The sequence below is a fragment of the Nicotiana tabacum genome, chromosome 8, assembly GCF_000715075.1.
Source record: "Nicotiana tabacum cultivar K326 chromosome 8, ASM71507v2, whole genome shotgun sequence".
In the NCBI taxonomy this organism is placed as follows: domain Eukaryota; kingdom Viridiplantae; phylum Streptophyta; class Magnoliopsida; order Solanales; family Solanaceae; genus Nicotiana; species Nicotiana tabacum.
In genome coordinates, this window is record NC_134087.1 from 75,739,403 (window position 1) to 75,811,491 (window position 72,089).

Genomic DNA, 72,089 nt, shown 5'->3' on the forward strand with positions numbered 1-72,089 from the left:
TTTACTCTAGGATAGAGAGACTGTTTCCAAATAGATACTCGATATTCTTCCCTCCAAGAACTTTCCACCTTGCTTCTAAGGAAACTTGAACTCACAACCCCTTTATTGAAAGTGGAGGTTGCTTACCATCATCAACCGCTCGTTCAACAACCTATTGTCTCCATTAAATCCAATCCATAGGATGATAGGAGTGGGGAACATTCTTTTTCATATGCCCATTAATCTATTGGAATAGCAAACACTAACCCACTTTTCACTTTTGGCCTTTTCCGAACAATGACATAATCAATCTTTAATTCAATCCTCTTCTGGATATAAATAAATACCAAAATTCAGAAAGCGACCACTAAACAAGCTCAAAATGTCCATTCTACCCTTTCTCGGGTTCTCCCCTTATCCTCTTACTAATTTTGTATTCTTTTTCCAGAGAACATAGATTATAACGAAGGGGACACGTGGGGGTCAAAGAGACCGTCAAGGACTGTATTTACGCAGTATATAAAATAAAATCCTCTTCTCAGTCACTGGTCTAGCTCTACTACCTCACTCTTTTTCTCTCTTGTCGTACATTAGGGTTTCAGCTCTTGACTGGTTCTTCATCCGCTTCATTTGAGCTTTAGGTATGGTAGTTTTACCTTAGTTTGATATTTTATTAAAGTATAATATGTGGGGATTTGCGATGTAGTTCTTTGAATGTGGTTTAAGCTGAAGAAGACTTAATTCCAAAAGTTACTTTTTGGTACTTTTTTTTTTTTTTGAAAAAATTATCTTTTTGCATGTGCGTGTTATGACTTGTTTTGTGTTTGGTTTCTGGCCCTTTAGTTGTAATGCTTGTGGTTTTTTTTTTTTTGCCTTGAATCTGGTCAAGCTATTTTATTTTCTTGGGAGTATTATTATGTTTTCTTCTGTGATATGCTCTATATTTCCACTTAGAAGGTGTTTGCTAAGAAGGAAAATATTTTCCCTGGAAATTTCGTAAAAAATGTTTTTCCTGAAAACTTTTTTCTAGTATTTGTATGGTAAGTGGAAAATGTATGTTGCAGATTGATAATAGTGTCAGGATGCCAGCTATTGGATAGTGTCTTGCATTGAAAATTTTGATGAACTTTTTAGTGTTAAAATTTTGAAGTGTTATTGGGCTTTCTGATTTTAGGTTAAATTGTGCTGCAATTGTATACAATATAATAAGTTGTAGTTTATGAAAAAATATACCGGTTAAAATGTTGACCTTAAATGTAGTACTAAATTTTTGAAAAAAGTTACTATTCGCATGGTGCTCACATGTGCATTATTTTAATTAATGCAGAGATTTAGCAAATGATAGTTTTCTTATCATGCCTCAACTTTGAGGCATGATGTTGCAATTTTAAGCGGCTTACAGAAAGTGATGTGTCTTTTTTGTTTAAAAATGATTGAATGAATGTTATGTTGTTGGGTTCTAGTCTCTAGTCCTTTTTGTTTTTTTGGAAGTCAGGAATTCCGACCAAGAGAAAGGGGACAGGTAGGAAAAGGTTTTTCTAATGTTTCATTTCCATTTTTTTTTTCCTCCTTTTTCTGAAAACCGCAATTTCAGTTGTATAATAACCTTCTAGATTTTGTGCAACTTTATAGCAATTGTATTTGCAAAGTGACATGGCATAGTACTTACCTATTTGCATTCATTTGGGAAGTGAATTACTTGCTATGATTCTTGCTTGGTTTATGATCTCATTGTTGGCTGCTGCGTTGGCTACAGCACTTTGAATCTTTTTTTTTTGCTAGCCGTGCAGAATCAAATCACTATGTTCATTATCCATTATTATTATTTTTTGAATTGTCATGTCATGTGTTATCGCATAAAAACTCATTTGGTATCTATGATCAAAGACGGGAAATGATATTTTGTCTTTATCCTATCCCTATTGTCTGGTTATGTTCTATTAGTTTGCGGTTAGTAGTTGTCTGCATTCAGTTTCTCTTATTGACTGCTCCTAACTGCATCTTTTGCCTACAAAAGATCTTTGCATAAAATTTCCAGTTCTTCTGAGGATCTTCTGAAACTTGTCCTCTTTTTTATAGAGGATTGTGGTAATGGCTGAAGAAGACAATATTGGAGTAACAGAGGCTCTGCCCCCTCCTCCCCCTATTCCACCTGATTTCTATCCAGCAAAAGCGGAACCAGAGCCGGTGAAGAAAAAGGTTTTACGTGTTCCCATGGCTAGGCGTGGCCTTGGAAGCAAGGGACAAAAGATTCCGATCCTTACCAATCACTTTAAAGTGAACGTGTCTAATGTTGACGGACACTTCTTTCATTACAGCGTATGCTTTCACATACCACTCCTTGATATGTTCCTATCTTTTCTCTTCTGAATACAATCATGTAAATCCATGTCATTTTTGACTCTGTCTGTTAACAGGTCGCCCTATTTTATGAGGATGGTCGACCTGTCGAGGGAAAAGGAATTGGCAGAAAAGTTCTTGATAGAGTGCATGAAACATATGATACAGAATTGGCTGGGAAGGATTTTGCATACGATGGGGAGAAAAGCTTGTTCACCATTGGTTCACTACCAAGAAATAAATTAGAGTTCACAGTTGTCCTAGAGGACGTCATATCTAATCGGTTGGTTCTCAGAGTGGCTTAGTTTTACGTGTTCCCAAGTTCTTATTTTGATTTTTCACTTTGTGCTCCTCCTTATATACAGGAACAATGGGAACAATGGGAACTCTAGCCCTGGCAGACATGGAAGTCCAAATGAAAATGATAGGAAAAGATTAAGGCGGCCGTACCAATCAAAATCTTATAAGGTGGAGATTAGCTTTGCTGCCAAGATTCCGATGCAGGCAATTGCGAATGCTTTGCGAGGTCAAGAGTCTGAGAACTCTCAAGAAGCATTGAGAGTTTTGGATATAATTTTAAGGCAACATGCGGCCAAACAGTAAGTTATATATCTATTTATTCTCTCTTGATGAGTTGATTGCTGCACAAGTATTTTTGTGCCTCTCTTGATTGGTGCGTAATGACTGTTCTTGTATTAGGGGTTGTCTGCTTGTTCGACAGTCCTTTTTCCATAATGACCCAAAGAATTTTGCGGAAGTTGGAGGTGGTGTTCTTGGCTGTCGAGGGTTCCATTCAAGTTTTCGAACCACTCAGTCTGGATTGTCTTTGAACATTGGTAAACATTCTTGGTTTTTTATGTTTCATACTTGTCTCAAATAAGATGAGATCAATATCTTCCGGTTTCTTCGTTCGCAGATGTGTCTACCACGATGATAATCCAGCCTGGACCTGTTGTTGACTTTTTGATTGCGAACCAAAATGCAAAAGATCCTTTTTCACTTGATTGGGCGAAGGTGTGTTGTTATTTTTGTGATTTATTCATCTTCTTATGTAATCATGTTCTAAGCAAAGGATTCTCTACATTTGATCAGGCAAAACGTACGTTGAAGAATCTGAGGGTGAAGACTGCTCCCGCTAACCAAGAGTTCAAAATAACTGGATTGAGTGAAAAATCATGCCGGGAGCAGACGTATGTGTGCCATGATCTCGTTATTTCTTGTTATCTTCAACCTTGGCACGACTAAGATGCACTTGTGCAGGATGGTTGACATTGATTTGCTATAATGAAATGGGGCAAAACTCATCTTTGTTTTGACATTTTTAGGTTTACTCTAAAGCAGAGGAGCAAAAATGAGGATGCTGAAGTGCAAACATCGGAAGTGACAGTTTATGATTACTTTGTTAATCATCGTAACATAGACTTGCGATATTCCGCTGATTTACCGTGCATCAATGTTGGAAAGCCCAAGCGTCCCACCTATTTCCCTGTTGAGGTGAAAGCACTGGGTTAAAATTTACAGCTTTTATGTATTGTCTTTTATTCATGCAATTTTGAATTTTTCATTGAATGTTGCAGCTCTGCTCGTTGGTCTCATTGCAAAGGTACACAAAAGCCTTGTCCACCTTTCAGAGGTCCTCGTTGGTGGAGAAGTCTAGGCAAAAGCCTCAAGAGAGAATGCAAATTTTGAGCAATGTAGGTTTCTTCTACCCTAACGGAATCTTTTGCATGCTCTGAATATACTTAACTAATTTCCCACTGGATTGCTGAAGGCTCTAAAAATCAACAATTATGATGCTGAGCCTCTGCTTCGTGCTAGCGGCGTCTCAATCAGTAGCAACTTCACCCAGGTTGAAGGGCGTGTTCTGCCTACCCCTAAGGTATGTTATCTATTAAACTTTTCTTTTTTTCTGCTATGTTTTCGAGTCTTCATGTTGTGAGTTTGAGGTTAAATATTCGTTATGTGGCAGTTGAAGGCAGGAAATGGAGATGACCTTTTCTCACGAAATGGGAGGTGGAATTTTAATAATAAGGTATAATTGAGCACATCTTCTCATATGATTTTTCCAGTGGATCTATGGAATTTCATCTCATAATCTCATCTAAGATAATGTTGGCTTTGACTTCATATGCTTGACTACAAACAAGCTTGGGATTGCGGCATAGTATTTGTCAAGATGGGCTTTGAGTTTTTTCATTTTCATCTATAATGGCAGAGATTCTTTGATCCAGCAAAGGTAGAGCGTTGGGCTGTTGTCAACTTTTCTGCACGCTGTGACATACGTGGCCTAGTCAGAGATTTGACAAGAATTGGAGAGATGAAAGGAATTGTATGTTTTATCAAGTTCTAATACTTAAAGATTGAGTATACAAGATGAATCTCATTATTCCTGCTTTAATGTTTCAGAGTGTGGAAGCTCCATTTGAAGTGTTTGAAGAGTCTCCACAGCTTAGAAGGGCTCCACCTCTTGTCAGAGTTGAAAAGATGTTTGAAGAGATCCAGTCAAAACTTCCCGGTGCCCCGAAATTTCTTCTTTGTCTTCTTCCTGAGAGGAAAAATTGTGACATATATGGTTCGTCTGGTTTACTTGTTCTGTTGACCACTAAACATATCACTAATTGCTAATTACTAACATAAGCGACTGATGGAACTTGAAGGACCATGGAAGCGGAAAAATCTGGCTGATTATGGTATAGTAACCCAATGCTTGGCTCCTGGAAGAGTCAATGATCAGTATCTCACAAACCTTCTCCTTAAGATCAACGCGAAGGTGGGAGTTCTCTGAGCATCTGGTTCAGTGCTTCCTTTCTTCCATCATTTCCGTCTTAACATCCCACAATTTCTGTTGGCAGCTTGGTGGTTTAAATTCTGTGTTAGCTGTTGAGCATTCACCTTCCATTCCCATGGTATCTAAGGTTCCCACCATGATTCTTGGAATGGACGTATCACATGGCTCTCCTGGCCAGTCTGATGTTCCATCAATTGCTGCAGTATGTTCTTTCACTGCGTCACTGACAATGATTACCTTTTATTCCGATTTGTTTAAACAAATTCACTATATTATTGCTTGATCAGGTTGTAAGTTCAAGGCATATGTTCTTTCATTGACAATGATTACCTTCTATTCCCAATTGTTTAAACAAATTCACTATATTATTGCTTGATCAGGTTGTAAGTTCAAGGCAGTGGCCTTCAATATCTCGTTATAGAGCTTCTGTGCGCACTCAATCTCCTAAAGTGGAGATGATTGATAACTTATTTAAAAAAGTTTCAGACACTGAGGATGATGGGATTATGAGGTGAGTTCGATTTTGTAGGCTTAGCTTTCTCTTGGATTGTTCTCTTTTGGGTCGGGGAGTGAATTACCTGAATTTGTTGGGAATTTTAACTTATACAAGAGAATAACTTTCTGCCTGTTACATTGTGATATTTGATTCAGTTTAGCTGCACTAGAGATAATTTATTTTTGGTGCTAAATAAGGAGGCATGATAGTTTACTTTTTGTATCTTGAGTGAGCAGCTTCCCCAGAATTTTGTTGGTGCTTGCTTGGTTTCACTTTCTAATGGTTTGCTGCTTTTTCTTATGGTGTAAAACTGATTTCCTAATGGATTGCGGGGTTCTATCAAAATTTTATTGGTGATTCCTTTTGGTTTCCTTGAATTAAGTTTCTGATTATAACTAAAGTTTCAAAATTGCAGGGAACTTTTGCTAGATTTTTATGTGAGTTCCGGGAAAAGGAAGCCTGAGCATATTATAATATTCAGGTGATCTAATCCAGCCTGTTTTCTATTTTGTTTGCAGCAAATTATGTCCAATCGAAGTGCTATTGGTATATGATTGGCACTATCCACATATTCTGAATGTCTAAATGCTTCAGAAATTGGTATTGAAAATAAAATGAAATTGGAGTCTGAGTTGTTATGGTTCTGCTTCATTTTCCACCCATTTTGTTCCGTTAGTTCTCTTGTTTAAGAGGATTCATGTAGCTGACCCAAACTCTTGGGAGTGAAACATAGCTGATAGTCCTCATATTCTATGGTTTGTCATTGTCATTGTGTGTTTCACCTGCCTAATTTCTTTGTCACGTAGCTGTGAACTTCCTACATGTGTGATTCTTTGATGGTTTTGCTAATGGTCTTTTTTGAAAAATGTCAGGGATGGTGTCAGTGAATCTCAATTTAATCAAGTTCTAAATATTGAACTGGACCAGCTCATTGAGGTTCTGCACTCTGATAGATTCTATCCTAATATATAATTGAACTTTTGAATCTGGAAAATACTAGAGATTCTCGTCTAAGTCATCCATCTGTTCTGTGCATGCAGGCCTGCAAATTTCTTGATGAAAAGTGGTCACCGAAGTTTGTGATCATTGTTGCTCAGAAAAATCATCATACAAAGTTTTTCCAGGCTGGATCTCCTGATAATGTTCCTCCAGGTAATAATAGAAGTCATAGCGAATTATAGTTGCAATGCGATCAAGTCATTTACACATACGTTTTGTGCAGGGACAATTATAGACAACAAAGTTTGTCATCCAAGGAACTATGACTTCTACCTGTGTGCCCATGCAGGCATGATTGTGAGTTTTCTGTTCTGTTCTACCATATGGTTGAAGCAGTAGTAGTTGTAATTACTGCTTGATTTCTCCTTTATAACTTGTTAGTTTGTTCATTTTTTTCTCTTCAGGTTCAGTCCTTTTCTCTTTAAGATGTTCTTTCCTCTACATTCAATTAATCCAGTAACTCGTTCGTTCCCAGTGATACATAAACTGTTGAACTTTATATAAGATACAACTGAGAAAAGCTTCGGTGGATATCCTTGGGTTGGGCACTAGTAGTTTATCAAAGGTTACTTTGTGCAATTTTGTTATAAGGTTGGTGGAATATTCATATCGCATGATGCTTATTTAAATTTTATTGTAGGGTACCACTCGACCTACACATTACCATGTGTTGTTGGATGAAGTTGGTTTTTCACCTGATGATCTTCAAGACCTTGTTCATAATCTGTCCTATGTGTGAGTATTGAATAAATTGAATTCTTCGTAGCTCGACAGAATCTCAACATATAAATTATAATAGCTGAAGTTTTGAGTTTTTATCACTGGTTAAATTGTTAAATGTTGCAGTAATTCTAATTGTTATTCAATCTTTGCAGATATCAAAGAAGCACCACTGCTATATCCATTGGTAAATATAAACATACTGGGAAAATGCAATATATTTCTTTTTTGCTTAATGACTTGTCATCTTTTTTGCTTGATTACACACATGCATATACGTTATATTTCCTTTTTTGCTTGATTACTTGTCATCTTGTTTCTACCGTCACTTTCTATTCCATTGTGCAGTGGCTCCGGTAAGTTATGCCCATTTGGCCGCCACACAAGTTGGACAATGGATGAAATTCGAGGACGCATCAGAGACATCGTCAAGCCATGGTGGTCTGACAAATGCAGGTCCAGTTACTGTTCCTCAGTTGCCCCGACTTCAGGAGAATGTTTCTAGTTCCATGTTTTTCTGTTGAGGCCTGTGAGCCTCCTATTTAGCTTTATGTGGTTAATGGATGGTTGGACAAATGGTTTCTGTAAATAGGTCTCGTCTTAACCGCACATGTAATCTGAACCTTGTGCGGGACCTCCCAAAACTCCTCTATCGCTTAGGTGAATTATTTGGTACAATATTTAGGTCTGTTGCCATATTCAGGTCCCCCATGCATTTTGTCGCGCATTGGTTCTCTTGAACAATTTTGCTATGTACTGCATGGGGATTAACCTGATTTATCATGGTTGTGACAATGCCAGACATATGCTGTTTATGTAAATGGTAATGCTTGGATCTTGGTAGGCGTCGAAAAATATGCTTTCATTTGGTTACTTTCTCAAAATTTTGCCTTAACCGTTTGAAGTGATTCTTTTTTAACTGCAAGCAGATATACTAATATGATCTGCTTATGATTTTCTTTCAAGCATTTGCAGCTTGCTCTCTATTTGAGATATGTAGTGTTATGAAAAGTTGTTTCTTTATTTGTAAGGTGAAAATACTTTATTGTTTTGACTTATGAATGCTCATCGATTTGACTTGAGTAAACAATCTCTAGTTCAGTAGCAGAGAATTAAATAAACATATGCTTTGTCTTAAAAATATTTCCAAAAATGTTGCGTAGAATTTTTAAGGCTACTGATATATTTTGAGACCCTTGTTAGGTAATCTTAATTTTGTCGTCTTCATATCAAACAATCCCCTAAGTATATGCCAATAATATTTTTCTGTTTTATAGATGACAAATGACTGGTTTTCATAAAATGTTTTGATCCAAAACTGGAATCTTTGACCAAGAATTCAATCGATTACATGCAGTCTTCAACCAAGATATATCAAGTCGGTAAGATGTTTTTTATGTATTAGTAACCAAGAGCTTAATTTTTTTTTAATGTAACTTCATTTCTCCTAAGCTATTTCGGTTTGACTTGTGATTTGCTTGATTAGAAAATAAACAGAATAGGCTTGAATTCTCAACCTGCAGTTAAAAATTAGGCCAACTTGAAACGACCTTTCTGACTCAGTTTGACGTATCCACACGACCACACCCTTGCATAGAAACAAGAATTAAATTTTGAAAGTGAATTTATGATTATACAGTGCAGTTAAACTAAGAATGTTACGAAACAATAAAAGAAGAAGAAGAATATTGCAGAGAAAAGTAGTGAGAGAAAATTCTTATTGAATTTTTGGGATGAATTATAATGAAATAGAACCATCCATTTATAGGGAGAGGGTGACTTAGTCACCAAGTAATAAACCCTAGAATCTCTCTAAATATAGACATCACCATAAATAAAAATTCTATTTATAACACCCCCCCCCCCTTGAATGTCTATTCAACAAATAAGGTGTCTCGTTAAAACCTTAACTAAAATAAAACCCAGCGGGAAAAAAAAATCTAGTAAAGGAAAAAGAGTACACATATCTAACAGTACGCCTTTTTGGTTGCCTCGTTAAAAACTTTGTAAAGAAAATCCACTGGGATAAAACCTTGTAAGGAAAAAAGAGTGCAACGCGCATTAACTCTCCCTTATGAGAGCATCAATTCACATCCTTGAGCCTTCGCATCCCAATCTTGTAGACTAGCTTCTTGAAGGTTGAAGTCGGTAGAGACTTGGTGAACAAATCAGCCATATTATCACTTGAATGAATTTGTTGCACATTGATATCACCATTCTTTTGAAGATCATGAGTAAAAAATAACTTTGGTGAAATGTGTTTTGTCCTATCTCCTTTTGTGAATCCTCCCTTCAATTGAGCTATGCATGTTGTATTGTCTTCATACAAAATCGTGGGTAGTTTGTCACACTTCAAACCACATTTGTCTCGAATAAGATGTATTATAGACCTCAACCACACACATTCTCGACTTGCTTCATGAATAACAATTATCTCAGCATGATTAGATGAAGTAGCCACAGTTGATTGCTTAGTCGATCGCCAAGATATGGCAGTGCCTCCACATGTAAACACATAACCTATTTGAGATCGAGTCTTGTGTGGGTCAGATAAATACCCAACATCAGCATAACCAACAAGATCGGGACTGCAATTATTGCCATAAAATAAACTCATATCGGTAGTTCCTTTTAGATACCGCAATATATGTTTGATTCTATTCCAATGGCTCCTTGTAGGAGCAGAGCTATATCTTGCTAAGACATTAACTGAAAAGCTTATGTCAGGCATTGTAGTATTAGCAAGATACATTAGTGCACAAATTGCACTAAAATATGGTACTTCAGGACCGAGTAGTTCTTCATTCTTTTCTTGAGGTCAGAATGGATCCTTATTCACATCAAGTGATCGAACAACCATCGGAGCACTTAATGGATGTGCTCCATCCATATAAAACAGTTTCAATACCTTTTCTATGTAGGCAGATTGATGAACAAAAGTTTGGTTTGCCACATGTTCAATTTGCAAACCAAGACATAATTTTGCCTTTCCGAGATCTTTCATCTCGAATTCCTTCTTTAAATAATCAATTGCCTTTTGAAGTTCTATAGGAGTTCCAATAAGATTTATGTCATCGACATATACGGCAAGTACAACAAATTCCGATGTTGTTTTCTTTATAAAAACACATGGGCAAATGATATCATTTCTATAGCCTTCCTTCCATAAATACTCACGAAGACGATTATACCACATTCGTCCTGATTGCTTTAGACTATACAAAGATCTTTGCAATTTGATTGAAAGTATTTCCCGATACTTTGATTTATGTGCATTAGGCATTTTAAATCCCTTGGAAATATTTATTTATATCTCATTATCAAGTGAGCCATAAAAGGTAGGCAGTAACCACATCCATTAAATGCATGTCAAGCTTTTTATGGACAACAAAACTAATGAGATAACAGAACGTTATAACATCCATAACAGGTGAATATGTCTCTTCATAATCGACACCAGGCCTTTGTGAAAATCCTTGTGCAACAAGGCGTGCCTTATATCTTTGTACCTCATTTTTCTCATTCTTTTTGCGTACAAAGACCCATTTATAGCCAACGGGCTTAACACCATTAGGTGTTTGGAATACAGGCCTAAAAATTTCACGTTTTGCAAGTGAATTCAACTCTGATTGGATTGCTTCTTGCCATTTTGGCCAATCACGTCTTTGTCGATATTCTCCAACAGATTGAGGTTCAAGATCCTCACTATCTTGCATAATGCTAGATGCAACATTATATGCAAAGACATAATCCGCCACTATATCCAATCGATTCAAATTTGTCTCAATATCAATTGGATTTATTGATAGTTTCTTATTTTCTTGAGTCTCGGGCTCAATGATTTCCTCATGAATCTCAGGATTAGTTAAATAGTGGATTTCTTCATGAGACTCTTTCGTAGTGTCACCTTGATCATTTATTTTCCTTTTTCTAGGATTTCGATCCTTAGAACCTAATGGTCTGCCACGTTTTAAATGTGCTTTTGACTCATTAGCTATGACACTAGAAGATTGTCCAACAGGGACATCAATACGGATTGGAACATTCTCTGCAGGTATATGTGATTTTGATATCCTTTTCAGATCCGTAAATGCGTCTGACATTTGATTCACTATTTTTTGCAAATGAATAATCTTTTGCACCTCTTTTTCACAAACAGAGGCACGTGGATCAAGATGAGATAATGATGGATTTTTTTACAAATTTTTCCGTTTGGTTTCACCATTTTCTCCCACTAATTTTGGGAAAATGTCTCATCGAATCAACAGTCTGCAAATCGTGCAGTAAACAAATCCCCCGTTAATGTTTCGAGGTAGCGAATAATGGAGGGTGATTCAAACTCAATATATATTCCTAACCTTCTTTGGAGGCCCATTTTGGTGCGATATGGCGGTGTTACATGCACATATACTGCGCATCAAAAAATTCTCAAATGAAATATATTAGGTTCATGACCCAATACTAATTGCAACGGAGAATATCTATGATAATTTGTCGGTCTGAGATGAAATAGCATAGCTGCATGCAAAGTGGCGTGACCCCAAACAGAAGTGGACAACCTCGTTTCCATGAGTAACGGTCTTGCTATCAATTGTAGACGTTTAATTAAAGACTCTGCAAGTTCATTTTGAGTGTGAACATGAGCTACAAGATATTCCACTTTTATCCCAATTGATACGCAATAATCATTAAATGCTTGGGATGAAACTCAACAACATTATCAAGCCTAATAGACTTAATTGGATTATCGGGGAATTGCGCTAGTAATTGAATTATTTGTGCCATTAATTTTGCAAACGTTAGGTTGTGAGATGACAATAGGCACACATGACCATCTTGAAGATGCATCTATTAAGACCATAAAATATCTAAACGACCTACTAGGTGGGTGAATAGGTCCACAAATGTCCCATTGTATACTTTCCAAAAAGCGTAGGGGACTCAATCTCAACCTTTGTTAGTGATAGTCTAATAATTAACTTGCCTTGATAACAAAAAGTGCAAGAAAATTCATTATTTAAAAGAATCTTTAAATTCTTTAATGGATGCCCATTTGAGTTTTCTATAATCCGTCTCATCATAATTGATCCAGGGTGTACCAATCGATCATGCCAAAGTACAAAAGTATTGGAATCAATAACCTTTTGGTTTACAATAGAATGTGCCTCAATTGCACTAATTCTTGTTCAATACATGCCACAAGATAAAGATGTGAACTTTTCAATAACCCTCTTTTGGCCAGAGACATTCTTGGTAATGATGAGATATTCAAGATTATTCGCATCTATTGTCTCAATATGATATCCATTTCGTCGGATATCGTTAAAACTCAACAAATTCCTCTTGGACTTGGAGGAGAGCATTGCATTCTCTATGATAAAGTATTGTTCCTTTAGGCAGAGTTATAGTAGCTCTTCCAGAGTCTTCAATTAGATTACCACTACCAGAAATTGTAGTAACATCTGTCTTACACATACTTAAATAAGAGAAATATTTCTTCTCTTTGAATATTGTACGTGTCGTAATTAAACAAATATTTTTACAATTGAACTGTGATCTAATTTTGCTTTGACAGATATTCATATTTGCTTGTATTTAAAATCAAATTATAGAATTCAATAATATAAAAAAGAAAAATGAAGTAAAATACTTACAGAGAGTTCAGGGATTTTAAAAATAGCATCATTTTCTCCCTCTCTGTAATTCTCCGCTGGCGTTGATCAATCATAAACTTTTCTGACTGCAAAACCACCGTTTTTGTGAAATTTCACTTGATCTTCATCTTTTCCTTTTCCTGTTACTGCCACTGTTTCATTTGTAAGGAATGAGACTATGAAGACTTCAAGAAATATTCTCCTTGCGTGTCCACTAAACTTGTTCAGAGTTTAATAATTTTGAGGTTTGTATCAATCGATCATTGTTGTCTTGACAAAATTGTCCTCGGCCTGTACTTCAATTTCATATTCATACTTCTTAATTTTGAAAGAACAAGACCTCAGCTACACTTTGATCTTTTTACAACAAGTGATGTAGAGTCTCGTGCTTATAACGTGTTATGAAACAATAAAAAAAGAAGAAGAGTATTGCAAAGAAAAGTAGGGAAATAAAATTCTTATTGAATTTTTGGGATGAATTACAATGGAATAGAACCCTCTATTTCTAAGGAGAGAATGACTTAGCCATCAAGTAATAAACCCTAAAATCTCTTTAAATATAAACATTCACCATAAATAAAATTCTATTTATAACAAAGAATTAATTCTAAAGTGAATTATGCTAAATACACTTGTAGTATGACTTAGGTATACATACACTCTACATTTCAAAATAAGACACTCCTTGTATAATGACAATCTCGCATATATATTATTGGGTTCATTCCGTATTTCCATATTAAAGAGTTAAAAACTTAATCCAAAATACAAGATTGTACCTTGGTGAAATGGCACGGGCTAGCCAGTTTTCGGACTGGTAATTGAAAAATAGCCAGCGTTTGTAAAGTCATTGAAAAATAGTCACTATTTTGCTGCAACACGGATAGTTCCAGCATAATATACTGGAGATTAGTGCACCTTCGTATGAACTTCTAGCATGTTATGCTGGAACTTCAACATATGGAAAAGTTCCACCATAATATAGTGGAGATTGGAGCATCTATGTATAAACTTCCAGCATATTATGCTGGACTAGTATATTATGCTAGAAGTCCAGTATATTATGCTAGAATATTTTTCAGATTTTGAACAACGTTTTCGTTCAGGTTTATCTTTACATGAAAAGTGGCTAAATTTCAATTACTTTTGAAACTGTGGCTATTTTCCAATTATTACTTGTAAATCTGGCTATTTTTGAATTTCACCCTGTACCTTGGGGTGGTAAATGAGTTGGTCCGGTCGGATATGGGCAGGTGAAAACGGGTAATGCAAAATGGATAAATTACCCGACCCATCTATATTAAATACGGATAGAAGATGTAGTAACCGGCGGATAATATGGATATCCATATTATTTATGGCTTTGTGAATATGAGAATTTCTAGCCTCCCAAACTTGAGGAACCTCTAATTTGAATCTTTACAAATGTAAAAGTTAAACTCATTGGTTATTTATTTTTTATTTGAATAATATTATTCTTATCCATATTTGACTCATTTTTAAAAAGTTTATTATCCAACCCATTTTTTAGTGAATTATATAGCTGGATAACTATTTTTTTCTCTATTTTGCCACCATTAGACTTGTACCCGAAACTAAGTAAAGTAATGTCAAAGAATCAAAGACTTATTAAAATAAAAAACAAATCCTACTAAAATTAGTTGGTCCTACAAAACAGCAGGGAAAGTATCTTTAATTGGATTTATCTATATTATATTAAAAGCACGAAGGCCCTAAGCGAAAGGTCCTAAGCGAAATATCGTTCGTCTTATTTACCCCTTAAATAGTCATTTTATTATTTTTCTTTATATAGTATTAATCATTCAATTTACTTTCCTAATATTTAGAAATAGTCATTTAATTACTTTCTTATTTAGGACCTTGATTTAGAAAAGTGAAAAACACATTCCTAAAATTCCTACCATAAGTAAATGAGAAAAGTATTTAGAGAAGGAATTAAAATATCTTCGATTCCTAAAATCTTAAGTTAATTAGAAGAAAATATATATTTCAAGAAGGAATCAAATTATTTTAAATTCTATTTTTTCCTATGCATAAATAGAAAAGGACAATACATTAAAAGGAAACTCTTAGCTACTTTTTTTATGAGCAATTTTTCGGCAACTTTGTCAAACAAAAAGTAGAATCCTTTATCCCTTTTAAAAAAAAACTTTTCTATTTACATGCTAAATTTTGAAATGTTATATATTTACTTTGAATATATATAATTATGTAATCCATAAATATAATTATTTAGGAAGGGACTTGGTGGAATGAGTTTTTTTGGAGTGTTCCTACTTTCTCATGTGGTGCATAAGTTAGAGTTAAATAAAAATCTTTGAGACGAGAAGAAACATAAAACTCAAAAAAGGGGATTAAATTGAGAGTGTGTGACTGACGGCCTACGAAGATGACAGAAATACAAATCGGTTTACCTAAATTATAGGAGTGTATAGGGTACATGCAGAATAAATTTGTTCTTTTTGTATATATTTTATTGATTAACACGATAGACACGTGCAACGCACGTACACTAAAAACTAGCCATCTGAATAGTCCAATCTTATCTCTTTCGGATAATTAAGAGAAAAAAAAACAGTTACTATTTCATTTTTATTTTTTCTGTTTACCAAATTAAATACTATTAGTAAAAATAATTCACACCCTATTGAGTACCGAGTTTAATACTGTCGCTGTTTGACAACATTCAATTCTAGGGGGTGTTCGGTTAGTACGGTACGGTATTTAGACATTTTAGTTTGGTATTTTCGGTATTTGGTTTCTTAAAATCCTATACCAATACCGTACCTAATTAAATTCGGTACGGTTCGTTTTTTCTCCTTTCGATTTCGGTTTATTCGGTTCGGTAACTTTGGTTTATTCGGTTTGAATACTAACTAGTGCATAGAGCCATACACTCTAATATTCTTAATTAAAGTACTCAAAAATACAAAACTGAAAATATTTGTTGACAAAAATTTTGTCCAAAACTAGCAAATATCGACCCAAATAAAGAAAATTATACATAAAAGAATATTTGATCATTAGAAATGTCTTGTTACTTGTTTAGAGTTAATTAATGAACTTTGAGAATAAAAAAAAAGTAAAATTTTAAATATTTTATATTTATATTATAATTGATAATATGTGTTTTGCGTAATATAATATATATTTCGGTACGGTATCGATATTTTGATATTTTATTTTGAAATACCAAATACCATACCTAATATCAATTTTTTAAAAAGTTAAACTAAATAACATATCAAATACCAAAATACGGTATACCAAATACCAAAATTTTTGGTTTGGGTACCAAATTATGCCCAGCCCTCAATTAAGTCTCATTGTCTGAAAACACCTCTCAACCCTAGTGTCCCTCTCTCTTTACAACTCAGTCACTCACTCTCAACGCCACAGCCACCACACGCCGCCGTATAGCTCCGCCTCCTCTTCGGCATCCCCAAAAAATCACATCTTTTTTTTCGCATTCTATCAATTTATTATCAGTTTTAAGCTTTAATTTATCTGCGATACAGGGTAACTGTAGTTTATGAGCATGGCGGAAAATGAGACTAGTGTAGATGATCAGAAGGAGGTGAGCGAGCCTCCCAAGTCGCCGTGGAAGACTCCGGCGGCGACCGATACTCCTTCGTCGCCGGCGGCGGATACTGATTCTGCTTCATGGCCGGCACTATCTGATGCTCAGCAGATGCTTAAGACTACTGATTCTAACTCCGCCGCCAAGTCTCCGTTACTTCCTCCGCTGGCGGAGACTGATAGCCGCAATGCTGCTTCTGAGAAGGTTTACTTTTTATTACTCGATTGAAAATTTATGTACTGTCAGTTACTGTTACCATTCTAAAAAAAAGAACTTCCTTTTATATACTGACAGTGTAGAATATTCATGTGTCACATGTGAATGCATATACTCATGGTAAAGGAAGGAGAAAAAAGTTGAGCATTGGAATGGAGATACTTTTACTCTGAGATTGTTTGGGATAGAACTAGTAAATATTTTACACACTTAAAATTATTTGGTTGAATAACAAAATATTTCAATTTCCTGCTGAAGGAAAAAAAACTCAGTGAGGAAGTAGGTTTGCATCATTTTGATGTCAATAAAGCCGACCTATACAAGAGAATATCCGGAAGTGAATGACTTCCGGAAGGTACAATTAGTAAGCAAGAGAACTGAGAAAACTCTTATTGCCATTGTTAGTTGACAATATACCGGTATTATATAGGAGTTTTGAGATAGATCAAAGAAGGAATATTTTACTCATTACAAGATTACTAATTGTTTTGTTGAAAAAGTAGGTTTTTAGTAATTATGACATAACCATTACAAATGATTTATGCAATATTTTTGATAATTCCTTTAACTTTTAACAATCATATGGTTATAGGATATTCTGAATGATCCACTTTTAACACACCCTCTCAATTCAAGGAAGTGATCATTTTAGATAGATATTTGAAGAAGTTGAAAAAGTCAGTGGTCGAATGACCTGAAGAGGCAGTGTGGTTCGTCTACTGTAAGAGGCATTGTCGGTACAGTCACGGAAAAACATTGCTGCCTGAAATGGCCGAATGCTGGTTGGAATAGGTCTAGTGCAATCAGATTATCGAAAAGAGGCCCGTTACTGTTGGAATAAGGCCAAATTGGTTACCAAAAAGGGGTGGTGTTGTTGAACAATTGCTAGAAAAGAGGTGTGCTGCTGCTGAAAGTCACCCGGGTAGATATTGAGGACTTATATAGCTGATGCCATGTAGTTTGAGATTAAGGCATATTTTTATAGTTGCCGTTTTATCTGCCATATGTGCTTTTCTCCCATCTGTACCGTGTGTCAAAATATCTTTTGTCCTAAAACTTTGCAAGGTAGTGCACCATAACTAGTATTCAAATAGATTTATCATGTTGCGACTTTGTTTGGTCATTATCTTTAGATTTATTTATTCTCTATTACCATGAATTAGAATGTATTACCATGAAATATATTTGATGGTATATTGTCTTGTAGGTCCGAGGTGAGCAGCCAAAGTTCCATGGATATTCTAGTGCCAAATCGTCAAATAAGTCATCATCCGCATCTCAACAAAAAGCAGGTCCTAGGCACAACCAAAATGGTGGGCAATCATTTCCTGTACCCTTGGCTTACCACCAGCCAGGATTTCCTCCTTTTTATCAAAATATGGTACCTATGCCACATATTCCTCTTCCGGGGTATGCTTACCAGCACCCTCGAGTGCCTTTCCCTGGAGCTGAAGGTCACGTGGCCAGGTCTGATGGTGATGCTGCAGCCCAAGCTTTTGTACCCCCTATAAATGGTGGGTTTCGTCCCCCATCACGAGGGGATCCAAATGACTTCGATGCCAAATTCTACAGAGGAAGACCTAATACACAAGAACATGGTGGGCAGTTTAGTCCAGCCTTGTCTAGTCAGCGTCCTGTATGTTCTAAAGATGACATTCAGTTACAACAGAGTATGGGACTAAGGCCTTTCCTAAGGCCTCAATTTTTTGCTCCAGCTCCGGGCTACGTAGATGGTGCAAATTTTTCAGGTAATTTACGCATAACTAGTCTTCTGAATAAGTGACCACATCACTCTTGAAATACAAAAAAAGGGAATATGGTTTTACCATTAAATGTAGCTCGACTGCCACTTGTCTTTTAGCACGTAACTAGCAATTTGGTACTGCTCCTATTTCTCCCTCCCTTATACTTGCTGGACTTTTGTGATGACAGTAATATCGTCCTTATCAACTGTGCTTCCTTCCCCTAACCAGCTGGTATTTCCATCTCTTATGTGCTGTCATCCCTATCACCGTTAATAGTTGTTTATTTATTCATGAAGTTATTCTTAGTTTTCGATTTGTTTTTAAATGGCAATGACCATTGGCTATTTTACAGGTCCTCCAGGAGCTATATACTTTCTTCCTCCCCCATCTCCAGGTTCTGTAAGAGTGCCTTACCCTCCTTTCTTTGTCCCACATCCTGTCAGCTCCGGAGCCTCTACTCCACCATCACCTACATTAGCTTTGAGAGAGAGCATAATTAAGCAAATTGAGTACTATTTCAGGTACTATATCAGGAAAAGGTTCTATTATGTTAGTTGTCACTATGTTTTCTTAATAGATGTAATTATTCCCTGATTGTGGTATTGGCTAACTGCACTGATATCACATAGTTACAGTTGTAAGCTTGAAGGGCAGGAATAATAGTTTTTTCATGGAAACTCCTTTAAAATAAAGTTTTAAAGTTCATAAAATTCATAACATGCTGGACATTCTAGACTGTGTAGTATTTTAAAGTTTTTAATCTAGGTCTATCTCTGTATTTTCACAGCATCAGCTTGATACTGTTTTAAATAAAATCTTCACCTTATCTCAAATTAAGAAAACAGGAGTAATGATCCCTCCTTTTAATGGATTTACGTTTCAAGAAGTAGTTTTTTTATTAGAACATTTCATTTCAAGAAGTATTGGTGCAGAGATACAACTCTTGTGGGTCAATTACTTTACCTGCAATATGTCCTACAAAATTTTGACTACTATAGATTGATATCGAGGACATGTGCCTTTTTCTTGGCAGTGATCAGAATTTGCAGAATGATCATTACTTGCTTTCCTTGATGGATGATCAAGGATGGGTTCCAATCTCTATTATTGCCGATTTCAAAAGGGTACAATCTCAAAGCTTCTCAGATATGCTTACATTTATGCTAAAGTGACTGATAGGTTGCACCGTTGCAGTGCTTTGTTTCTATATTGAAGTCCATCAAATTTTGTATAAAATTTTTTCATGTGTGAAACCTGTAGTTGGATTAGTCCATTATATTGTTTTCTTTTACTTTGTGTGACACATTTAAGCATCTATCATTTTCTTTTTCATTTGCGTTTCAGGTTAAAAAAATGAGTACAGATATAGCATTTATCATTGATGCATTACAGGCTTCAAGCACTGTTGAAGTTAAGGTAAAGTGTTCTTCCTTTTGCTGGGGTCTCCAACTGTCTCTTTCCTTTTCCCGTGGCAGGAAAAAGAGTAAATTTCCCAATTTATTTTACATATAAGTTCCTATTTTCCTCAAACTAAGTTTGTTCATATTGCATCTCAACATTTAATATTGGTTCCAAAATGGTCGCGTGGTGTATTGTTGGGCGGACTAAGACCTAAATGCCTTTTTGGATTAAACATGAAGTAAAGAAACTCAGAACATCAGAAGAAAATAAAAGAAAAAGTAAGGCAAAGGTGAAACAAAAAACAAAAGAAACAGAAAGGTAAAATTCTAACCTATAGGTTTCCCTCCTTGGTTTTCCTTCTTATTTGCTCTCCGCTCCCCCCCTCCCTGGTCTTTCCTCTGCTACTCCCTTCACACCATTATTTGCAATAAGAACTAAAATTCATTCCAAGACAAATTTGCAACTTGGGTAAAGTATCGAGACTAATTTGGCAATTTGCTAGTGCAAAGAGCTTTGAGTTAGCCTATCAATACAATTATGTCTTTCCTCTTTGCCTTCTATATTTACTTCTGTACCTTTGTCTTTATTTGTTCATGTGTAGTTTGCTTAATTTCTGTAGGATGACAAGTTGAGAAGACGTGATGAATGGTCAAAGTGGGTTTCAGCTAGTGCTGATCAGAAATCATCCCCTTTGTCTCCAGTGGAACACCTAGTGGGGAAGGTTGTTCTTGATATAAAGAATGATGAGGTCAATGAAAATAAAGAGGATGGAACTCAAGTGACATCTTCCCAAGAAAATCGTTCTGTAGGTGAGCTTCCATTATTAGAGAAACAGGCTAAAAAAGTATCAGTTTTTGGTAAAGCAGAAAACAGTAGGAAGAAATCTGGGTTCCATGGCTCAACTCACAGACTTGACAAAGGAAGTGATTCAAGAATGGTGATGGCGTCAGATGCTGTAGATGACTTATCTAATGATTTCTCAAGCACTTTTATGCTTGATGAAGAGATGGAGCTTGAGCATAAAAAGGACCAGCTCTCTTTGAGTGGAAGGTATAGTTGATTGCTGTAACTGGATTTGTACATTTTCTTACCTGAATTGGGCTGGGCTTGGTCTTGGTTTGCTTCATAGCTGGTTCTGCAGTCTTGTATCGATACAAGGATATGTGGATGACTGGCTCTGCTGATTACTTGTTCAGCTTATCTAACGCTATTGGGTCATATTATGCTTCATTTGCTTGTACTCATTGCAACTTTTATCATCTTTTTCCTCCCAGAATCTAACCACTTTGGTTCAATTATAGGTGTCTTCTTGTTCATCAGTAAGGGCAAGGTGAAAGCCTGTTGTATATGCATTTTTAACATTTGGGCCCCCTCCGAAAACTCATATTGCGATACTTATATCCTTGTTCCTTCATAGGGTGGGGATTGGTGTGTATCTGAAGAAGATTGGTTCTGCTTGCGGGCATAAATAAAGAATATATAGCTTTTGTGTGTTAATCTTCTTGCTATAGCTGGTAGGAGGTCATCTGCTTGCCCAAAATAGGTTAAAAATATTAAGTAATGATATATATTACGAGCTTCTGAGATGAGACTAAGGAAGAAAAAGAACTTATCATAATTGCTTTCACTGTTATCTGATTTTCTTTGTTAACTCCACATGGAACAACAAAATTGTACTGTGAGGACGAACTTATATGAGCAAATTTCTCTTACTGTTTCTATATTGCTAACTGTATTGTTAACATCTTGGTGGTCTTGCTCTATGAAGAGTTGACGAGGAAGATGATGAGATGGATGTTAATGATGAGGCTATTGAGAAACTTGTCATTGTAACTCGGGTAAGAAAATTGCTTTCCATGTCATTTATGTGGGTGCTTTCAGTTCCAAAGGCAACTTTTTGGAAGTTGGCATGTGTTTTGACTTTACATGGTTTTATGTCAAACTTACTCCTAAGAGTTCTACTACATGCATTAACAAGTGGAGGATAGACTCCTATTTTATGTTACAGGTACTATCAGATCTTGTGTATTCTTGGTGATACTCCCCTGTCCCAATTTATGTGTCATACTTTCCTTTTTTGTCTGTCCCAACAAGAATGTCATACTTATGTAGAAACAATTTAACTTTAAACTTTCTATTTTACCCTTAATGAGAGATTTATAGCCACACAAATATCTATAACTTGTTTTAGACCACAAGTTTCAAAAGTTTTCCTTTATTTCTTTAACTCCGTGGTGAGTCAAGCACCACCACATAAATTGGGATGGAGGGAGTATTAGTTTCTAGATGCATAAAATGGGTGATTTTAAAATTTGATTCATTTGTTCATTCGCTGATTGACATAGGAGTTACATTGTATTACCTTCATTACATATCACAAATCCCATTTTTTTTTTGTTTATAGTGCCCGTAATAGGTATCTTAATATGGGTCTGCCAAATTTACAGGTGTGTGGGTGTGCTTACTAGTAGTCTTTCCCTTTGGGTCTAACTGATCTTCTGAGTATGCAATTATGAGATGGTAGTCCAAGGTCCTATTCACTATTTGTTCCAATGTAGTAGTGAAAGAATTCATGGGATTTGAAGTACAGAATTCAATGTTTTGTTCATTTCCTAATTGATGCCTATGCATCATTTTGTACTTCGGCAACGTGGGGCCTCAGGTAGTTGACCACATCTAAGTAGTAGACATGAATGAACTGCTGTTGACTATTTAATTTATATAAGAGGTCTTGGGAGATGAAAAGATTATAGCTTATTATTACTTACATGAAGTATTGGTTATTAAGTTGCCTGACATACCCACTTATTCGTATTACAAGAAAATCAAAATTTGGTGTGAGAAACAGAAATAAGAGGACTAGGTGTCCCTGGACCTAAACAGGAATTTCAGTTGAAAATTTATTAAATAAATAGTCCTGGTCTTGTAGATATCTAGGAAGAGGCTTGTTGCATTACACCATGATGGAACAGGAAAATCGCTAAAGTAGATTTGATGTACCAAAGAAATTGATTTTAGGCTGTTTTAGCTTGCAGTGAAAAGAAAAATATGTTGTTGCCCTTCCTATACACAGTCAGATTATTAGGCTTAAGGATGTGTAAGGTATTGTCAAGTTTAGCTAGTGATGTTATGCCAATTGTGGACCAACAACCACCTAAATGCTTGTTATTCCAAATAAAAGAGAGTTGACGAGTTTCTAAAAGAATGTGAATGAACAACCTTAGGTTGCCGCTTTACAAATGTATTGCTTGCCATATTCCATAGATTTATCTCTAAATATGATCTGCTATGGTCTATAAGCAAAATATGAGAAACTGAAAATTTCTTTTATTGTTTGTTAGTTATTACATAGTGTAAGCCCCAAAGGAATGGACTAGGGATCGAAGAGTTGGGTAACAACCTTGGCAACCGAAGTACTATTGCAATTGAGGCTACACTATGTGAGTTCTTAGGGATTAGTGAGTAGAGTTATCCAATACTTGTGCTGGTGGGAGGTAGAAAGTGCCCGATAGATTAGTCAAGTTACATTCAAGCTAACTTGAACACCATCGTTTAAAAAAAGGAAGTTATTACATAGTGCAGTTAGTTACAGGATGAGCTTCATCTTAGTTTATTCAACAAGTTATTGGTATAAGATTACCTTGTGAAATTTGATTGTTAGAGCGCCAACATTGATACCGTTATGAGTTGACATAAGGGAATCTATTTCTATTGCTGCGGCTGCTCATGAGTTCCTATTCTTCCTTTCAAGTTATCAATGATTTATAAAGAAAACGAGAAGGAGGTTGCCTCAAGAATCCTATTCTTGAAAACAGGTAATCTGAAGTTGAATGCACACCAAGAGGTCCCAAATCTCTCAGGAGTTTCTCTATCCCGTATCAATAATTCTGATTTTACGTATGGACAATTCCTCAATATCTTGTTCATTCGCAACAAAATATTTTCTTTGTGCTTCGGTAAAAAAAACATGCTTTTTGGGGGAGAGATACTATTTCACCAATCGAGTCACAGGTATTTAACATATTCATACCTAACGATTTTCCACAAAGTGGTGACGAAACGTATAACTTGTACAAATCTTTCCATTTTCCTAGTCGATCCGATCCATTCGTTCGTAGAGCTATTTATTCGATCGCAGACATTTCTGGAACACCTCTAACAGAGGGGCAAATAGTCAATTTTGAAAGAACTTATTGTCAACCTCTTTCAGATACGAATCTATCTGATTTAGAAGGGAAAAACTTGCATAGTATCTCAATTTCAATTCAAACATGGGTTTGATTCACACTCCATTTTCTGAGACAGATTTATCATCCAAAAAGAGGAAAAAACGGAGTCTTTGTCTAAAGAAATGCGTTGAAAAAGGGCAGATGTATAGAACCTTTCAACGAGATAGTGCTTTTTCAACTCTCTCAAAATGGAATCTATTCCAAACATCTATGTCATGGTTCCTTACTTCGACAGGGTACAAATATCTAAATTTGATATTTTTAGATACTTTTTCATACCTATTGCCAATACTAAGTAGCAGTCAAAAATTTGTATCCATTTTTCATGAAATTATGCATGGATCAGGTATATCATGGCGAATTCTTCAGAAAAAATTGTGTCTTCCACAATGGAATCTGATAAGTGAGATCTCGAGTAAGTGTTTACATAATCTTCTTCTGTCCGAAGAAATGATTCATCGAAATAATGAGTCACCATTGATATCGACACATCTGAGATTGCCAAATGCTCGGGAGTTCCTCTATTCAATCCTTTTCCTTCTTCTTGTTGCTGGATATCTCGTTCGTACACATCTTCTCTTTGTTTCCTGGGCCTCTAGTAAGTTACAGACAGAGTTCGAAAAGGTCAAAACTTTGATGATTCCATCATCTATGATTGAGTTGCGAAAACTTCTGGATAGGTATCCTACATCTGAACCGAATTCTTTCTGGTTAAAGAATCTCTTTCTAGTTGCTCTGGAACAATTAGGAGATTCTCTAGAAGAAATACGGGGTTCTGCTTCTGGCGGCAACATGCTTGGTCCCGCTTATGGGGTCAAATCAATACGTTCTAAGAAGAAAGATTGGAATATCAATCTCATCGAGATCATCGATCTCATACCAAATCCCATCAATCGAATCACTTTTTCGAGAAATACGAGACATCTAAGTCATACAAGTAAAGAGATCTATTCATTGATAAGAAAAAGAAAAAACGTGAATGGGGATTGGAGTGATGATAAAATAAAATCCTGGGTCGCGACCAGTGATTCGATTGATGATGAAGAAAGAGAATTCTTGGTTCAGTTCTCCACCTTAACGACAGAAAATAGGATTGATCAAATTCTATTGAGTTTGACTCATAGTGATCGTTTATCAAAGAATGACTCTGGTTATCAAATGATTGAACAACCGAGAGCAATTTACATACGATACTTAGTTGACATTCATAAAAAGCATCTAATGAATTATGAGTTCAATCCATCCTGTTTAGCAGAAAGACGAATATTCCTTGCTCATTATCAGACAATCACTTACTCACAAACTTCGTGTGGGGAAAATAGTTTTCATTTCCCATCTCATGTAAAACCCTTTTCGCTCCGCTTAGCCTAATCCCTCTCTAGGGGTATTTTAGTGATAGGTTCTATAGGAACTGGACGATCCTATTTGGTCAAATACCTAGCGACAAACTTGTATGTTCCTTTCATTACGATATTTCTGATCAAGTTCCTGGATAACAAGCCTAAAGGTTTTCTTCTTGATGAGATCGATATTGATGATAGTGACGATATTGATGATAGTGACAATCTTGATGCTAGTGACGATATCGATCGTGACCTTGATACGGAGCTGGAACTGCTAACTAGGATGAATGGTCTAACTATAGATATGATGCCGGAAATAGACCGATTTTATATCACCTTTCAATTCGAATTAGCAAAAGCAATGTCTCCTTGCATAATATGAATTCCAAACATTCATGATCTGGATGTGAATGAGTCGAATGACTTAGCCCTCGGTCTATTAGTGAACCATCTCTCCCGGGATTGTGAAAGATGTTCTACTAGAAATATTCTTGTTATTGCTTCGACTCATATTCCCCAAAAAGTGGATCCCGCTCTAATAGCTCCGAATAAATTAAATACGTGCATTAAGATACGAAGGCTTCTTCTTCCACAACAACGAAAGCACTTTTTCACTCTTTCATATACTAGGGGATTTCACTTGGAAAAGAAAATGTTCCATACTAACGGATTCGGGTCCATAACCATGGGTTCCAATGCACGAGATCTTGTAGCACTTACCAATGAGGTCCTATCGATTAGTATTACACAGAAGAAATCAATTATAGACACTAATACAATTAGATCCGCTTTTCATAGACAAACTTGGGATTTGCGATCCTAGGTAAGATCGGTTCAAGATCATGGGATCCTTTTTATCAGATAGGAAGGGCTGTAGCACAAAATGTACTTCTAAGTAATTGCCCCATAGATCCTATATCTATCTATATGAAGAAGAAATCATGTAACGAAAGGGGATTCTTATTTGTACAAATGGTACTTCGAGCTTGGAACGAGCATGGAGAGATTAACGTTACTTCTTTATCTTTTGAGTTGTTCTGCTGGACCGGTCGCTCAAGATCTTTGGTCTTTATCCGGACCCGATGAAAAAAATGGGATCACTTCTTATGGACTCGTTGAGAATGATTTTGATCTAGTTCATGGCCTATTAGAAGTAGAAGGCGCTCTGGTGGGATCTTCACAGACAAAAAAAGATTGCAGTCAGTTTGATAATGATCGAGTGACATTGCTTCTTCCCCCGAACCGAGGAATCCCTTAGATATGATGCAAAACGGCTCTTGTTCTTTCCTTGATAAGAGATTTCTCTATGAAAAATATGAATCGGAGTTTGAAGAAGGGGAGGGAGAAGGAGCCCTTGACCCGAAGAGGATTTATTCAATCACATAGTTTGGGCTCCTAGAATATGGCGCCCAGGAGCGGAGGTACAGTAGTGGGTGCGGGTTCGGGCGAACCCAGTGACTTTTTTCGAAACCCTGTATTTGTATTGAAAAATTTACCACATCTATATAAATATATCATGCTGAACCCAGTAACAAAAGAGGTCTGGGTTCAATGGTAAAGGCTGTGGGTTTGTTGGAAAAAGGTGTGGGTTCGATTCCCCATTAAAGCAGTTTTTTATTTCGTTTTTTTAATATATTTTTTCACAAATCAACTGAACGACAACGTTTTCTTCACTTACCTCAACATAACGTGTTTCTTTCTAATAAACAAAGAACAGAAGCTTCCCAACTTTAAACACAAACTTTTCCTTCCGATTCCCAAATCAAAAAAAAGCTAGGGTTCTACTGCCTCTGCTAGGGTTCGCCTTAGGTATCTGTAATCTGTCCGTCTTCCCATCTCATGTGAATCAAAATTCTTAACCCCTTTTCAATTGATTTGAGGCAAATTATTTTGGTATTGGAATGAATAAGCCCAAATAGAAATAGTGCAGAATTGTTACGGTTGATCCCAATTTGATTTGAGATTATGCTACTGATGATTGATTGTAAGAGGGGAATCGGCTAAATGTGCTATTGTGTGGGATTCGATTATGAACTTCAAGAGTAATGAATTAGTGTAATGAATTGTGCTATCAGAGAAGTATTACTCTAGTATCATTTATGAATAGATGATTAAAAATTGTGCTATCCCAATTTGGTTTGAGATTAAGTTACTTATGTTTGTTTATGTGTTCAATTTTTGTAAAGTGTTTCTACACATGATAGAAGAATTTTTTGTTTGTTACAAGAATGAGGGGCAGTTACCTTTATATTTATTTCCAATTGAATTCTGACATAAAAGTATATTTTCTACTGTGTGGATTTTATCATAAATGCACAAAATATGTCTAGTTATCTATTGGTTTTCAAGGGTTGTGTAAATCTAGTGCTACATAAGTTCGTGAAATAAAGTACATGATGATTTACTCTTTATATTTTAGCACTGTGCATTCATAAGTTCTTATTGGTATATCTTACAGTTTACAAATTGAACTATGTCAGAGGAGATAAAGAATAGTTTGTTATAGCATTTTGAAACATACAACTTCAAGTAAATTTCTGTTTTGTGATTTTTAGGTTTTTCTAGCAAAAGTCGATATGATCACGAGTTTTTACAAAGCTCAAGCTTCTGCAGCTTCTTCTAGCTCTCCTTTGACAAGTTCTCCATGTCCAGTTATTAATAACAATATTAATCCTTCCCAAGCATCGGATAAAGTGTGCTATTATGAGCCCGATCCTGCTAAAAGAAAACCAATTTCAGAATATCCTCCTAATTTACGTGACCGTATAAGGAGAAATTATATACAAAATGGAGCTTGTCAACCTCGTGGTTTTGTCTTTCCAAAAAGAGATTTTGGGGGAATAATGCGCCACTTTAATCTTGAATGGTTTAAAACTTCATGTTCTCAATGGTTAGAATATAGCATTAAACAAGATGCAACATTTTGTTTATGTTGTTACTTGTTTAAAAATGAGGTTGGAGGATATAGAAAAAAGTAGGTGATGCTTTCACAACAGATGGTTTTAGAGGTTGGAATAAAGGTTTAGAAGGACTTAAATCACATGTGGGTAACGTGGGTAGTGTTCATAATCGATGTTTCAATATGATGCTAGATTTAATGAACCAAGAACAATCCATTCTAACTTCTTTGGACAAGCAATCAGAGAAAATTAAAAGTGAACATCGAGTTCGTTTGAATGCTTCAATTGATGTGATAAGGTATCTTTTGAAAGAAGGAATTCCTTTTCGGGGCCATGATGAGAGTGTAACTTCTACTAGAAGAGGCCATTTTTTAGATCTCTTAAAATGGTATGCAGATAGGAAGGAAGATGTGAAAAATGTGGTGTTAGAAAAAGCTCCAAAAAATAACACCATGACTTCTCCTGATATTCAGAAAGATATTGTGAATTCTTGTGCAAAAGAAACGGTGAAAGCAATTATTGAAGACTTGAATGGAGATTTTTTTGGGATATTAGTTGATGAGTCTAAGAATGTCTCTCATAAGGAACAAATGGCTCTTGTTCTGCGCTATCAATAAAGAGGGTGAACTTATTGAGCGATTCCTTGGCCTTGTTCATGTTAAAGATACAACTGCACATGCATTACAAAAAGAAATATATTCTTTGCTTTTACAACATTCATTGAGTTCATCTTTAATACGGGGACAAGGGTATGATGGAGCTAGTAACATGCAAGGAAACATCAATGGTCTTAAAACTTTGATTCTGAAAGATAATCCTTCGGCACATTGCATACATTACTTTGCTCATTAGTTGCAATTGACTCTTGTAGCTGTTGCAAAGAAACACCATGATGTAAATAATTTTTTTTGACATTCATGCTAATGTTTTGAATGTTGTTGGAGGTTCTTATAAGCGTAGGGAGATGCTTAGAGATGATCAAGCTGAAAAATTAGATGAGTTATTAGTGCTTGGTGAAGTTAATACAGGGAGTGGATTTAATCAAGAACTTGGGCTTCAAAGACCAGGTGATACTCGTTGGGGATCTCACTTTAAGACATTGCGTAACTTTATTTCTTTATTCTCATTGATTGTTCATATACTTGGAGTTCTTGCAAATGAGGGTTCAAATTATCAGGAGAAAGCATTAGCCAAAAGTCTAGTGGAAGATATAAGATCTTATGAATTCGTTTGTATATTACATTTGATGTTAAAACTATTGGCAATTACATATGATTTGAATATGGCCCTACAAAAAAAAGATCAAGATATTGTTAGTGCAATGAAACTTGTTGATTTCACAAAGAGGCAATTGCAAACAATGAGAGAATCTAAATGGAATTCTTTGATAGAAGATGTCTCTTCGTTTTGTGATAAGAATGGTATTGTAATCCCAAAAATGGGTGAGAAGTATACACTTGAAAAGTCGAAGCGTAAAAGCTCAACTGTTACATATTCCCATCATTTGTACGTAGAGGTTTTTTGTGCTATTGATTTGCAACTTTCGGAGCTTAATAGTCGTTTTAGTGAAGTGAATACTTCTCTGCTTCTTGGTATGGCTAGTTTGAGTCCCGATGATTCTTTTGCAAATTATGATAAAAACAAGATTATGAAACTTGCTACATATTATCCAAATGAGTTCACTGCTTCTAAGCTTGAAGATCTTAGTTATGAGCTTGACAACTATATTGACTATGTGCGAGAAATGGACAATGCATTCTCTAACTTGATAAGGCTTGGTGATCTGTCGAAGACATTGGTTAAAACAAATATTCACAAGACATGAGGACTTGTTTATTTGCTTGTGAAGCTGAGTTTGATATTACCTGTGGCTACTGCAACGGTTGAAAGGGCTTTTTCTTCAATGAAGTTTATTAAAAATGATTTGCGAAGTAGGATTGGTGATGACTTTTTGAATAATTGTGTAGTTTGTTTTATAGAGGATGAAGTATTTGAAAGTGTATCTAATGATGCGATCATTGATCGTTTTCAAAACATGACAACTCGTCGAGTGCAATTGAAATGATAATGTTTATATTCATATATTGTGTTTGTCTTTCGTTACTTTTTAAATATATATTAAATATCGATACTCATTCTTTAGTCAGTTTGATATTGTATATTAGTTTTAGGTCATAGTCTTATTCTAAATTTTAGAACCCACACACTCCAAATCCTAGCTCCGCCTCTGATGGCGCCCTTGGGGCTTTCTATTTGATTGTATCGAAAGGCCCAATGAATTGGGATTTCCCTATTTGGTCCAGGTCATTTCGGGGCAAGCGGATCATTTATGATGAAGAGGATGAGCTTCAAGAGAATGATTTAGAGTTCTTGCAGAGTGGAACCATGCAGTACCAGACACGAGATAGATCTTCCAAAGAACAAGGCCTTTTTCGAATAAGCCAATTCATTTGGGACCCTGCAGATCCACTCTTTTTCCTATTCAAAGATCAGCCCCCTGGCTCTGTGTTTTCACATCGAGAATTATTTGCAGATGAAGAGATGTCAAAGGGGCTTCTTACTTCCCAAACAGATCCTCCTACATCTATATATAAACGCTGGTTTATCAAGAATACGCAAGAAAAGCACTTCGAATTGTTGATTAATCGTCAGAGATGGCTTAGAACCAACAGTTCATTATCTAATGGATCTTTCCGTTCTAATACTCTATCCGAGAGTTATCAGTATTTATCAAATCTGTTCCTATCTAACGGAACACTATTGGATCAAATGACAAAGACATTGTTGAGAAAAAGATGGCTTTTCCCGGATGAAATGAAAATTGGATTCATGTAACAGGAGAAAGATTTCCCATTCCTTAGCCGGAAAGATATGTGGCCATGAAAGAGGGATTAAGTGGAACAGAATTGACTGGGTGGTAGGGTCTTGGAAACGCTTGTTTCTTCCATATTTTGGACCTTAGCTCCATGGAAATACTATTAAAAGACCTAATGGGCAAAATAGGAACGTAATTTTAAGAGTGGAGTTTATGTCACCAAGAACAGACTTTGAAAGCTAAGGACCGTGAATGATATGGTGAGACAGATTTGTAATACCAGATCTATGTGGTCCAATTCATACATGGATTTGGACTACTGGGGCATTTGGTAGAATGTGATTACTACTTAGAAATGGGACTATATTCCTAGTGTATGGATGGATTGCTACCACCATCTCAACTTCTCTTCAGGGAGTCATGGACCTTATTGATATAGCTGAATTCAAAAGCTTTTTGTTTTTATTGAGCTGGAATTTCTTTGATGACCCCTTCTTTTTTGAGTGTATACTTGGGACTGATTTTTAGGATTCTTATGCTTCCAAATTTGGACTCGTCTAGTCAATATGACTGGTGATGTATGTCTGATTTTGCTCGATATCTCAACTTTCCATCCTTGTTAATGACACCATATCTGGGGTTGCTATGTATTAATTGATGCTTTCCTTAGAATCTTTGTGTACTCCTTAGTCCTTACAAGATTTTGATTTGCCCAGCCTTAATTTGCATATGTGAGTAGGATAATTTGTATTGGTGAGAGACAATACAAATTGAAAACCGGTTGTTCTATTGACTCAAAAATTTGGCCAAATTCATGAAAAAGCTAAGACACTGCAACTGATGCAGCTCAGGAGAAGCCTGTGGAAAATGACTTTAGGAGCTATTGTGTTTACACAGGACTTCTGTTGCCCTTCTTCTACACTACTGAGCTGAATTATTGTATAATTAGGCTAATTATCTCATCTACGTGGTTCGCATACAGAACACTCGGACATCTCAGGTATCCGGAACTGTTGGAAAAGAATCAAAACCAATATCTACTGAGCTTGCTTCTGCAATAAATGATGGCCTCTACTTCTATGAGCAGGTTGGTGTTTGCTTTTTTGAGATCATGCTTGGCTTATTCAACTTATATAGTATTAGAATGTCTTGAAAACTTTCTCATCTTTCAGGAGCTTAAAGCTACGCGATCCAGTTGTAGATCTAACAACTCCATTTATGGCTCTAGAGATGAGATTACGAGGTCTTCTGGTACAGCTGCTGCTTTATCAAAATCAAAGAATGCTGATCATTCTTCTGGAGGAAAAAACAGTGAAGGCACTGGAAATTCTAATTCTCGAAGGAAGCAAAACAAAGGATTTACTAAACCGCATCCAATACATAAGCAGCGGCTGTTTTCAGGAAATTACCGAAATCATGGGATTTCTCGGAACAGTGTAGGAACAATATCTGAAAGTCCACCTAGCGATTCAGTTGGGTTTTTCTTTGGTTCTACACCTCCTGACAGTCATGTGTATGTTCTGAATCCCTTGACGTGGTCTAACGGAGTGTATATTGTTATATGTTTGATTGTTTAATTATTCCTTAAAGAGCAAGAATGCAAGTCTATGATGATCAAAATAAAAGAAAAGAGAGCACGATGCAAGTCTATGAAATTTATTAATATCAGAGAATTGTAAAAAAAGGTTCTGGTGTGCCAAACAGTAAACTTAGTATACCTGCACTCTTATGTTTCCAGGTCAAGGCCTTCAAAGTTGAGTGCCTCCCCGCATAGCAATTTTGCTAGTAGTAGTCCGCCTGTGGGTTCCATGCCGAAACCATTTCCACCTTTCCAGCATCCAAGTCATAAGCTTCTACAAGAAAATGGTTTTACACAACAACTGTGAGTAGATTTACTTTTATAAGGAACTGGTGTTCTGTGAATTTTGTATTCATGTGCATGCATTTCTTCATGCACAGATCTGTATGTACACCGATTTATACATTATATTCCTTGTGCATTTTCTTTTACCTCCTGAGTATTGGTTTTGGGTTTTCCACCTTTAGGTACAAGAAGTATCATAAGCGCTGTCTGAGTGATCGCAAGAAACTTGGAATTGGTTGCAGTGAGGTGCCTACTTCCCCTTAATTTTGGTTCTGCATTTCCTTGTGTTTGGATTCACCAGTTCCTTAGATAGCATCACCCTTTACTTGAGGATGATAGAAAGGAAACAAAGAGGAGTTATATTAAATCTAATGAGGATGAATTGCCTCTTATAGAAAGGGTTTAAAATGCGAGGAATATCACTTCTTCTGCAAGTTCATTTGGGGGTGAGATATGGAAATATAACTCATCTCTATTTGAAAAATGTGAAATTTGTTTGATTATCTTATTGATTTTGTTCCTTTATGGTTTTTGTTTTGATAAGTCAAAAGTCATTTCGTTTCTTCTAAAAAAAGTCAAAAGTCACTCCATTATAGTTGCACCAAGATAGCGCCAAAAATTTACAAGAATGTTCTAACATTAAGTTTCCAAAAAATCTATCCAACTATTTACACAAATTGAAAATTTCCCATGCCCTCATAAAAAGAAAAGAATTTTTTTTAGTACCTAGAAGCGACTGTTTGTTTATAATCCACCTATAAAATAAATATCTACAGATAGTACTGTTCTCTTTACCTAAAAGGTTCTGTTTGTTAACAAAACCACATGTAAAATACATCTCTATAAAAATGACAGTTCTCTTGAATTTGCATATCTGATATCGGTTGAAAGGAAATCACATGAATGCTTCCAAACTTTTGAAATAGCAATATTCTTCCTCTTCAATCGCGTTAACTCATAGTGGGAGGTCTTTGACTCATCTCTGTGTATACACATGTATGATGTGTCTATTTGTCCGCCTACTGCCCATTTGGCCATCCGTTTGCGTGCCTAAAGTGCATAATTTTAACTCTCTAAAGGGTTCTTATCTTTTTGGCATGCAGGAAATGAATACACTGTACAGGTTTTGGTCGTATTTTCTGCGAAACATGTTTATTCATTCTATGTACAATGAGTTCCAAAAGTTGGCTCAAGAAGATGCTGCTGCTAATTACAACTATGGGATGGAGTGTCTGTTTAGATTTTATAGGTATGGTTTACTTGTCCTCCTAAAAAAAAAGGTATGGTTTACATCCCATTGTTAATGACAGTTTAGTTTGCTGCCCTTTTACATCTGAACTCTTACAGCTGGTACTTTTCTTGTACATCTCCATGTTATGCAGCTTCAGCAGTTACCCTTTTCAGCAGTTAGCTGCCCTTTCCTTCTCTGACATACTTTCTTTAGATACTCATTATACTGTTTGTCTTGTTTCAGTTATGGTTTGGAAAAGGAATTTAGAGAGGATCTTTATGAGGATTTCGAGAGATTGACGCTTGACTTTTACAATAAAGGAAATCTTTATGGCCTTGAAAAGTACTGGTAATTACCTTCACCTTGTTTGAAAATCCTCATTTCAGTCCCCTTTTCTCCCGCATGCTTTCTTAGTGACCCCCATGAGACTGAAAAGAACTGGGAACCGATAATGAACTTGAAATCAACGTCTGTACCAATTGAGCCCTTGAACACTTTCGACTAAGTAAAACAAACTTTATACCTAAGGTAGACTTGAATTTCTATCTGTATTATATTAAAAGTTGGGGGGAGGGGGGGGGGGGGCTAGGGCTCAGTTCAAGTGGCAAAGGTTGGGGGACTTGTGACTTAGGTCACAGGTTCGGGTCCTATGCCATGCAAACGAAGCCTGATATTTAAGTGGAGAAGGGTAGAGGAGCGGGCCACCATCCTCGAGTTTCGAAGGCTGCAGTTGGTGCACATGCATCTGACCACTCTTTCCCTGTGTCAAGGGAGAAGCTCGGGGTTGGGGAGGTGTTGTGAAAGGGCTGATGTAGAGTTAGTTTTAGGAGATAATATGTTGCGGAAACATTGCTATTGTTGATTTTAAGATTTTGTAGGACTTCCAATGCTAGTATATTTTGCTCTTACTAACATGATTGTTATTGCTGGGTACTATCTCGTACCTCCTCACATGGATATACTAACATGATCCTACTGCAATCCTTCTGGAAGGGCTTTTCACCATTTTCGTCAGCAGCGAGGTCAGAAAGCGCCTTTGAAGAAGCATCCGGAACTGGATAGGCTACTTAGAGACGAGTTTCGTAGTTTGGATGACTTCAAACATGCCAGAGGGGCAACTGCAAGTGTGAAGGAAGACGGTCATTAGTCAACGCGTGACTCTCAGCTTCATTGAACTGTGTCGCAAATTTTGAAGCCTTACAGTCTGCAATGAGCTCAAGTTGCCGAATTACCTTTCAGAGAGGATCAAGATTTAAGGCCAATTTGTGTATAGTGCCTCTGTGAAGTTATTCTTACCTCCGAGGCTGACCAAAATTTTTCCCATGGGGATTTTACCTTTTGGTTTTCTCTTGTACTTCATTTTAGGATTGTTTAAGGTGTATATACGGGAATTTTTTTAATCAAAATAAAATAAAAAATAAAAAACAAAAAACAAAAAAGTTTTGACTTGAAGGTAATTGAGTTTCATAATTTCTATTTTATTATCTGTTATTTTTCATGGTCTTGAATTTGTCCAAAATTGTGTTGCCAGAATGAGCGTGGAGCATGGTTCAGACTTCAACTCTAAATATTATTTGCAAAGTAATGTTTGTTTTGCAATTTTTGGTAAATTAATTTAAGTCCGACTTGAAATAAAGAACTTGACGTTGAAAACTGATTTGAGGAGTACTTTAAGTGGAAGAATATTCTCAATCACAAGACTTAACTATTTCTCCAAAGCTAAATAGATATGCAGATACAACTTTAAACTTTCGAATTTTTCTTTTTCCAATTTCAAAGACTCTTTTTTTCTCAACTTCAAACATATCGAACAAGATCCATGAACTAGGGGCACATAATGGAGAGGAGACTTGGCTAACATAAGATTACCTATTGTTAATCACCATATGAGATTTTATGCCTAAGCTAAATTGTAAAGTTGCATCTTAAATGAGTTGTTTACTGGTCGAAATATCACCTCGGATTGGCTGTGATTGATTAGCCAATTGTAATAAAGCAAAATATGCAAATGAGGATTATCCAAATAGAAAACTATTTCAAGATTTCTCTGGGTATAAATTTTACATTTACTTTTTCAGCTCAATTGTGAAAACCATCGAGACAAAAGACATATCCGTCACCTTTTGTATGGAAATTATTATATATGCAGCAGTATATTACATACGGATATGAATCCGAAACTTGTTATTAGAGATTAAACATGTCCGTTAATACTAATTTTGGAGCTATTGATGTTTAAAGAGCTCACGACCTATAATAATTCTTCTGATTTCACTAGTCCCTGCTGCAATCTCATACATTTTGGCATCTCTCAGTAGACGTCCAGTTGGGTACTCATTTATATATCCATTCCCACCTAGACATTGAATAGCCTGCAATTGGTCAATTAGGCATATTATTAGACTTCGATTTAAATTATATATACTGATAGTTGTAGGGAAAAAATTAAGTTAAGAAAGTTCTATCACCTGAAGAGCAACTTGAGTGGCTCTTTCAGCTGCTAGAAGTATGGACCCTGAACAATCCTGATAATATAATTTAGAGGGCTAAGTTTTTTTTTAAAATTTCCAGGGAAACCCGCAGCCGCTACCCTTTGGGTGTGCACTGGATAACTTGCAGCAGACCACACAGGAGATGTAAACCACACAAGGCAAGTCCGGTGCGATGAGCTCTGACTGAGGAGGCTGTTGGTGAGGAATATCGATCACAGGTCTCCCACGTGAGAAATCACTCACCCAACCAACTCAGCCAACTCTTGCGGGCATTTAATGGGTAAGTTTTAAAAACTTCTCTACAGATTTTTGCTCTCTGTATATAAAGTAATTGAAATGTATAAATGACAAAAGTGGAAAAATATAGCTGTGGGAAATAGTCAAAGGACCTTTGGATCTATCTTTCCATTGTCACAGTCCTTTGCAACAGCATAGACATATGATCTGAAATATCCAAGGAAAACAACTACATATAACATTTGAATAAGAATATATATACTAGAAATGAAGGAACACATTGATTTAATTCGTTTCATATCCAATAATGCTTGCAAATTTGCATGAGGCTGTTAGTTTCTTTACCTAAACTTTACTTTTTTTTTCTTTCTAAAATCCACTGATTAGAAAGGAAATTCTGACCTTGAAGATTGTAAAGCAGTGTACATATCAGCAAGTTTTCCCTGCAAGGAAAATGTCAGCATCATTTTTAGGGGATTTTAAGAAGACAGAGGGAAAACTTCTTTTAGTGTAACAGCCACAGCTATCAGATCATATCATCCCACTTGTCCGATGAGCCGCTTGAGTAGGGTGACCATATCGTATATTTGTTGTACTACACGAGTACAATATTTAATCGAAGAAAAAATTGTTTGACTCTCCAAATAATAATAACAATAGTATAAAGTGAAATCGAGTTAATAAAGAAGTACCTGTATAAGTTGATATTCGCCAATTGGTTTTCCAAATTGCTCCCTTTGTCGAACGTAAGGCAAAACAACATCCATACATGCTTGCATTATTCCAACAGGTCCTGCTGCTAAAACTACTCTTTCTAAATCTAGCCCAGACATCAGAACATAGACTCCTGTTCAGTTTTTAAAAAAACAAAATTGTCTTTGTCAGAAGTTACACCGCATTGCCAAATTTTTTTAAAACAATTTATGTTGAGATTATTGAAAAAGTTCTTACCTTTTCCTTCCTGGCCTAGAACATTTTCTTTAGGGACAAAGCAATTCTCAAATACAAGTTCACACCTGTAATTTTTAGTTCAGCCAATTGTTAGGCTCCAATGAAATATAAGAGACCAAAATAATTTCATTGGCACTTAGCTCCCGTTTGACAATAAAATTTAGGAGTTTTTTTTTTTCAAATTTTCTTTTCAAATATCTGTTTATTTATAGATTTTAACTATTCTTTTGGCAGATTTTGAAAACATAATCTTCAAATCCCAAAAACAACTCTAGAGTAGTTTTTGAAGTTTTCTACTCACAAAACTTCAAATTCTTTTCAAGTTAAATGCATGTCCAAATACAATTTTAACTTTCAAAACCATTTTTCATCTCATCTTCAAAAACTCATTTTTCAAGTTTTAACCAAATCTATGTCCAAACGCTAGCTAAATTAACCCCATTTCTTTTATTGTCCTCAGCATAAAATTTTCATCTCATGGTAATAAACAAGAAAAACAAAATGATAAGTGAAAGCAGTGAAATAATTAATAGAAAAATAGCAAGAATGTTTAGTACCAATAAATATTCTTTAGTAGGAAGATGCATTTCGCCTAATTATGATTTGAACAACTCAACTTACTTATATTATTTTGGATAAACTTACGTATCACTTCCTCGCATACCAAGTTTGTCCAACTTTTGGGCAGTTGAGAATCTGCATTATAAGCAAATAAAGAAATTGTAATTTACCTTACAATTTGATCGTCTAAATTGTATACGTGAGAAGTGCATACCCAGGCATTCCTTTCTCAATGATAAATGCTGTAATTCCTTTTGAACCAGCTGTTGTATCCGTTTTTGCATATACAATCTGATCCAATGTTGAACACAAATATTGTATTATGAAATTAAATTAAGAAGACAATTTGTGGCTAAACGTCAACTCCTCAAGATTGAAAAACATAAAGGTTTACACATCTGGTGTGAAATTTATGAAAACCCGATATGTCGGTAATGTTAGAAGACGACCTATCATCAGATGCCTACGGCCGATATCTTTGAAAGCTCAGAAAGAGAGAATAACCAGAGTCCTCAAGGGCTACTTAAGCCACTAACCCGGGAACCGACCGAAGAGAACCGCAACATGGGGAATGTCTGCGTCTAGTCGCAAGGCTATCATCAGTTCTCGAGACGGATTCCTTGTGAAACAATAATTGATGTACATATACATTTGTTTTTTATCTTAGTTTTTGAGGAATTGATAGACATTATATTTGTTGTTAGCTACCAGTGATTTAACGATATATTAACAACGAAGTTCATAGCTAAATCTGGTCTTTTAGGAGCGAGTATTTACCGAAGCATTGAAACAAAAACATAAGAAGAAATATATACCAAAGTGTTAGCAACAGGACCATTGGTGCACCACATTTTATTCCCATTTAAGACATAGCCACCTTCCACATGATCCGCTCGGCACTTCATACTAGCAACATCTGAGCCAGCTGAGCAACATGAAAATAAAAAACAGTGATAAATACAATTCTTCTCTTGAAAAGGTACGTAACTGGCTAAGTTTCTAAAAATATAGAGTAATTAAGTGCTTATTTTCTAACCATATGGGTTAATGTGGAAAGCTGGAAAAGCTTAGGGACTGTAATGTACATTTTTATCTTTTCTTTCTGAAAGTCTCTGTTTTTTCTCGTTTTGTAAAAGAGAAAAAATTAACTATAAATTACCAGCTTAAAAAAAAAAAATTACCATTAGGTTCACTCATGGCTAGTGCTCCAATGTGATCCCCACTGATAAGCTTCACAAAATAAAGTCGTAGAGATAGTTAAATCGGTACTCAAGCGTTATATACAAACACAATTTTATGCATTCAAACGGGGTAACAATAACGTATTCAGTGTATTCCCACGTAGTTTGAACATTCAAATAGAAGACGGAAAAAAAGAAATTAAGAGAAATGGAAATTGGAAGAATATTGGAAGTAGAACCTTTGGCAAATACTTTTCCTTCTGCTCAGGAGTTCCTTTTCTCACCTACAAATTGTCATCAGATCGTCTTGTCAGTGTATATGGTACAACTATTTGAACATGTTGTACTATGCTCTATAAAGCATATTAAGTTGATAGAGTGAAAATTCTTGTAATATAAACTTAATATGTGGAAAAAGATAATTATATAAAACTCCTGAGTCATATATAGTAGAGTATTACCAATTGGTTAATGCAAACGTTGGATTGGACACCGTAGGAAACGGCAACAGCACCAGAGGCACGACTTATTTCTTCCAAGGCAATGCAGTGATACAAATAACCAAGATTCAGACCTCCATATTCCTCTACCAATTAAGAAGAAAATAATTGGTAAATTTTATTAAAACTATCAAAATAATTCTCGGGATTGCTAGCCTACCAGATTCGATGTTGCTTTCTCTAGCCGGTATACATAAATTATATATGAATTGTACTTATATTATACATCCGCCGGCTATTTATAGTTTAAGAGATTAGATGAACGGCTATTTGGGTTAATTTTTCAAAATTAATTATTTAATTAGGATTAAAATAATTTAGGTGTGGTTCCCAAGTACTATACAAAAATAAAATTCAGAATCTTAGGGATACTAACTTTCAATTTAACTACCTCGGATTCGATGGCTTCCCGCCCTCTTCAATGTGTAGGAAGCCTATTTTAAATTTATTTTTGCCTTTAATTACAAACTATAGCTAATAAAAAAGTCAGGTTTATAGAACAAGTTAGACGGGCACTATTTTGTACTTTTGGGTTGATAAAATATCACAAGATGATATAACATCAACAGTAACAACTACTAAAAACCTATAATAACCACAATCTAGGTGTTTTTAGTAGGCCTCATATACTTTTTTCACGTTATATCTATATATTATATTAAAAGCACGAAAATCCTTAGCGAAATGTCGTTTGTCTTTTTTACCCTTCAAAAATAAAGTTTATATTGGACAAAATAGTCATTTGATTATTTTTTAATATTTAAGAATAGTCATTTAATTAATTCTCCTCTATTAAGGAATAGTCATCTAATTATTTCCATAAGTTATTTCTGTAATTAATTATTTTCCTAATATTAACAATCTAAAAAAAATCGTACACCACATAATAGGAAAACTTTTCGTTCAAATCAATTACACACTAGAAAAGATTTTTGTTCGACTCCAACTATATTTAGTCTCCTTTTAGGTTTCGTCCTTAAAACAATTCTTGTTCGAGCACCACAAAACTAATGGTTTTGCTTTCTCTTTCTTAGAGCAAGAAGCTTTATATTACGTATTTATATTAATAGTTGAATTTTACATTCAACTTGTAAACTTTGTATTAGTAGTTGAATTTTGCATGCACTTATTTGTATTAGTAGTTGAATTTTGCATTTACGCATTTGTAAACATTATATTAGTAGTTGAATTTTGTATTCACGTATTTTATTAGAACTTTGAATATAATACAAAAGCAATTTGTATTATACATTGTCTTTAATTTGTATATGGTGTTTGTAGGCATATGTTACAAGATTAGTGTGTTTTAAGCCATCATCTGGAAGCTTTCTTTTCGATAATGGTTTTGGTCTGGAACATAAGGTAATTAAATTTATGTGTTCTTTATCTTACAAACCTTTTTTAATTTTTATATAATTCTTTGTTTCATATTTTTGATTTAGCTTGGCTTATTTTATATTTGATACTCACAAACTTATGTTAATTTTCATATAATTTTTGTTTTATATTTTGGATTTAGCTGATTTCATATCTGATTTATTTATAAATAATATATAGGTTATTTGGACAAATACGGTTCATAACAGAAAATTAGTTAGACATCCGATCTAAGCCTTATTAAATAATATTTTTTTCCTATGTTGTATAATTGATAAATGCCAGCCAAATTGCTTGTCTTAAAAAAATTATAAATTAGATTGTCTCTTGTAATATCGATTCCATACCGAAAAAAATAGTCTTTTAATTATTTTTCTAATATTTAGGAATAGACATCTAATTATATTTTAATATTTTAGACTTAAAATCAACTAAACTTTGTGGATTAAATTCTTTCTTATTTGAACTATATAATATAAACATATTTGTAAAAATAAAAAAATAACACATGAAAATTACATTAAAATTTTCTCTCACTTTTAATTTATTTTAGGTTTAGGAGTCCTTTATTTTCATAAAAGAATTAATAAATGTTAGGTGTTGGTCAATTGGAATCCATGAAAAAATAGTACATTATCTTGCGTAGATCGAGAGAGCATGTCCATGAGTGATAATTTTTACCTTTTTTTTTTCTCAAAAATATAGATATAGAAAGGAAGATAAATAAGTAAACAGTGAATGGACTTTATAAATTTATAGATGTACAATAAATTAATTCTTTAGAAATTCAATTATGTATTTTAAAAATAAATTAATCAACAAACAACTTTCTATATTTATTAATTTCTTATATCTATCTAAACTATATTATTTTAAAAGCACAAATCCCTACAAAAAATATTGATCAACTTTTTAGCTTTGACAATATACTTCATTTTAGACAAAATTGTAATTATAATTAATTTAAATATTTTAATTTTTTCTTGAAAAGGTATTTTAATGGTAGCTAATATCTAAGACTTTTAAGTCAACTAAAAATTGTTACTCTAAGTTTTGGTATATTAGCAAAATCTTGGCATTCCTTGAATTTTGGTTAATTAACAACTTTCCTAGAAGTTTGTATCATATGAGAACCTTAAGTTGGTGAGAATTACTTATCAATTAATATTTATTCCCCAATAAAATGAATTATAGCATATATAATTAAGTTCCTACTCACTGATTGCTTATTAATTTTTTATTAAGGTGGTATTTCTTTAAATACAAAATGAAGAATTGTTTCTAGAAACCAAAATCAATTGAATAGGCCGCATATATAAATGAGTATTTTCACAAGAATTGAAAACTATAGATGGGAAATATAGAGACGAAAATTTTTATAATAAAAATTTTAATATTTAAAAAATCAAAAATATAGGAATTATCAACCCCCCCCCCCCCTAAAATAAAATATTTTTAAACTATTTGGTTTACTTGGCATGATGATTAAGTTATTTTTTTAAAAATAATCCACTTAGATAGGATACACGCGTAACGCGTGTACCATAAGACTAGTATATTAGAAAATGGTGTATGTATCGAAAAGGTACAAACAACATGTTGCACGACACATGGTTATCCTTTGTTTTCGTTTAACATATTTTGACAAAAATAACTCCCTTCATTTCAATATATGTGATACATTTCATTTTTCAAGATTCAAACTTTTTGAAATTTAACCAATATTTTTTCTAATAATATTAACATAAGAACAATTACAACTTATAGTACTTTTCATATAATTTTAAAACATTTAAATTTAAATTTTAAAATATTGAGTTGAACTAGTCTAATTTAGCTTCAAATATTAATCAAATTGACTTTCGATAAGCAAAATCTGTCATGTAAATTAAAACATAAGGAGTAATATTCTTAGTATAACATTATCAATTATTTTAGCTAAATTGAGAAATACAAAAAGGACCATTATGCTAGAATATTTAATACTAAAATAAAGGGAAAAAGTAAAGTAGGAATTTATGACCCCTTCCTTATACTTTGAGAAACTTTATCATTTATATGAGCCGCCATAAATAAAATTTAAGTCTTTCATTTTCTTCAACGACTCCACTACTGACGAGCGAAGACGATATACTAATACTCCCATAAAGCTAATTATCCTTTCAATTGGATAGGTATGGGTCTATTATTCTCTTTGTCTACATTTTCCATCACCCAACTACTGTCACTGGGCAGTTGTAATGGTGTTAATGATACATTTATTACGTTGCTTATATTTGTACAACCTTAAGAAATATTATAACTAAAGTACACAATTTATCATGATACCCATATTAATTAATGCATATTTTTAATAAATTTGAAAAAATGATTTGAAAATGAGTAATTAATATTGTGGGTATAACAGTAAAAAAGAAATTGTTCTCTTGATATGCTAAAAGTGACAAGTAGAAATAAAAATCTATTTTTAGAATACTGGACAAGAATTAAAACGGAGGGAGTAATAAATATTTGTGTAATTATATGACGACTGGTTTACCTGGTGCTGTTATTCCATGCAAATTGAAGTCCCCCATCACTTTCCACAAGTTAACATCCTGAAGGGAAAACAAGGAAAAAAGTCAAATAAATATCCATTAACTCTGTTTTGATTAAAATATTTAAATTTAGATAGTAATAAAGATGAATTCTTAACCTTTGGGAAACTATTGGTTCTGTCTATTTTTTCTGCAAAAGGGGCTATATTCTCTTGAGCAAACTTTGCTACACTTTCTTTAAACTGTAAAAAGTTAATCAAACAAAACTATTAGAGGTCTTTATTAACATAGAAAAAGAATGAAAAGTCAAGATAAAACAATCTTGAAAAGTACAATTTACCCCCTCAAATGAACTTATTGGTATTCGCAGCACAATACTTTATCAATATTGGTACTTCAAGTCCAATTGGAAATTGAAATTGGAGACGAAAAGTCAAAATAGAAATGGAACAGAAGATAGAATAGTTTGACCTGTATCTGAGTATCATCCAATAGTAAGGAAGTAGAAAAGGCAGCTGCTTGATGTTGTTGTGATTTGGAGTTTCTAACAAAGGAAGAAATTAAGGACCTCACTGCAAATAGTTTCTGCATCTTCTTCTTCTTCTTCTTAAAGGCTGTTTGATATTTAAGAGGAAGAAGACACTTTGGCTTAGATGATTTTACCTGTACAGATGTGGGTTGATGAGATATGAAAGCTGTACGGTATTTATACTGTGGAGTATTAAAATGAAGTTGGTGCGTTCGGGCCAAGTCCTTAAATACTCGAACCAAACAAAACAATATAGAAATGTGTGATTTTAATTTGCATTTGGTGAGAATACGTGGTCATGACTTGCTCTACGAATCTATTAGGCCGAGGAATAATAAGTATACCCGCATCCAGTGTTTATATTAATATATATTAATCAATTATTATTTAATAATAATCATATTGTAAAGATGCGTTTCATGTGTTTGTTGAATTGATATAAATACGGTATGATAAGTATTTACCTTGTCTGCACAAATATTTATTTATATCTATACATTAAAGATAGAGTAATTTTCATGGGTGGTCATTCAACTTTGTTCATTACACAAAAGTCATTTTTTTTCTTTTTGTTACGTAAAAATCATTCAACTTTGTGTTCATTACTTAAAAGTCATTTTTCTTTCTTTTGTTACACAAAAATTATTTTACTTTGCTCTATTTATCACAAAAGTCACATTGGCCAGATTTTATAATACTTTTACTTGAAAGATCTATTATGCCCTTGAGATTATAAATCCTCTCATTTATGTAACACCTTCTATATTACATACGATTTAATATATTTTCATCTAGGTATTTTACTTATAATTAAAATAACTTTATATTATTTTATTTATTATTTTTTATAATATATCCATATATTTAATTTTTCCATGGCACTCAATTTGTTCAATCATATTCATACATGAACATATTTTAATAAGAATTTTAGAAAAAGTTTCAAAGATATTTATGTTTAACATTAACTTTTTTAAAGCTTTATCTGTTAATATTATTTATTTGAAAGTATTAATCCGATGTGCCATTGTGCTAAATGTAAGTATTTTATTTATTGGATTAATGGGTGTGGTTTGGCTGATAAATCAGTGAGCTTTGATTTTATAAATTTTTTCATTAAGCATGGTTAAGAACACGGACTTGAGATTTGTTCACGGTGATGTTACTAACAAATTTAATAATGCTACTTATATATTTTAAAATTAATATTAAGAAGAAAATTAAATGTACGAATATAAATAAAAAAATATTAAGTTATTTAATTATAAGTAAAATACCTGGGTAAAAGTATATTATATACTATAATATAGAAGGTGTTCTATAAATGAGAGGATTTTTAATGTCAAGGGCATTATAGACTTTTCAGGTGAAAGGTTTGTAAAATTTGGTCAAATTAAAGTGACTATTGTGATAACTAGAGCATACTAAAATAATTTTTGTGTAATAAAAGAAAGTACGGAAAAGGGTCAAAACTACCCCTAGACTATTGGAGTTGGTAGAATAATGCCCTCCGTCCACCTATTTTGAAAAATCGCCCTCACCGTTATCTTTTCGACTCAAAAATGCCCTTACGACTAACGACCATGTTAGATAAATTTTTTTTAATTAATTTCCATGTGTCATAACGAAAAAAGGTCAAAACTGCCCCTAGACTATTGGAGTTCGTACAATAATACCCCCCATCTCAAAAAATCTCTCCCCCCACCCCTTCCCCCTCCCCCCTCTTGCGTGTGTGCGTTCATATTCTTCTTGTTCTTCTCATCCTTTTTTTGACCTTGCACTCTATTTGAATAATCACTTCAAACATCATTAAAGTTTTATTTTCAGACAACCAAAATTTTTAGTCATCAATACTTTACGTTATACAACTTTCACCTGAATATATGAATACTAACAGAGTGTCAATGGTAATGATCATTGAGCATTTGCAATATTTTTTTTTATATATTTCCTGACAACTCCGCATCCAATTTTAATTATACCAATGTTTTATTTGGTCTCTGTTCGGACCTCGACCTTTTTCTTCTTCATTGGCTCATCATAGTCTGAACATCCGATCATGTCCATAAATTAAGCTATTGTACGAGGATGCTCTTCAGGTTATATCAACATCGCCAATTTTAAAGAGACGGTTAAATCAAGAGAAATATTTAAGATCATATGCCTAAGAATATGAGAGAATACGACTTATTGGTGAATGTGACTGTAATAAACACTTGATTGAGCTTATTGTATGAAGCAGTAAAGTGTAGTAAGAAAAATTGATGGAAAAAATAAGACTTTATTGCTTCATACAATAAGCTCAATCAAGTATTTATTACAGTCACATTCACCAATAAGTCGTATTCTCTCATATTCTCAGGCATATGATCTCAAATATTTCTCTTGATTTAACCGTCTCTTTAAAATTGACGGTGTTGATATAACCTAAAGAGTATCTTCGTACAATAGCTTAATTTATGGACATGATCGGATGTTCAGACTATGATGAGCCAATGAAGAAGAAAATGGTCGAGGTCCGAGCAGAGACCAAATAAAACATTGGTATAATCAAAATTGGATGCGTAGTTGTCACACCTCCTTTTTCCGTCCCCGCGAGGGGCGAAGGAGTTTTTTCCAATTAAAGGACAATCGAAACGGGATTTATTTATTTATTTCAGAGTCGCCACTTGGGAGATTTAGGGTGTCCCAAGTCACCAATTTTAATCCCGAATCGAGGAAAAGAATGACTTCATATTACAGTCTGCGAATCAGAAATCCGGATAAGGAATTCTGTTAACCCGGGAGAAGGTGTTAGGCATTCCCGAATTCCGTGGTTCTAGCACGGTCGCACAACTGTTATATTTGGCTTATTTATCTGATTTTTAAACAATTAAGAACTTATATGCAAATTTAGCATTAAACCGCTTTTATCATTATTCTTATTATTATTTTATACAAGAATTGCAACGTCGTGAAAACGCATCTCGAACCACGTCACAACCAGTGTACACGTGATTTGTTGACGCATTTTGACTTCGTCAAGATCGGGATTTGGGTTACATAAATGCACACCCGTATTTAAGAAAATAACTTTATTAAATATGCGCCAAAATACTACGCGTTATTCAACTATTAGGTAGGACTGTGAAATTTACTAAATGGCCCATCCCGGAATCTAAATATTTTTTTTTTAAAAAATAAATAAGATTGGAGGACCCTGCAAATTTTGTATTGTTTATATTTATTTATTTTTTAGCGAAATCCTCCCTTATTTTATGAATATCTTTTAATGACTACTTTTTATTATTACTAATATAAAATCAATCTCTACATACTTAAAAATAACATATTAAATACTAGTTTAAAACAAACATTAACGGAAAGTAATATTACTAAGATTATAATTATAAATACAACATGGAATTGTCAAATAATTTTTTTTTTAAAAAAGAAAACTAATTATCCCATAGTCAATTAAAATCATATTGTTAGATGACTTGATCTATTGAAATTAATTATTTACAAATACTGAAAATTAGAAATAATCTTGATTACTAAACCGTATTTCTAAAAATTAAATAATTTAACTTTAATTAACCTTGTTTTAATTCAAATCATGTCCTAACACTTGATTCGCAAAATTAATTCATGTTTTAACTGAATTTAGCTACATGATTCCGATTAACTTAACGTTGGCGATACTAAAACCCTTATGAATAAGGAACTTAATCAATTTTGCCAAACTGATTTAATAAAGCCAATTTTACGTTTCTTCTATTTTTATTATTTGATAGTTTAATTAGTAATGAACATGCTTAAATATATACTACCTAATAATCAGGTTAAAGCAAAGCACTATTTAATACATCGCTACAATATGCCTAATTATGCAAAACGACGGCGATTTACAGAATAATAATACATGAAATAACCTAAATGCAATTAATAAAAAAAAAACTAAATTAAAAATTTAAACTTCCATTCTTCATTTCAACTTACAAAAGGCCAAAATTACAGTTGTGTACCTGGTATTGTCAATATAAGAAGAAAAAAGTCAGCCACGTAGTACGTAACACATCAACAACAATAATAACCAGCAATCCCGTCAACAGAAATTCCAGTGACAGATTTGAAAATCAAAATAAAATCCAGAAACACTGACAACAAACAACGGACAGAAACCAGGGGAATTTTCAGATTTGAAAGGCTAATTAATGTTTAACCCTTTATTTCTAAACCCGTATATCAGAATATTTATCAGGTGTGTGCTACTCTCTCTTCTAATTTCCAGCTCCTTTTTTATTTGTATTTTTTTCTTTTCTTTTTTTTTTTCTTGAAAGTTTTAATATTTTTCGGAATTTTTTTCTCTCTTAAATATTCAGCTCTTTTTTTCTCTCTCCCTATCTGTCCTTTTTTTTTCTGTCTGTCCCAAAATCTGATTCCAGCCTTTCATTTATATCCCATCCCAAACCCTTTAATTAATTAATAAAACAACCATTTTCTCCTACCAAACTCATTATATTGCCACTCATCCCCATTTTAATCCCACTAAATTAAACAAATATATCAACCCCACCCCATTACATCTTATCCCCCATGCTTATCATAAACAATTACCATATTCCCTCCACTACATTATGTCTTGTCCCCCATTATATTAAACAATTATATCACCTACACCCATTACCTTTTGTCCCCCATGCTTAATATAAAGAATTATTCAAAATGTTCAATTCCCAAACTACCCCTCCGACCTTATTGCAATTACCATTTTACCCCTGAACGTACTGCAAATTACCAAACTACCCCATCAGCTATAACCAATTCACCTAATCAATCTTAACCAAAATATAGCCAATATGATCAATTTCTAACAATGTTCAACAACAAATTCAAACTAAATGATGAACAACAAAGAAACAACTAAAATTATCTTGATTGAACAACATCTTTAACAACAAACAAACCTACTTTCAGATTCAACAACAACAACAACAAACAAATATATTTAGATTTCTAAATTCAATAATCATTTGAACTTAAAATCTAACAACTTTACAACCAACAATTCCTATATTAAAACTAAACAAAATCATGAAACAAACTGAAGAAATAATCAAAAAATGATAATCAACAAACAAGAAGATCAAACTATACTAATTTCGGATTCAAGATCAATCAAACAAAGTATGAGCATAAATGAAAAGATTCAACAACAATAACAAACAAACTTTATTCAACTTCGAATTAAACTTAAACAAAAACAAATAAACATATTCAAATCACTAATCTTCAAATAATCAATTAATCTTTTTAAATTAAATCCAACAAAATTATAACAAAAATACATGATCCAAAAATTAAAAACCAAAACATAACTTCACATTAAATCACTGAATTAAAAACGAACTTAAAAAAAAATGAATACGAATTAAATCTATATTAACAACAAACAACGGATTCAAGCGATTTAAACTAAATCTAACAATATTAAACTTAAACTAACAATTCCTTTTTTACAAAAATAAATAAAATTAACATGAAATAAACTGAAAAACAATTAATTAAATTTTCATTTAAGTCTGAAAATTAAATCAACAAAACACATGAACAAACTAAAAATTTAACAAAACGATGACCAACGAACAAAACAAGAATCAAACATTTACCGATTTTGGCTTCGAGAAATATCAAAACGAAATATGGATAAAAATAAAACTCAAAACCCACTAACCGGATCGAAACGACGAACAATGATTGACGAACGACGAACTCATATGGACTGTTTTGACGACCCCAACCAAAACTCGCACAAATGACGACGAAGACGATCCTAAGAAGCAACTGAAGGAGGTGAAGCGAAGCAGCAGTGGAAGCGATGCCGGACGGGGCAGCAGCAACGCAAAAACGTGAGCAGCAGCAGTACGAGGAAGCTTCGAACCAGCTGCTCGACGGGCAGCAGCAGTAGATGCTGGACGAAGCAGTCACGCAACAGCCATAACAGACGCAACAGTAGTAGAAGAAGCAGACGATGCAGCGGCAACTACGGTTTCTTGGGGTCGTTCATGGTTGTCGCTGGGCGATGGTGGAGCTGGAGTCTCAAAGGTTCGTTTGGACGGATAAGAAGACGAAGTAGCGGCAGCAGCTATGGGAGCTGGAAACGCAGCAACATGAAGTGAGGAAGAAGAAGAAGCAACGATCAACGTGAACTTGAAGAAGAAGAAACCCTCGCGATCTTGAAGAAGAAGAAGAAACACGGGCAGCGGGTGTGTGTGTGTTGCGTTGCCGTGGTTGTGTGTGTGTGTATGTGAAGGAGAAGAGGCGGGGGAAGGGCAGCCATTGATGGGTTTGTTTGGAGCTTTTTTGGAGAAGAAGATAGAGAGGGGGAGGGGATGGGATGAGTTTAGGTTTTTGTTTTGTTTTGTTTTGTTTTTTGAAATGCAAGATAGGGGGTGTTGGGTTATGGATTGGGTCGACCCGGCTTAAAGTGGACCGGGTCATGAGAAGGTTGGACAATATTTTGGGCCTGTGGCTCACAATTGAAGAAGTGGCCCAATCCGATTTTTCTTTGTATTTTTGTCCTCTTCTCTTCTTTTATTTTTCTAAAACTAAATTATAAAAATACTTAAATTATTATTAAGAACTAAATTAAGTTATAAAAGCGCAAATTAACTCCCAATAACAATTAACGCACAATTAAGTAATAATTAAGCATAAAATTGTATATTTGGACATTAAATGCTAAAAATGCAAAAGATGTCTATTTTTTGTAATTTTCAATTTTTGTAAAACAAACTTAATTACTAACAATTGTATAATTAAATCCTACATGCAAAATGCGACATATTTTTGTATTTTTTATTAATTTTACAAATAAACATGCACAGACAAATACAAATAATTATCCAAAAATGTCACAAAATTCTCAAAATTGCACACCAAGGAAAATCATTTTATTTTAAATTTTTTGGGAGTAATTCTCATATAGGGAAAAAATCACGTGCTTACAATTGCCCCTCTTTGCCCGAAGACAAGAAGGATTTTCGTGCAAAGATAAAGTGAGCGATTTTTGCCCATCCGAGTACTCTGTATGAAGCATTTTTTTTTGTAAAAAAAATTTGACCGAACCTTTGCTTCAGAGGTTTCCTACATATCCTGGGCTAAACAAGAATCATGTCAATGTAGTTCGGGAAGTTTTGGTAGCTAGGACTACCATGGAACTATAACTTGGTTATTACTGCTGCTGCATGCTGTTGCTACTGCTTGCTGATCTCCTTATTACACCGTGCTAAAAGAAAATAAGAAGCTATACTAAACTAAGAATTACAAAATCTTATCTGTCTTTCCCTTTCTCTGGTTTCCTTGCTTTCTTGTCGGCTTGTGTTCCCTCTGGTGCCTTTCTTTTGAAAACTGCTGGGGATGACACTGGCCTTTTGCCTTTTTGAGCATAAGTTTTATTATTCTGTTCTGTCTGCTGGGGACACTGCTTCCTACATTAAAGATTGTTATGTTGGGGATCTTTGTTGTACTCCCCCTCATTACTGACTTCTGTTTGATCTTGAAATGTACTCTTCTGTTTTGCAGGCGGGCTCCTGACTTCAACAACTTCCTCAAAATTTTAACACCTTCATGCTCCAGGCGGGCTCCTGACTTCTCCAACTTTGAAAATAATTCAGCCTCCATTCTCCAGGCGGGCTCCTGACTTCTCCAACTTTCTCAAAATAATTCAGCCTCCATTCTCCAGGCGGGCTCCTGACTTCTTCAACTTAAATATAACGACCTCCGTTCTACAGGCGGGCTCCTGACTTCAACAACTTCCTCAAAATTTTAACACCTTCATGCTCCAGGCGGGCTCCTGACTTCACCAACTTTGAAAATAATTCAGCCTCCATTCTCCAGGCGGGCTCCTGACTTCTCCAACTTTCTCAAAATAATTCAGCCTCCATTCTCCAGGAGGGCTCCTGACTTCTTCAACTTAAATATAACGACCTCCGTTCTACAGGCGGGCTCCTGACTTCAACAACTTCCCAAAAATTTTAACACCTCCATTCTCCAGGCGGGCTCTTGACTTTTTCAATCCTTAAAAATAACACCTACATTCCCCAAGCGGGCTCCTGACTTCAACAACTTTTTTTTTAAAATATAACAACCTCCGTTCTCCAGGCGGGCTCCTGACTTCTTCAACCTCTTCAAAATTTTATCACCTCCATTCTCCAGACGGGCTCCTGACTTCAACAACTCCTTAAAAATAACACCTCCATTCTCCAGGCGGGCTCCTGACTTTTCAACTAAAAAAATAAATATAACAACCTCTGTTCTCCAGGCGGGCTCCTGACTTCTTCAACTTTCTCAATAATTTCATCACCTCCATTCTTCAGGCGGGCTCCTGACTTCTTCAACTTAAAATTTAACAACCTCCGTTCTACAGGCGGGCTCCTGACTTCTTCAATATATCAACCTCCGTTCTCTAGGCGGGCTCCTGACTTCAACAACTTCTTAAATTCTATCACCTCTATTCTCCAGGCGGGCTCCTGACTTCTTCAAATGCTTCCTTCAAAATTGGTGTTTCATTCCTCTGAAAATTGCTGGGGATAAAATCGATATTTTATTTTATCAATGTGTCATTTTCCTTCCTTAAAGACTATTTCCTTTAAAGCTGGTGCTTTCACTTCCCTGAAACCTGTCGGGAATAACACTGCTGGACAATTATCTTTCTCCTTTTAACAATGGTGGGGATGATACTGATTATCTTGCTTCTTCCAAGATTGTTTTTCTCTTAAAACTTGTATCTCCCTTCTCGTATACTGCTGGGGATTTTCCTTCCTTCAACACTTGTGTTATCTTTTCTCTTTCCCAAATGACTGTCTGATTTTAAGAAAATTTTCATAATGAGAAAAAATTTTCTGCCCCAGTTTGATAATCTTCTTTGCGACCCTGTCTTCCTACGGTCAATAATATTTCCTTTCCCTGTTTCAAATCAAAGAAAAATTTATTTGTTTAAAATGGGGCGAGTGGTCGTGCCATTTCTGCTGAGGATGGCTTTTCCCTTTTCTTTTCCTTGCATTGCTATAAAACTTGCTGGGGAGAATATTGATTGTTGGGGCTGATATTCCCGCCGGGGATGGTTGTTGTTTCTCTTCCTTTCACGCTCTGTGTCGTCCGACCATCTTGGAATTTGATCCATAACTTCCCTTGGAAATTTGGGCCTCTTGGGATCTAGACCCATTCATCATTTGGTCTTGCGACAAACTTCCTTTCGCTTTGTCGCCTTATCTTTGGCTTGTCCTTTTCGCATTTCGCCATTCACCATTTTGTCAATTGGTAGTAAACTCTGAAAATCCTTTTTAAAAATAAACTACTGGGGAAATAAAATCTTTTAAACCAAGAAATGAAAGAGTGATAATTTTAAAGATAGAAAAAGAAGTCTTTCTGAATAAACGTTGGGGAAAAAGAAAAGAACAGAACTTATCTGAATGATATAATCAATCCCAACTATCATGTCGTGCATTCCGGATTGATCAACCCAGTCTATTTGTATCAATCAATTTTTCGGATGGCCTCATCTCGCTGGGGATAAATAAATACTCAACTTTTGACAAAGGTGGACCTTCTCCGCCAATTTCGCCTTGTCGCCTCATAGTGCCCTTCGAGGGGTTTTCACTAATAAGACTCTCTCATTTCTCTTAACTCCCGTTGCCTCATGGTGCCTGTGAAGGTTTTCACCAATAAGACTCTCTCATTTTATTTTATTTTTCAGTTGGGGACTGGAGCATTTGTCGATATGACGCTCTTTGTTGGGAATTCTTTTGGCTATCAGTTCATTTCCAGTTTATGATCCTCTTCTCTGCTAGGGATCAGAGTGTTGTTCCCGACTTCCACATGCATGAACTTGGCACTTCTCGAATACTGATCCGGAGGTCTTTTTTGGACATCAATAGGGATTTTTGTGTGGGGTTAAAAGAAAAGGCTATCAGAAAGCTTAGAATAATTTTGACGGGTAAAACATTACAACTCTTGGAATCAAACTTTCTTTCCCAAAATTATAAACACAACTTTTGCCCCAGTTTTTCTTGCTTGGGGATTTTTCGTTTTTTGTTATACTATGACCGAGCCGTGAGGCGCCTACGTATCCTTCTTTGAGGAATCAGGTCAAACGTAGTTCCCATTTCCTTTGTTTTTCTTGTGACTTTTCTTTTGTCTTTATTATTCTTTTTATCTTTTATTTTAATTAGTGACTCCAAAGAGGGATATGAAAGAATAAATAAGGCTCAAAAGGGTAAGCAAAGGTTAAGGTGTTTGGATAAAAGAAAGAATTGCCTCCATCATTTCATTCTCCGATAAATGCCAACCACAAACAAATGACAATTACAATCAAAAGAGATCATACATAATATCTCTTAACTGCGTCGGAATTGATAGCCATGTCGACGCATTTTCCTTCAACATCTGTTAAACATAAGGCGCCATTGGACAATACTCTGGTTACAATGAATGGCCCTTGCCAATTCGGGGCGAACTTGCCCATTGCTTCTGCTTGGTGTGGCAGGATTCGTTTCAACACTTGTTGCCCCACTTCAAATTTTATGGGGCGCACCCTCTTGTTGTAGGCTCTTGCCATTCTCCTTTGATATAACTGGCCATGACATACAGCTGCCAATCTCTTTTCATCAATCAAGCTCAACTGTTCCAAACGGGTTTTGACCCACTCATCATCATCAATCTCAGCCTCGGCGACAATCCGAAGGGATGGAATTTCAATTTCCATCGGTATTACTGCTTCAGTTCCATATACTAACAAATAAGGGGTTGCACCTACTGAAGTCCGGACGATAGTGCGATAACCCAACAATGCAAATGGTAATTTTTCATGCCATTGCCTGGATCCTTCTACCATCTTCCTTAGTATCTTCTTGATGTTCTTGTTGGCCGCTTCAACAGCTCCATTTGCCTTGGGACGATAAGGTGTGGAATTACGGTGTGTAATCTTAAACTGTTCACATACTTCTTTCACCAAATTGTTGTTAAGATTAGCACCATTATCCATGATTATCACTTTCGGGATCCCAAATCTACATATGATATGGGAATGGACAAAATTCACTACTGCCTTCTTGGTTACTGACTTGAAAGTTTTGGCTTCAACCCACTTAGTAAAATAGTCGATGGCCACCAGAATGAACCTGTGACCGTTCGAAGCTGCCGGCTCAATAGGCCCAATGACATCCATGCCCCATGCCACAAATGGCCATGGTGCTGACATTGTGTGCAATTCCGTTGGTGGAGAATGAATCAGATCGCCGTGTATCTGACACTGATGGCATTTTCCTACGAAACTGATACAATCATGCTCCATAGTGAGCCAATAATATCCTGCTCGAAGAATCTTCTTCGCCAATACATATCCGCTCATATGTGGCCCACAAACTCTAGCATGTACCTCTATCATAACTGTCGTGGCTTGACTGGCATCTATACATCTCAGCAATCCCAAATCTGGGGTTCTTTTGTACAACACTCCCCCACTGAGGAAGAAACCATTTGATAATCGCCGAATGACTCTTTTTTTATCTCCGGTGGCCCGCTCTGGGTATACCCCCATCCTGAGGTACTTTTTGATGTCATAAAACCATGGCTCGCCATCCACTTCTTCCTCTATCATGTTGCAATAGGCATGCTGATCATAAACCTGGATGTGCAACGGGTCAACATGAATTTTGTCTGGGTAATGCAACATTGATGCTAAAGTGGCCAATGCATCGGCGACCTCATTGTGAACTTTTGGGATGTGTCTGAACTCCACTGATCGAAATCGCTTGCTCAGATCGTGCAAACATTGTCGATATGGTATGAGCTTCAAATCCCGTGTTTCCCATTCACCCTGAATTTGATGCACCAGGAGGTCTGAGTCCCCTAAGACCAAAACATCCTGGACATCCATGTCTGCCGCTAATCGCAAACCCAAAATGCATGCCTCATACTCAGCCATGTTGTTGGTACAATAGAAACACAGTTGAGCTGTAACAGGATAATGATATCCTGTTTCAGAAATAAGCACTGCTCCTATTCCAACTCCCTTCGCATTTGCGGCTCCATCAAAGAAAAGCTTCCAACCTGGTTCCTCAGGTAAATCCAAGTCATCTATATTCATTACTTCCTCGTCAGGAAAATACGTCCTCAACGGCTCGTTTTCTTCATCAACAGGATTCTCAGCCAAGTGATCTGCCAACGCTTGGGCCTTCATGGCTGTCCTCGTCACGTAGACGATGTCAAACTCCGTGAGTAATATTTGCCATTTTGCTAACCTCCCTGTGGGCATGGGCTTCTAGAAAATATACTTTAACGGATCCAAACGGGAAATGAGATAAGTAGTATATGAGGATAAATAATGTTTCAACTTCTGGGCCACCTAGGTTAGGGCGCATCATGTCTTCTCGAGTTGAGTGTACTTAACCTCATATACTGTAAACTTCTTGCTGAGATAATAGATGGCTTGCTCTTTTCTTTCTGTAATGTCGTGTTGCCCCAACACGCAACCAAAAGAATTCTCCAAGACCGTTAGATAAAGAATTAACGGTCTTCCCGACTCAGGGGGAACCAATACAGGTAGATTTGATAATATTCTTTGATCTGGTTGAATGCCTCCTGACATTCCGCCGTCCATCCTATTGCAGCATCCTTCTTTAACAGCCGAAAAATGGGTTCACAGGTTGCTGTGAGTTGAGCAATAAATCTGCTGATGTAATTCAATCTTCCCAACAGACTCATTACTTCTGTCTTGTTCTTTGGCGGTGGCAACTCTTGGATAGATTTGATCTTTGATGGATCCAATTCAATACCTCGCCGACTGACGATGAATCCCAAAAGCTTCCCAGGTGGAACACCAAATGCACATTTGGCCGGGTTGAGCTTAATATCATACCTTCTAAGTCTTTGAAAGAACTTCCTTAGGTCTGCTACGTGGTCTTCCTAATGCTTGGACTTTATGATTACATCATCTACGTACACTTCGATTTCTTTGTGGATAATGTTATGAAACACAGTGGTCATTGCTCTCATGTACGTTGCCCCAGCATTCTTCAAACCAAATGGCATTACCCGATAGCAATAAGTTCCCCACGGCGTAATGAAGGCTGTCTTTTCCGCATCTTCCTCATCCATCAGTATCTGATGATACCCAGCATAGCAATCCACAAAAGATCCGATCTCATGTCCGGCACAATTGTCGATCAAGATATGGATGTTGGGTAAAGGAAAGTTGTCTTTAGGGCTTGCCCTATTCAGATTGCGGTAATCGACACACACCCTGATCTTTCTATCTTTCTTTGGTACCGACACCACATTAGCCAACCAATCAGGATATCGAGTGACACGAATAACCTTTGCTTGCAGCTGCTTGGTTACTTCTTCTTTAATCTTCACACTCATATCCGTTTTGAACTTCCTCAATTTTTGCTTGACGGGAGGGCATGCCGGGTCAGTGGGCAATTTATGAACCACTAAATCTGTGCTTAACCCCGGCATGTCATCATATGACCATGCAAAAACATCTTTGAATTCAATAAGTATTTTGATCAATTCCTCCCTGATATTTGGTGCAATGTGGATGCTTATTTTAGTTTCTCTGATATCGCCGGCATCCCCTAAATTGATGGCTTCTGTGTCATTTAAGTTGGGTTTGTATTTTTCTTCAAACTGGCTTAACTCCCTGTTTATCTCCTCGAATGCTTCATCCTCATCGTATTCCGATTCATTATCATAATCGACCTCTTGTATGGTTAGCTCGGAATCAGATTGATCTTTTAGACTAGGTTGAAGATCCATTATGCATGCCATGTCATTAGAACCAGTATGAAAAGAACTGTTCAGAAAAAGAAACGAAATAAACAAAATTAAAATAATAAGAAATAAAGAAGAAACTTTTCGTTTTATTTATGGGATAACAAGGCTTCACACTGTATTCGATATAATAAAAAGAAATCTGGATTACAGCCCTGGAATAATCCAGAAAACAGAAAAGGAAAATCAGAATCAACTACCAAGACTCCCTCCAAGTAGGAAGAGGAGTAGCCATCCAATTGTTGACCTTGACTTTGGGACCCACAAACTGTATGTCTGCCTTACTGGAGCCCTCTCCAGCTTCTATCATGTTGACGTCGGCAAACACTCTTCCAAAGCATTCATTCAAATCTCCGTTTGGCACCATCAGAGGTCCAAGAACTTCCGGGACTGGCAACTTTTTGCATCTTGCTTTGACAAATGATCTGGACAGGCGTGGGACTGGTTTAGGAAGGACCCAAACTCTTTTCTTCAATTTGCGGGCTCGCTTCACATTCGCTACGGTAGGCTTGAACCCTAACCCAAAAGTTTCCAGGTTCTTGGGCAAAGAAATTGGCTGGATCATTCCCTGCAAATCAACCCCCAGACCTTTCCCTGGTACAAACCCATTATTCAACATTTCTGCTGCTATCATGAAGGCTGCAGCTGTGATTCTGGGAAGTGGAAGGCCCTCACCCTCAGGAATTTTGTCTACCGAGACTGCATCAAAAACCTGATAGACCCACGGGCCCTTATCATCGTCGGTTTCTATGAAGGGCACAATAGCATCACTGATGGCGTGTGTGCCATCATCCCCATGTATCACAATCTCTTGTCTATCCCATTCAAATTTGACCACTTGATGTAGTGTAGAAGGTACTGCCTTAGCTGCATGGATCCATGGTCAACCCAACAAAAGATTGTACGACACTGCCACATCTATTACTTGAAATTCCATGGTGAACTCAACTGAACCAATGGTTAGTTCCAGTACGATATCACCTACTATGTTAATGCCGCCTCCATCAAAACCTCGGACGCAGACACTGTTCTGGTGGATCCTGTCATCAGCAACCTTTAGCTTGTTGAGAGTGGCCAAAGGACAGATATTGGCACTTGACCCGTTATCAATTAATGCTCGAGTGACCACCGATTCTTCGCATTTTACCGTCAGATAGAGTGCTTTGTTGTGCTCAGTACCCTCTACCGGTAACTCATCATCAGAGAATGTCACTCGGTTTACTTCAAAGATCTTGTGCGCTACTTTCTCCAAATGGTTCACTGAGAGCTTGTCCAGAACATAGGCCTCGTTCAGAATCTTCATTAAGGCCTGACAGTGATCGTTTGAATGGATTAACAAGGATAACATCGAAATCTGGGCTGGGGTCTTTCTCAATTGCTCTATAATTGAGTAATACTGCGCCTTCATCTTCTTCAAAAATTCCTCTGCCTCTTCCTCTGTTACAGGTTTCTTTATTGTTTCAAGATTGACTCTTCTCAACTCTGTGGGAGCAAAACACCTTCCCGATCGAGTTAACCCTTGTGCCTCGCATACGTCTTCTACAACCTCCTTCCCCTTATGCGTCACCGTCACTTGACTGTAGCTCCACGGTACAACCTTCTCACTTGTTATCGGCAACTGTATGACTGGCTTGATAACAACTGGTCCCACATGGACCCCTTTTACTACCAACCTTGGTTTGTTTGCTACTCCCTACAACACTGCTCTGACTGACTCTGGCCTCTTCGCAGTAATGGATGGCCCTTTCCCTGCTATCACAAAGGGCTTGTCATATACCTTTCCCGACTGTACCACTACCTTTCCAGTGGTTGACTCTTCATTAGTACTGGCGCGAATCATCATTACCGTTTGTGAGGGTGTTTTTTGGTTTCCCTCCCTCGTGCACTAATTCGATCATGTGGGTTTCATGGTGCACCAGTAACGAATTTTCATTGATGTTGGGGGCCCCTGGTGCCTGAACCTCGATCCTATTTGTGTCAATAAGATCTTGTATAATAGTCTTTAGCTTCCAACATTTCTCAGTATCGTGCCCGGGAGCACCCGAACAATATTCGCAGCTCACTGAATGGTCCAGATTTCTAGGAAGGGGATTTGGCAATTTGGTTTCAACAGGATTTAGTAGGCCTATCTGCTTCAACTTGTGAAACAGAATAGTATAGGTCTCTCCCAACGAAGTGAATGTTCTTGGCTTCTGCATCCTTTCGTTTCTGAAAGCCTGATTTCCACGGAAGTTTGACCCTGAAGGATTCGTGTAGGCCCTCGGTGGTGGATATGTGCTTTGTGGAGGTAGATATGTATGTTGGGGAGCCGGTACACACCATTGTGGATGAGCCGGAGGTTGGGTGTAAGTTTGGGCGTGATGTATGGAAAAATGTTGTTCTTGTGGTGGGTAGTAGGGTTGTGGAGGGTTGTATGGATTGTGTGGGTAGTTTAGATGATGGGGTTTGGGTTGGTAATGAGGGGAAAGGCCTTTAGATCTGGACCAATTGCCCGCCTCTACTGTAGTGACCTCCTCTCTTCTTTTCTTTTCGAGCGCACCTCCCGTGCCGCTCTGAATGGCCTGAGTTGTTACCTTAATTGCCGAGTAACTCAGGATCTTATTGGACTTAAGTCCCTCTTCTATCATACTTCCCATTTTCACCACTTCATTGAAGGATTTGCCGACTGATGTCACCAAGTGACCGAAGTAAGTCGGCTCGAGAGTTTGTAGAAAGTAATCTACCATTTCTCCTTCTCTCATTGGAGGATCAACTCTGGCTGCCTGCTCTTTCCATCGGAACCCATATTCCTGGAAGCTCTCTCCGGGTTTCTTCTCAAGCTTTAGCAATGTGAGATGGTCTGGGACTATCTCCAGGTTGTATTGGAAGTGTCCTGTGAAAGCCTGTGCCAGATCATCCCAAGTGTACCACCTGCTTGGATCTTGTCTTGTATACCACTCCAGTGCCGACCCACTCAAACTCTGGCCAAAGTAAGATATCAATAGCTCATCTTTGCCCCCTGCTCCTCTCATTTTGCTACAAAAACCCCGCAGATGTGCCATAGGATAGCCATGCCCTTCGTACAAATCGAACTTGGGCATTTTGAACCCTGCAGGTAATTGAACATCAGGGAAAGGGCATAGATCCTTGTAGGCCACACTGACCTGGTTGCCTAACCCGTGTATGTTCCTGAAGGACTGCTCCAGGCTTTTAAATTTCCGCATCACCTCGTCCTGCTCTGGGCTCTTAGCCGGCTTTTCAATCTCCGCCGGGACCTCAAAGTGGGGATTATAGGTATGTGGCTCGGGTGCTTTAAATGTGAGTTCAGGGGGGTAATATTGTGTGTCGTGAGCCTGAAACAGTGGCTCACTGGATGATCTGTGCAATGGGGCTGGGGGAGGTGCCATAAAGACGGGAACATTTGGTGGAGGAGGGTTTTGAGTGGGTGGTGGAGCTTGGGGATCATAAGCCTCTCTTCCCTGATAATAATGATGGCTTGGGAAACTTGTTGAAGGACCGGGAGAGGGGTATTCTGACGTGTGTCCTGGCTGGAGAGTAGGAGTAACAGGTAGTTCCTGCCCTTTTTGGGCTCTAGCCAAGGCTATCTGCATTTCATTCATTTCCAGCCTTATCTTTTCCATTTTTTCCATGGCTTCCTTCAGCATTTGATTTGCCGTTTTTTCCGACTCAATACTGTTGTCTGATCCAATCATGCTTTCTGGTATAGGACCTTTCGATCTTGTTTGATAATGGTACGGTGCCAGTACGCTCTAACAACTAACTGATATTGAATGGAAAAACAACAAACTTGTCAGTGTTAGAGTCTTAACAGATATTGTAATTGCACGTTGGGGGGATGCAATGCTCCTAGCTAGTTAATCATTTCTAACATGCTTTTGCTCTGACCGCATGCATCATCCCGACTTATTTTTTTTCATAATTACGGTCGAATCCTATAGAGATTGCCTATGTATCGTGACCCCGCACGAATCAGACCAAGCGTAGTTCGTGCCATAAAAATAAAGACTCAATTTTAACTTTTATTATTCAAATATGCTATTACAAGCCATCATAAAAAAAACGAACAAAAATACAGACTCCATACTTTTCTTTTTAAGAACGTTTGAAGAGAACATAAGGGTAGACAACAGACTCAAACAAGTGCAAGATTGAGCTAGGGATACATTAAAGCTTTGAATTTTGGTGCCCGCGAGGCATCGTTCGGCCTTTCCGCGGGCTTTGGTGTCAGTCCTCTTTGCAAGCTTTTTAGTTCCTCCATGATCCCGTGGACATAACCCATGACTGAGGCAAAAAGGATAGCACGTGGCATTTCTTCACATGTTAGGCACTTCGTGGTGATATAGCGCCCTATCTCATTGATCCTACCCCTGATTCTATCCCTCTCTATGCACAACTATTCTATCCGTTGATTCTTTAGTCCCAATATTCGAGTATTGTCAATGAGCTGATCTTGGAACCTCTCCATTTGTTCTTCCATCCGGGCTATTGACTCATAGCAGCGTTCTCTATCTATTCTAGCATCCCGGGTTTGTTTAAGGACCCGATCATTGAGAATGGAGTTTATCTCTCTCAATGTCGCAACACTCATTTCGTAGTCCCTTTTTACTTGCCATAGGTGCTCTCTCCGTGCTGCTGTAACTTTGGCCCACCTGACCCGCATTCTTGTTATACAAGCCTTGGATCTCTCCAAGTCTTCGCGGCTTTTGTTGACCTGACTCCTCAACTCTGCTATCAACCTTTCACTGGACCGAATTTTCTGTTGGTCGCCGGCATTCTTTCTGTTTTGGCGGATTCGGGCTCTCAAGGCCTTGTTCTCTTGAATCAACTTGCTTTTCTCTCTTGTATCAGCATCAATTTGCAAGCTGCTTTGGTATTTTAGCTCCTCAATTTGTTGTTTTAACTTGCCAATCTCGTCCTGATATTCCTTCTCTTTTGCTAGCCAACCCCATTGTACTCGCGATGATTCTGCGAAGTCTTGGACGTGAGCTCTCTTAGTTGGTCTCTAGTGCTCAAGCTCTCTTCTGTACCATGTGAGGTATTTTGGCGATACTTCACCTTTGGCCCGGTCTTGTACACGAGTATCTACTTTCAGGGTTTGGCATTCATTCCAGATTCTCCGAACGACTGCTTCAGGGAACTGCCCACCAGGCCCGATTTCGATTACCTGGCCACTGAGATCCTCTTCCTTTGGGACTATTTGGTATCGCCCCAACTGTCTCAAAACTCTGTATGGTGCGTAAGGCTGGATACTTTGGAGGCCCATCAACAACAAATGAGATTCGGTGGCTGACATGTGTATGATTTCATCTATGGGTAGCCACCCAAATGCCCATTCTATCTGGTTTGCTGAGACTAAACGCAACAAAGTGACCCACTCGGTGACCCCTTCTGGCAGGCTAAACCCATTGACCCTTGTGGAAAACTCTTCTATACAAGTCTTTTGTGACGACTCATATTTCAGGAACTGTGGGCGATGACATAGGTGTTCTATCATCCACATTTGCAGTAGTACATTGCAACCCTCAAAGAAACCTCCTCCGGTTTTGCAAACAGTGAGAGCGCGGAAGATGTCTGCTATAATCATTGGCGCCAGAGTGTTGTTGTTCTGCTTGAGCAAAGTGCTGACGACCCCAGCGACTTGTATGTTAATTTTCGCGTCTTTTCTAGGGAATATCAGAAGGCCCAGAAAGGCTACCATGAAAGCAATACACCTATGTCCTTCCCATTTCAGCTGGTTTTCCCCGCTGCAAATCTTTCCCTCGGGATTGTTGAACCCTCCAAAATGACCGTATCTGTCGTACAAGAATGCAAAACTACAAAAACCTTCAGATAATTCTGGGTTGTGTATAACTCTGCAGATCTTCACGGTGTCTATAAATTTGTGTATGGTCACGGTCCTTGGTGCAATAAGATACTGCTCTCTCATAGGGACTTTGGGACTCCCGATGTACCCTGCCAGCTTTTCCAGTGTCGGTGTGAGCTCAAAGTCTGAGAAATGAAATACATTGTGTGCTGGGTCCCAGAATGAGATTAGCGCCCTTATAATGTCCCCTCTTGGAACAATGTCCAGTAACCCAACTAAGTTTCCTAAGTACATCTTGACTGTATCTCGCCCTGATTCTTCTAAGTCGTTCCACCACATGCGTAAGCCTGAAGGGATCCCATTTACAATGGCCTCAGATGAATTCCTACTCGTGCTCATTCTGCACATTTATTAAGGGATTTAGACAAAAAGCAAAATCTTTATTTGACTCAAAAACTAATTTTCCTATTTCCTAATTTTGAGGAAAAGAAAAATTGATTCTTTAAATACGGCCTTTTGACTCTTCAGGGATGAAGATTTTAAGGCTGTAGGGATTTTACCAGCCGAAAGGTAAAAAAAAAAACAAAGGTGGTTGCTTATGCAAAGTCAGCCTTCCAGCACCCCTTTAGGGAATGTTCGGCTATTTTTGCAACATGGCATAGCCTGACTCCTTATTATTTATTTTTTGGAATTTTTGTAGATAAATAAACAAATAAAAAAATCATTTTAAAAAAACAAAACTTTTTTTTTTCATGGTAATACAAACTATTTAAAAAAAAAAATATAGGCAATTAATTCTCTACACTGTTACTTCGTCCTTTTTTTTCACAATTTCAAAATTTCTGATTTTCCAAAGCCGGTCAGCATGCAAGTCTAAAGCAAATAAATGCATAAAGCAAACAGGATGCAGCAGGATGGTCTTTACATTTCAGGTTGCTAGTCCTAGACGGACCCAACCCCTGTGTTGAGTCCCCTAAGTCAGATGCAACGTGATGCAAATAAGCGTTTTCCTACTAGGGATCCGGCATGAAGTCATGTTTTACTAAGTTTCAAACTGGGCTTTGTTCTAGACCTGGCTTACCCGAGCGGACAACTCGAGTCGAGGAGGGGGCTACGTACCGGGGACCCGCGGGGTCATCCGGCTTTGTAACTTATCCGAGCCTCTTTCTTATTTCAGGTATTGACACTAACAGAATAGGGAGTCTCGACCAGCGAGCTTCTCCCTGGAGGTAAGAAGAGAAGGGTTCCGGCACAGTTTATATACGGTTCACATAATATCAAAGCGGTAAAGGCAATCAATTAGCACATTTAAGCCAAAATATGTAAATAAAATTAAATAAATAAATAAAGCCAAATAATAACAATTATTCTAAGCTCGAATTCTTGAACCCTGAACCAGAGATTCTGGGTTCGTATCCCCAGTAGAGTCGCCAGAGCTGTCACACCTCCTTTTTCCGTCCCCGCGAGGGGCGAAGGAGTTTTTTCCAATTAAAGGACAATCGAAACGGGATTTATTTATTTATTTCAGAGTCTCCACTTGGGAGATTTAGGGTGTCCCAAGTCACCAATTTTAATCCCGAATCGAGGAAAAGAATGACTCCATATTACAGTCTGCGAATCAATAATCCGGATAAGGAATTCTGTTAACCCGGGAGAAGGTGTTAGGCATTCCCGAATTTCGTGGTTCTAGCACGGTCGCTCAACTGTTATATTTGGCTTATTTATCTGATTTTTAAACAATTAAGAACTTATATGCAAATTTAGCATTAAACCGCTTTTATCATTATTCTTATTATTATTTTATACAAGAATTGCAACATCGTGAAAACGCATCTCGAACCACGTCACAACCAGTGTACACGTGATTTGTTGACGCATTTTGACTTCGTCAAGATCGGGATTTGGGTTACATAAATGCACACCCGTATTTAAGAAAATAACTTTATTAAATATGCGCCAAAATACTACGCGTTATTAAACTATTAGGTAGGACTGTGAAATTTACTAAATGGCCTAAATTTTTTTTTTTTTAAAAAAAAGTAAATAAGATTGGAGGACCCTGCAAATTTTTGTATTATTTATATTTATTTATTTTTTAGCGAAATCCTCCCTTATTTTATGAATATCTTTTAATGACTACTTTTTATTATTACTAATATAAAATCAATCTCTACATACTTAAAAATAACATATTAAATACTAGTTTAAAACAAATATTAACAGAAAGTAATATTACTAAAATTATAATTATAAATACAGCATGAAATTGTCAAATATATTTTTTTTAAAAAGAAAACTAGTTATCCCATAGTCAATTAAAATCATATTGTTAGATGACTTGAGCTATTGAAATTAATTATTTACAAATACTGAAAATTAGAAATAATCTTGATTACTAAATCGTATTTCTAAAAACTAAATAATTTAACCTTAACTAACCTTGTTTTAATTCAAATCATGTCCTAATACATGATTCGCAAAATTAATTCATGTTTTAACTGAATTTAGCTACATGATTCCGATTAACTTAACGTTGGCGATACTAAAACCCTTATGAATAAGGAACTTAATCAATTTTGCCAAACTGATTTAATAAAGCCAATTTTACGTTATTTTCTTCTATTTTTATTATTTGACAGTTTAATTAGTAATGAACATGCTTAAATATATACTACCTAATAATCAGGTTAAAGCAAAGCACTATTTAATACATCGCTACAATATGCCTAATTATGCAAAACGACGGCGATTTACAGAATAATAATACATGAAATAACCTAAATGCAATTAATAAAAAAAAAACTAAATTAAAAATTTAAACTTCCATTCTTCATTTCAGCTTACAAAAGGCCAAAATTACAGTTGTGTACCTGGTATTGTCAATATAAGAAGAAGAAAGTCAGCCACGTAGTACGTAACACAACAACAACAATAATAACCAGCAATCCCGTCAACAGAAATCCCAGTGACAGATTTAAAAATCAAAATAAAATCCAGAAACACCGACAATAAACAACGGACAGAAACCAAGGGAATTTTCAGATTTGAAAGGCTAATTAATGTTTAAACCTTTATTTCTAAACCCGTATATCAGAATATTTATCAGGTGTGTGCTACTCTCTCTTCTAATTTCCAGCTCCTTTTTTATTTGTATTTTTTTCTTTTCTTTTTTTTTTCTTGAAAGTTTTAATATTTTTCGGAATTTTTCTCTCTCTTAAATATTCAGCTCTTTTTTTTTCTCTCCCTATCTGTCCTTTTTTTTTTCTGTCTGTCCCAAATCTGATTCCAGCCTTTCATTTATATCCCATCCCAAACCCTTTAATTAATTAATAAAACAATCATTTTCTCCTACCAAACCCATTATCTTCCCACTCATCCCCATTTTAATCCCACTAAATTAAACAAATATATCAACCCCACCCCATTACATCTTATCCCCCATGCTTATCATAAACAATTACCATATTCCCCTTCACTACATTATGTCTTGTCCCCCATTATATTAAACAATTATATCACCTACACCCCATTACCTTTTGTCCCCCATGCTTAATATAAAGAATTATTCAAAATGTTCAATTCCCAAACTACCCCTCCGACCTTATTGCAATTACCATTTTACCCCTGAACGTACTGCAAATTACCAAACTACCCCATCAGCTATAACCAATTCACCTAATCAATCTTAACCAAAATATAGCTAATATGATCAATTTCTAACAATGTTCAACAACAAATTCAAACTAAATGATGAACAACAAAGAAACAACTAAAATTATCTTGATTGAACAACATCTTTAACAACAAACAAACCTACTTTCAGATTCAACAACAACAACAATATTCAGATTTCTAAATTCAATAATCATTTGAACTTAAAATCTAACAACTTTACAACCAACAATTCCTATATTAAAACTAAACAAAATAATGAAGCAAACTGAAGAAATAATCAAAAAATGATAATCAACAAACAAGAAGATCAAACTATACTAATTTCGGATTCAAGATCAATCAAACAAAGTATGAGCATAAATGAAAAGATTCAACAACAATAACAAACAAGCTTTATTCAACTTCAAATTAAACTTAAACAAAAACAAATAAACATATTCAAATCACTAATCTTCAAATAATCAATTAATCTTTTTAAATTAAATCCAACAAAATTATAACAAAGATACATGATCCAAAAATTAAAAACCAAAACATAACTTCACATTAAATCACTGAATTAAAAATGAACTTAAAAAAAAATGAATACGAATTAAATCTATATTAACAACAAACAACGGATTCAAGCGATTTAAACTAAATCTAACAATATTAAACTTAAACTAACAATTCCTTTTTTACAAAAATAAATAAAATTAACATGAAATAAACTGAAAAACAATTAATTAAATTTTCATTCAAGTCTGAAAATTAAATCAACAAAACACATGAACAAACTAAAAATTTAACAAAACGATGACCAACGAACAAAACAAGAATCAAACATTTACCGATTTTGGCTTCGAGAAATATCAAAACGAAATATGGATAAAAATAAAACTCAAAACCCACTAACCGGATCGAAACGACGAACAATGATTGACGAACGACGAACTCATATGGACTGTTTTGACGACCCCAACCAAAACTCGCACAAATGACGACGAAGACGATCCTAAGAAGCAACTGAAGGAGGTGAAGCGAAGCAGCAGTGGAAGCGATGCCGGACGGGGCAGCAGCAACGCAAAAACGTGAGCAGCAGCAGTACGGGGAAGCTTCGAACCAGCTGCTCGACGGGCAGCAGCAGTAGATGCTGGACGAAGCAGTCATGCAGCAGCCATAACAGACGCAACATTAGTAGAAGAAGCAGACGATGCAGCGGCAACTACGGTTTCTTGGGGTCGTTCATGGTTGTCGTTGGGCGATGGTGGAGCTGGAGTCTCGAGGGTTCATTTGGACGGAGAAGAAGACGAAGTAGCGGCAACAGCTATGGGAGCTGGAAATGCAGCAGCATGAAGTGAGGAAGAAGAAGAAGCAACGATCAACGTGAACTTGAAGAAGAAGAAACCCTCGCGATCTTGAAGAAGAAGAAGAAACACGGGCAGCGGGTGTGTGTGTGTTGCGTTGCCGTGGTTGTGTGTGTGTGTATGTGAAGGAGAAGAGGCGGGGGAAGGGCAGCCATTGATGGGTTTGTTTGGAGCTTTTTTGGAGAAGAAGATAGAGAGGGGGAGGGGATGGGATGAGTTTAGGTTTTTTTAGGTTTTTTTTGTTTTGTTTTGTTTTGTTTTGTTTTTTGAAATGCAAGATAGGGGGTGTTGGGTTATGGATTGGGTCGACCCAGTTTGAAGTGGACCGGGTCATGAGAAGGTTGGACAATTTTTTGGGCCTGTGGCTCACAATTGAAGAAGTGGCCCAATCCGATTTTTCTTTGTATTTTTGCCCTCTTTTCATCTTTTATTTTTCTAAAACTAAATTATAAAAATACTTAAATTATTATTAAGAACTAAATTAAGTTATAAAAGCGCAAATTAACTCCAAATAACAATTAACGCATAATTAAGTAATAATTAAGCATAAAATTGTATATTTGGACATTAAATGCTAAAGATGCAAAAGATGCCTATTTTTTGTAATTTTCAATTTTTGTAAACCAAACTTAATTACTAACAATTGTATAATTAAATCCTACATGCAAAATGCGATATATTTTTGTATTTTTTTATTAATTTAACAAATAAACATGCACAGACAAATACAAATAATTATCCAAAAATGTCACAAAATTCTCAAAATTGCACACCAAGGAAAATCATTTTATTTTGAATTTTTTGGGAGTAATTCTCATATAGGGCAAAAATCACGTGCTTACAGTAGTTGTCAGGAAATATACAACAAAAAATATTGCAAATGCTCAATGATCATTACCATTGACACTCTGTTAATGTTCATATATTTAGGTGAAAATTGTATGACGTAAAGTATTGGTGATTAAAAATTTCGGTTGTCTGAAAATAAAACTTTAATGATGTTTGTAGTGATTATTCAAATAGAGTGCAAGGTAAAAAAAGGATGAGAAGAACAAGAAGAATATGAACGCACACACGCAAGAGGGGGGAGGGTGGAGGGGGTGGGGGTAGATTTTTGAGATGTGCGGTATTATTCTACGAACTCCAATAGTCTAGGGGCAGTTTTGACCTTTTTTCCGTTATGACACGTGGAAATTAATTAATTTTTTTTATCTAACATGGCCGTTAGTCGTAAGGGCATTCTTGAGCCGAAAAAAAAAACAGTGAGGGCAAGTTTTTCAAAATAGGTGGACGGAGGGCATTATTGTACCAATTCCAATAGTCTAGGGGCAGTTTTGACCCTTTTCCGAAGAAAGAAAAGTGATTTTTGAGTAATGAACACAAAATTGAATAATTTTTACGTAACAAAAGAAAGAAAAGTCACTTTTGAGTAATGAATACAAAGTTGAATGACCACCCATAAGATTTACTCTTAAAATATGAAGTCCCTTAGCGAAATATCATTTGTCTTTTTTATCATTAAAAAGATAAAATTATAATTAAATTATTTTTCTGATATTTAAGATTTCAAACTTAACTAAAATTTAATTATTAAATCTTTCCTTATTTAATCTATGTATGAAAGCCTTATATTTAGAATTTTAAACATCAAAGTTGGATTTCACCTATATAAAATCCTTACCTCATTTAAAAGATTTCAGGGCTACAAATTCTTACCTCATTTAAATTGTGCAAAGTATTATAGGCTGACGTGAAAGTTATGCCTACCATATAGGCCTTTGAAAGTTAAAATTTTAGTTATATGAAATATTTTCTTTTCTGGAAGTTCCAACACTATAATCTCACATAGATGGGAAAACTTTGTCCATCTCTTACCATATGAATGGTTTCGTCGGCTGAACTTTCTGCACGAAACACTAAGATAGTCTTTGTACGAGCAATTTTCTTCATAACATGAATTTTTGCCTAGAGAACAATTACATGTATTTCAATAACGGACTGAGCTTGTAACTACTATATTCGTATATTTCCATATCATGAATTCTCCCACAAATTAATTCCATGTATTTCAAGAATGGATCAAGTTTATAATTTTATACTTTAAATAATATTTGTAATTATTTGAAAGAGTTTTTTTTTGGGTAAAATATTAGAGTCGCTATTTTTTGTTTTCTCAAGAAACGCTGACTCCAACTGGTCTGAAATTTTTCTGGTAAGTCTGAGGCTGTATTTGTTTTCACAAGTACTATCTATGTTGTTTTCATTCTTTTAATCCTGATTTTTTTCGTGTCATACTATGATATATTGTGTATGAAATTATTAATCTACTATGTTTTATTATATAAATATCATTTTATAATGGTGGTGTCTGGTCAGTTTGCACGTATATCAAATATTTTATCGGGTACTTATTACCTCCTACCAGCACAAATATTGATAATTTTATTCACCAAATTTAGACGAATAGGAAGAATTACTTTGTTATATATACACATAAAACATGCATATAAAAGTTTGAGAGCGTGTCACGACCCGGAATTCCCACCCCCGGGACCGTGATGACGCCTAATATTTCACTTGCTAGGCAAGCCAATGTTAGAGGATCTTTAAGCCAATTTTAATCAATTTAATAAGTAAAACCAATTAAACCGAAACGAAAATAAAACGGAGTACGAAATGACATAAAAACCAATAATAAATAAGTACAACCCGGATCTGGAGTCACAAGTACACGAGCTTCTAGAGTCTCTACAAATAGGAT

General features: G+C 35.9%; 3 protein-coding genes across 6 annotated transcripts; 2 read left to right on the plus strand and 1 right to left on the minus strand.

Annotated features, from left to right (window-relative positions):
* The first annotated feature begins 434 nt into the window (after positions 1–434).
* On the plus strand, positions 435–8,206 carry LOC107770310 (protein argonaute 4). 2 transcript variants are annotated; one of them, XM_016589602.2, is made up of 23 exons: positions 435–620; positions 2,059–2,298; positions 2,397–2,602; positions 2,685–2,918; positions 3,019–3,155; positions 3,236–3,333; positions 3,412–3,509; positions 3,645–3,813; positions 3,897–4,013; positions 4,091–4,198; positions 4,289–4,351; positions 4,535–4,648; positions 4,726–4,891; positions 4,977–5,089; positions 5,172–5,309; positions 5,488–5,618; positions 6,019–6,084; positions 6,476–6,539; positions 6,644–6,755; positions 6,826–6,899; positions 7,243–7,337; positions 7,478–7,509; positions 7,671–8,206. In XM_016589602.2, exons 2-23 carry the CDS (start codon positions 2,071–2,073, stop codon positions 7,844–7,846), a joined length of 2,739 nt encoding a protein of 912 aa, XP_016445088.1. In that variant the 5' UTR covers positions 435–620; positions 2,059–2,070; the 3' UTR covers positions 7,847–8,206. The 2 variants fall into 2 exon arrangements, with proteins under 2 accessions (XP_016445088.1, XP_075075486.1); XM_075219385.1 differs by lacking the exons at positions 7,243–7,337; positions 7,478–7,509; positions 7,671–8,206 and adding an exon at positions 7,007–7,160.
* An 8,054-nt stretch (positions 8,207–16,260) lies between these two features.
* LOC107770309 (la-related protein 1A) lies at positions 16,261–35,802 on the plus strand. 2 transcript variants are annotated; one of them, XM_075219386.1, is made up of 15 exons: positions 16,292–16,411; positions 16,516–16,781; positions 18,001–18,541; positions 18,891–19,059; positions 19,572–19,662; positions 19,883–19,954; positions 20,559–20,989; positions 21,708–21,777; positions 32,209–32,313; positions 32,399–32,739; positions 32,965–33,108; positions 33,273–33,336; positions 34,194–34,339; positions 34,565–34,669; positions 35,315–35,802. In XM_075219386.1, exons 2-15 carry the CDS (start codon positions 16,530–16,532, stop codon positions 35,466–35,468), a joined length of 2,685 nt encoding a protein of 894 aa, XP_075075487.1. In that variant the 5' UTR covers positions 16,292–16,411; positions 16,516–16,529; the 3' UTR covers positions 35,469–35,802. The 2 variants fall into 2 exon arrangements, with proteins under 2 accessions (XP_075075488.1, XP_075075487.1); XM_075219387.1 differs by having other exon boundaries at positions 16,261–16,781.
* A 632-nt stretch (positions 35,803–36,434) lies between these two features.
* On the minus strand, positions 36,435–44,900 carry LOC107826001 (2-methylacyl-CoA dehydrogenase, mitochondrial-like). Of its 2 annotated transcripts, none has more exons than XM_016652928.2 (15): positions 44,629–44,900; positions 44,316–44,399; positions 44,160–44,217; positions 40,205–40,329; positions 39,983–40,027; positions 39,744–39,792; positions 39,378–39,487; positions 38,777–38,853; positions 38,647–38,697; positions 38,002–38,066; positions 37,743–37,897; positions 37,453–37,493; positions 37,203–37,257; positions 36,790–36,846; positions 36,435–36,693 (listed from the first exon to the last, which is right to left on the minus strand). In XM_016652928.2, the coding sequence occupies exons 1-15, from the start codon at positions 44,746–44,748 to the stop codon at positions 36,547–36,549; spliced, it is 1,239 nt and encodes a 412-aa protein (XP_016508414.1). In that variant the 5' UTR covers positions 44,749–44,900; the 3' UTR covers positions 36,435–36,546. The 2 variants fall into 2 exon arrangements, with proteins under 2 accessions (XP_016508414.1, XP_016508415.1); XM_016652929.2 differs by having other exon boundaries at positions 40,205–40,275; positions 44,629–44,886.
* Between the last annotated feature and the right edge of the window lie 27,189 nt (positions 44,901–72,089).

Coding starts and splice junctions, on each gene's coding strand:
- LOC107770310 (XM_016589602.2), top strand. CDS start 2,071: ATGGCTGAAGAAGACAATATTGGAGTAACAGAGGCTCTGCCCCCTCCT. Junction 3,510..3,644: donor AAATCATGCCGGGAGCAGAC/GTATGTGTGCCA, acceptor TGACATTTTTAG/GTTTACTCTAAAGCAGAGGA. Junction 3,814..3,896: donor CCACCTATTTCCCTGTTGAG/GTGAAAGCACTG, acceptor TGAATGTTGCAG/CTCTGCTCGTTGGTCTCATT.
- LOC107770309 (XM_075219387.1), top strand. CDS start 16,530: ATGAGCATGGCGGAAAATGAGACTAGTGTAGATGATCAGAAGGAGGTG. Junction 32,740..32,964: donor ACACCTCCTGACAGTCATGT/GTATGTTCTGAA, acceptor TTATGTTTCCAG/GTCAAGGCCTTCAAAGTTGA. Junction 33,109..33,272: donor AATGGTTTTACACAACAACT/GTGAGTAGATTT, acceptor TTCCACCTTTAG/GTACAAGAAGTATCATAAGC.
- LOC107826001 (XM_016652928.2), bottom strand. CDS start 44,748: ATGCAGAAACTATTTGCAGTGAGGTCCTTAATTTCTTCCTTTGTTAGA. Junction 44,400..44,628: donor TGGATGATACTCAGATACAG/GTCAAACTATTC, acceptor AACTTTTTACAG/TTTAAAGAAAGTGTAGCAAA. Junction 37,258..37,452: donor ACTGCTTTACAATCTTCAAG/GTCAGAATTTCC, acceptor TGGATATTTCAG/ATCATATGTCTATGCTGTTG.